The sequence below is a fragment of the Larimichthys crocea genome, chromosome XVIII (assembly GCF_000972845.2).
Source record: "Larimichthys crocea isolate SSNF chromosome XVIII, L_crocea_2.0, whole genome shotgun sequence".
Lineage (NCBI taxonomy): Eukaryota > Metazoa > Chordata > Actinopteri > Sciaenidae > Larimichthys > Larimichthys crocea.
In genome coordinates, this window is record NC_040028.1 from 10,353,641 (window position 1) to 10,425,729 (window position 72,089).

At 38.1% G+C, this 72,089-nt stretch overlaps 1 protein-coding gene across 3 annotated transcripts; it reads right to left on the reverse strand.

Moving 5' to 3' along the window:
- Positions 1 to 7,039: 7,039 nt before the first annotated feature.
- ikzf2 (IKAROS family zinc finger 2) lies at positions 7,040 to 30,292 on the reverse strand. Of its 3 annotated transcripts, none has more exons than XM_010742891.3 (9): positions 29,930 to 30,292; positions 28,493 to 28,575; positions 27,034 to 27,080; positions 21,754 to 21,855; positions 18,660 to 18,842; positions 17,254 to 17,421; positions 14,018 to 14,155; positions 13,405 to 13,536; positions 7,040 to 12,413 (listed from the first exon to the last, which is right to left on the reverse strand). In XM_010742891.3, the coding sequence occupies exons 3-9, from the start codon at positions 27,059 to 27,061 to the stop codon at positions 11,617 to 11,619; spliced, it is 1,548 nt and encodes a 515-aa protein (XP_010741193.2). In that variant the 5' UTR covers positions 27,062 to 27,080; positions 28,493 to 28,575; positions 29,930 to 30,292; the 3' UTR covers positions 7,040 to 11,616. The 3 variants fall into 3 exon arrangements, with proteins under 3 accessions (XP_010741193.2, XP_010741184.2, XP_027146747.1); XM_010742882.3 differs by lacking the exon at positions 29,930 to 30,292 and adding an exon at positions 28,775 to 29,533; XM_027290946.1 differs by lacking the exons at positions 21,754 to 21,855; positions 27,034 to 27,080; positions 28,493 to 28,575; positions 29,930 to 30,292 and adding an exon at positions 19,124 to 19,258.
- Positions 30,293 to 72,089: the final 41,797 nt, after the last annotated feature.

Here is a 72,089-nt window from a genome sequence, read left to right on the forward strand (position 1 = left end):
GTAAGCCATGTCAAGTGAAACCTGAGGATGAGACAAAGAGAGGACTTTTCTCAAGTTATAAATGGCTGCTTGAAATAGGCTTCGCTGCTGCACTGTTAATGAGGATGGGAGGAATTATCACGTTTCCTTTATACTGCTGCCATCTACAGGATGTATGTGGAAGTGTTATTACTGCTGGAGATGTGGGAGGGGTGTCTCTATGGCTTTTATGTTACTGTAAAGAAAGACAGACAAACAGAGTTTATTTAGAGTTTAATAAATATAATGAAGTATAAACTAGAATAGAAGACAAGTGGGCAATTCAAACAAGTTAGTGGGTATAATTCTGTAAGAATATCTGCAAAAACTCCCACATTATGAGAAACCAAACAAAATACTGTAATGATATAACTCAGCTGAAATTATATAGACAAAAACAAATAAACGAATAATAAAAATAATTTTTAAAAAAGATATTATATTCAAATATGACAAAGGTGAGCCTGGAGTTTGGCTCCTTGTTTGATTACAACAAGTCACCACTGGATGGCAGTAACAGAAAGGGTCTGAAGTTGAAGAGTAGTTGAATCCAATAGCACAGTTAATTTCAACAAGAACAAAAAGTTGTTATAATGTCTTGAATGTGTGTTTGTGTGTTTATTATATTAGTATGTGAAAGAAAGGATCGTAAGTGCTGACAAGATGTGCTTCGGCAGTCAACTCCTTCTATTCACAAGCGTGTTCAGCCAATGATCATTCACAAAGTTCCCCTCTGACTTAAGTAATCACCTACGAGTGAACAATTCATAGGCCATGAATATATATATTTAAGTGTGATTTTTAGCAATAAAAGACAAATGCAAGGCTTCTGAATTGATGGCAGGTTTTGTGCTGTGTAAAAATTGACACCTAATAAAGACTCACTGCTTCAACATATAGGCCTTCCTGTTTCCAAGTCAAGCGGTTAGGGGATCATTTACAGTATACAGCTTGAACTCGCTGTGCAGTAGATGAATACATGGCTGCTCATGTGAACTAGTTCCAGAAATAAACAGGGTTCACGGTATCTTATGTTCTCGTGAAATCATACAGCATGAAATGTAACGGTCCATGCTTTCATCCTAACAACTAAAAGTGACAGGATTGGTCAAAGTGAACTTGATTCACGTATGAGCTGTTGGAGTTCATTTTCTTTCAGCACTTGAAGCGGTTTCAATTGTGACAGAATAATTATTCCAGTCTCAGAAAATGGTGATTATGCATTAGTGCTGACCTTGATTAACCTCGCTGAAGGATGACAGGAGTTTGAAAAAGTACAATACAATAAAACTGAAAAAGATGAAAAAGAAAAGATTTTGTCCACAGCCTTTTTTTTTTTATTCCTAGTTTCACCTAACATTGAATAAATTCAACGAATTAATGAATATTGAAATTATTAATGCTACAGTAAGATAATAGAGTTATAGAGTTTTTGGTAAACAGGAAGATACTGCAGCAGTTTATCCATAAATTGTAGTAAATTCATTATTCTGAAAGTCTTGACATAACACATTTTTCTTTGCACGGTGCACTATTTGTTTCAGGCCCAGACAGGTAGGCCTCTGTAGAAGTGTGTCAGTCTTCTCCACTGTTCTCTTGACCCAAGAGCTGCAACCACAAGAAAATGTGCTGACATCTGAAAAAACTAAAGCTGTGAAACGTGCCAAAAGCACTTGCACCAACTGTTTTATTTCAGACTTTCGTTCTCCCCTTTCCCTGAGTTGCAAGATAAGCTAAATGTATAAAACACCTATTGTCAGAGTCTAGAAAGCAGTACTCTTATTACTGTTAAGTTATTGGTTTGATACTGTTATTTTGGCAAACTTCTAACCTTAACTGAAGCCAGATTTACCTTGACATGGTGTTCATTTATTCTTCTTCTGTAAACAGAAAGACTAGAACATTTTATCATTTCACACAGACATCTTTTTTTTAATTGTTTACAATCCTGTCTTACATTTGAGAAATCATTTACATCATGATTGCAGGATTACCAGCAGTGACAACACTTCAGTTTGAGTAATAACAATGTCACTGCCTTTTCTGAGAAGTACAGTAATGCCAAACCTTTCAGACTCACACTCCGCATCATATCATTGTGCAGAAACAACTGTGAGTGTGACCCACTGTGTTGATACCTGCGCAGTGAGAAAAAAAACAAAAAAAAACACACATGTCGACTACAAAGCAGAACACAAAGGTGCCATAATTCAAATATGTATTTCAGTTTGAGTGTTATCACTCTGAAAAGGTGATGTAAGTCAGCCTAAGTGTTATGGTGGGACAGTGAAAGTAGTTTGATGTGATGATGACTGATGACAAAGTACAGAAAAATACAGATGAAGGGAGGGGCAAACACATGTCTCCCCAACCCACATTCTGTAGTAGATGTGATGCAAATGGAATAATATAAAGGGCTGACATTTACTTTTGCACTTTGGTTTACAGTATGTGCGGTGTTGCCCTTTAAATTCGCTTGTGATCATTTTGAGCACAACTCCTTCTGTCGACCCCTTTCAGGTCCCACTGCAGAAAAAACAAAACAAAACTGATAAGTAGAGGAATTAGCAGGTTTGTCTGTCACGCGAAAAAATTTACAGTCTAAGCAAATTTGCAAACGTGAGCGATCATATACTGTATGATTCACAGTCTATGGCTGACATTTAGACATTCAGATTAGGCTGATTATTCTGCTGAACTGATGAAACTCCTTCTCTTTATTTGTCTGTGGAAAAAAAAAAGAAAAAAAGAAAAAAAAAGTTTTGTGTTAACATTTGTTTCCTGTTTTCAGTTCGGCTCATTGCAGCTGTGTATCCATTTATGTCAAACCAGCAGTGCATATATCCCCACATCCCAATGCCAGGTTCCTACACTTGAACCTTGCCGCCGTCTGCTTCACGACAGTGTTCAAACTGTGTCTCGCTTCCCAGTATATTTTCGCATGTTCAAGCTGATCAACAGGTGTGCGCTGCTCTACAAAACCCCACTTTCTCTCTTTCTGTCACGTTCTCTATCTTCCTGTGTCAGATGCATTCATCCCTCTCTTTCATTCTCTCTCTCTCTCTCTCTCTCTCTCTCGCTCTCTCAGTTTCTCTATTATTGTTTCTCTCTTTCCCTTTACGACTCTCCATGTCTGACTTACCAAGAAGATGTGTATGCTTAAAGTCCTTTCTTGGTGGCTTTCCTAGTTTGCCCTGCTGCTTTTGCTTCTTTGTCTGACTTCCCCACTGCCTCTTCTGGGGTCAGATGCAGCTGCACATTTTTTTTTTTTTTGTTTTGTTTTTTCTCACACCTCTCTTCACTCTTCAATCTCTTTGTGAGTGTTATTCAGTCAACAGTCACCCCCCCGCCACACACCACCACCACCGCCACCCCCCCCCCCCCCCCCCACCCCCCCCCGCCGCCCCCACCACTAGACATGGCTGCATAACGCGGGTAAGTAAAGGAAGGAAAGTGGAAGTTCCCCCACACTTCCTCCCCACATGAAGATTGCGACCTCGCTCTTTCTGACCACAAAACAGCCCCACATTACCCAGAGGCCTTTGCAATGATAGTCTTCCTCGCCAACATGGTGTGCACAGGGTGTCAAATACAACTTGGCCTCAAAAATGATAAACTCATTTTCAGCTAACTGCAAACAGATATTATTTGCTTAGTGACTTTTCGTGCCATTGCTGGCTTGATAACTACCTTGCCGCTGAACGGTTTACATCAGTCAAATGGATTGACGGAGCCACAGAGGCACAGGTATCCACCCATGGCAGCACAGTCCTATGACACCAAATATTCCCCACAGATTCTCAACAACACCCCCTCCACTACCTCGTTTCAACACTGACATTACACCAATCAGTCTCTGAATTGCATTAATCTTTTCCCAGGTTCTCATATTACTACATCAAAAAAAAGCAACACAAACACTCTAAGCTACAAGATATGACAGCACATTTCTATAGAGCTCCAATGAGCCTTACTAACTTCTAAAATATGGGTGTGTAACAGAAACAAACTGGGTGTGTGTGGGTTGTTGTTGTTGTGCGTGTGTGTGTGTGTGTGTGTGTGTGTGTGTGTATGTGCATGTCTTTGCTGGTGTGTGCGAAGTTTTAAGGGCCAGTCTCAACATCCTCCACTACCTGGCAGGAAAAACAGGAATAGGACTTGTCACCGGGCGATTGCACAACCTTGCTTCAGGAGGATTCACACTCGGCAGAAAAAGATCTGGAACTTCTTCCTTCGCTGTAACTTGAAACTCGGAGGACAGGCTTCACTACTTCGACAAAAGCAACACTAATTGTAACGCACTCCGAATTCACAATCTAATCCAAATGATTTGTTTTAACTAAAAGTCAACATACTTGAGATTTGTGCCATATGTGTATATTAGTTAGCTGGATATATATGGAAATTGATGCCTTGCCTGCTAATACAGAAATGACACTGATTCCACCCTGCCAAAGATTGTACTTCTTTATAACCATATTAGTTCACAGTATATTTGTCACCCTTCCTTACTCTTGACATGCAATGTACTGGCTGAATGCTCGTTGGACTCCAGTGCCACTATGAGGTGTGTTTTCGTGTTAATCTGAGTGTGTAAAGTGTGTCTGTGTACCGAGCTGTGTATGACTGTGGTTTCCAATACATTTGACACCTCCAGACAGCTATTATTGTCTAACAGGAGCTGCAGAAGGAGAGGTATGGGCAGTAGAACCTGACAGAGGAAGTCTCATACAAGCCACAAACCTGTCTCAGTGTATTGTCCTGAGGAGAACAAAATCTAACAGCAGCACCCAGGTAGTATTCTTTGACCAAAGAGGTTGTATCTGCATAATATTTGGCTGTTTTTCTAATAAAGCTAACCCCCAGGAAATGGAAACAAACGGTGAGTACAAAGAATGCAAAAAATCTCACGACAAAATGGCAAAATATTACACCTTTGAGTCACTTTATCTCTTTGAGTCAAGTACATCCAAAAAGCGACACTGCTGTAATTTGCAGACTCTAATCTCGAGTAGAGGTGAGAAACAAAACACAGGACATGGCTAAAATGGCGTATTGATCAGACAGGTCAGGGGAGAATATCAAGATCTCTTTAAGCTACACACTACTTTCATATCTCACCCTGTGCATACCGTCATGGCCACTGTCTACATTGTTGCATGGTTCTAACAGAAATGTGCCATCATCTGCACTTAAGGTTAAAGGGCATGACATCGACATTGCGTTGAAATTATTATTATTATTATTCAATCAAAGAACAGATAACCTTTTACTTCACACTTAAATGGTGATGCAACAATAACTTCACAGATTGTTCTTTGCCATTCTTTAACATGGCAGGTTTTTTTAAGATCATCTACAATGCATCACATCTTCACCTGAATCACAAGCTGCAGTTAACATCAGGGATTGTTTATTAAAGCGGGGTTTCACATTATTGTAATCCATGGCTGCAACATTGCAAAAATGCACATAATAATGCACGCATTACATGGAATGTCTGAGAAAAGTGCACTCTAAAGTGAGGGCAGGTGTGTCACTCCTGTGTTTAAAGTATGAGTCAAACAGAGATCTGATCTATGGGAACAAACAATCAACTGACAGGCAGATAAATAGAGGATTCTGAAGATGAAAAGATACAGTTTGGGGTCTGTTCAGCTTTTACACTTCTCAGTTTTGCTCCCGCCTTCAGGCAGCTTTGATTTTTTTTTTTTTTTGTGTGTGTTTGTTTGCTGTGTGAGTGTATATGTGAGTATCTGTGCAATACACAGATTAAAGAAGTAAGGGGGTGAAGAAGGCTGCTCTGACATTTAGAGGCTTCAACAGGCTAGAGCGCCCACCTGTTCATAGACAAAGACTGAAGAGGAACAAACACTAGTCATTACATACAAGGCAAAGCACTAAGGCTGTATAGTACAGTGTAGCAGGTCTGGCTGTACACTAAATTTCTAGAAATGATTCTTGATGGAGAGTTTTTATTTTATTTTATTTATTTTTTACAAATGGCATAGACTTTTCCAACCTTTTATTTTATTCAGTTATTTAATTTTTTAGGCAGTAACATTTAGTCAATATTTGCTGAAAATTTTACCTGAGGGAGTAATCGGGTCATTTATTGATACATCAGCCCCATAAAAATGGGTTCTTAAATAAAATGTGATTCCTGGCTTTAGACTGTTTCATATGGCTCTGCTTTAAGTCAGCAGCGGCCCATATGGCTGATTATTATCTAACCTTAAATATAATTAACGCAATCTTGCCCTATCAGCAAATTGCTTCACTGCCAGTGTAAGCCTCGCGCTCCACAGTTAGGGCTCAATTGTTTCACTCTAATTAGTTATTTCTTTCCATAATTCATGTTCAGGAAATTGGCCTGTTAATGTGAAAATGGAAATGCCCTAAAATAGATGTCATACTTTGTGTTGTTTTTTTGTTTTGTTTGTTTTTTTATGATATTGTACAAAGCAGCTCCTGAATTTCAATGAGTTTGTCGTTAAGTTGAACAGCAGAGAGACAGACTGTGGGTAGACATCTAGTAAATTATATAAAGTGTTACTATGACCAGGGCTGGGCTAATAAGAATTCATAAAAATCTAATTTTCTGAAGCTTTCACCATCATCAACACATTGTGATGGAAGTTCAAAGTCCACAGAGACACTACTTCATCAAGTGTCACCTGAAAGCTCATCAATTCTTTGCTGTGACTTTACTGTACAGAAACACTGGAATAACAAGATCTAAGTTTTGCTGCAGCTGGATTTCCCCTTTGCGCTCATGGTCAAAGTTACACTTATAACAAGAAGTCAAATCTAAATGGTGGCAGATAAGTTAAGCCACAGATAACTGGTCAAGTCACTTCTCCAGATATGTGTAAACCTTTTGAGTTTCATGACCTTGCAAAAGTTGTTTTTTTTTTTTCTCAAATCTTTTAATGGCATGTAAAATACAGTTTGCATGTTTTGACGAAAACTACATGACAACGTGTCTGGCTTCCTGTTTCAAAGTTCACAAAACAGCCAAGGCAGTTAAATCATTTCTTTAATAGAGAGAAACCCATGCCTTAAAAATATACATTGTGTTCTTCACAGCAGTGTGTCTTCATGTAATGTCACTGATGTCGAAAAAACAGGGCTGAATAATCCAACTTCCTTCAACACATTCAGTGTTGGACTGTTTTAAGTCACAAGAAATTACCAACAAAATTCAATTACTGTGCATCTTTTTGATAAATATATCACATATTTTAGGACATGGAAATACACAACCTATGTAAATACCTGAGAGCCCTCACATCAGAAAGTTGTTATCAATGTCAGAGATGATCAATCGGCACACATTTCTGGATAATTTCAATATTCAGTGCCAAAATATACACCTTTCATATATTATTTCTTAAAAAATACAATTCACCTGAACCCAGTCCTTTACATGTTTGTAAACATTTTCAACAAAAACAAAAAACAAAAAAACAAAAACAACAACAACAAAAAAACACAAAAGTTCACAAAACTAGTTGAATGAACATTTTAGCAGAAAAATAGACATTTAGCACGCACATTTTCAAAATTTACAAAAACATCCCCTCAATCTGAAACAATAGTAATGATTCTGATTTTCAAGTAAACACCTTCTGTTTCTTACTTTTTGTGTTCATATGGCTGCTTCATTTAAAGAATGTGTACAAGTAAGGCTGTCCTTATTACAACATTACTATGAGAACAAGAAAAGAAAAAAAAAAACAAACACAAAAAAACATGTCTGTGCCCAAATATAACCTGGAGAACAAATACCATTTAATTTGAAGATCCTTTCATATATTATGCCTTACAGTTTGTTCTATTTGTGTTCCTTCTGAAGGGGATTAAGAAAGAAAAAAATCTGGGTAGCATCAACTTACATTTGATTGTGGGATCAGTAAATGCTGTTTTATGAGAACCCCTGCCTCAACAGATAAGGATTCAAATAATGAATATATATATACAGGAATAATAATAGAGGAATGTATAGAGTCAATATCACAGCTGCAAGGTGTAAACAATTTCCAGTGCCAATACTTTACAGACATTAAGTTTTTATGCTTGCTGGGCACCAGTGGCGCATAAGAGAAGCAACATGTAAACAGAGAAAAAGCTGCCTTTTGATAAAAAGTAGACATTGAACATAGAAAAGTAAATCACTGAGTTCAACCTTCGACAATAATCAACCGTTGACCAGTGTGAAAGCTAATAATGCCAAACTTATTTTACAGTAAGTACTATTACAATAAAAAGATGATTTTTTTTTCAGACAGCATAGTAAAATCTACATCGAGTTTTTTTTCCAAGATTGTTTTTCTTTTTTTTTTCTTCTTTTTTTTGAGAAAAGACTAACCTGTGTTCTGTCAATGATTGTTTTCCACTCTACTTACACTTTAATATAACAACTAGGGGAAAAAATGCTGCCTATTGCCAGGGCATGGACATAAAGTGCATGGCCAGCTGCAAAAAAGCACAGTCTTATCTGTCCTTTCACAGGCAGAGACAGTAACTATGAAAGAGCTGCAACTAGCTTTTATTGAGCGAAATCTGTTATCCTTCATACTATAGATGATGGACAAGAGATTTGGAAAGTGGCTTATCTCCTTTCTCACCATCTACATTTTGCATACATAAGCTTTTAATGTTAGAGCAGATTAACAGAGGTGACTTGTAATGCTACAGTTGGGAAATGCCTTCAGAGTACTACTATGTGGTAACCACACTTTTCCTCTTTCTTAAGCTGTCTTGCTCTCCCTACCCTCTACAAATGTGTGGTGACATTATGGGAATGTAAAGAGTGATATTCAGAGAGAGGAGGCGTGAAGGACATTAGTGTGTTCGCTTGAGATGGTGTTGGTTAGGAGCAGAGAATGAGATGATTCATACAAGATCTGTTTGATAATATTAAAGAAGGAAATAAACATGATAAAATGCCCACCATGCATATCAAGAATCCCTTCTATTCCCACAATGCAGTAAATTGTAGGCGTTCAGCTGCAATTAAAGCTGAGCTATGCAAGACATTAAGATGCCAAGGATAAAGCACCTCAGAAAAAAAGCTTTTTTTTTTGTGCGGAGTCTGTGATGTTTCCCTGTAATTTTCATGACATTCACATAGGTTGAAAGATGGCATTGAAACCAAACATATAAGCATGTAGCCGAGCTAGAAAACAGCACCAATAATGCAGACATACATCACCTGACCTCATACCAAAGCAGTGAAAAAAAAAGCATTTTATACTATATACACACATAGCTATCCAGCCTAAATGACAAAGAGGATTGCATCAAAAAGACATTCCTAAAGCATAAAGTGAGGTACATCAGAGAAGAGCAATCCATGCTATATTTTAAGCCTTCTTTAACCCTTTGGTATCCATTGTAATAAAGCATCATACTCCAGTCAGGTAGCTGAATGACCTAACATTAAAAACAACAAAAAAAACAAACAAAAAAAAAACAACAGTTTCACCCTTTTGCCATTTTATGGTGTCAATATGTAAGTCAACCAGTTTCAAACAAACTTTCATCTTTAAAGTTTAAGGATCTAACCGTGCATTCAAACTGCAAGCAACAAAACCCATAATGTCTTTACAAAAACCATCAGGAAAACAAATGAATGAGGAGTAGTTTGTGTGGAGACATAAACAACGTTTAGGTGTAGTTTAATTATTCTTGCCAGCTAACACTTGTTTAGCTCGATGATTTGTGCGTATGTGTACTTCCTTCCTACTTTCTTTCTTTCCTTTCATGGTGATTTTGCTTTTTGATCAGTAGTTCTACAAACTGAATAGAGGGAAATTATTATGCAGAGAAGTATGTCCCAATACAAGCAACAAATGCAGTTTCATGAAATAAAAAGTAGTATATACTATTTGATCATTTTATTTTATATCATATATATCATTTTAGTTTAATTAGTCTAAGCATAGGTTTTTAATACTTGGACTTTACCTAATTACATTTGCACTGGAGATGCTTCTTAAAGATATGAGTGTCAAAATAAGTAATTTATTAAAACTCTGCATGTGGATTTGATTACATTTGTGTTAGAAAACTCAGTATGTGTGTAATCCTTCCTTGTCCTTCAAATGAAAAGAATAAATGAATGTCATTTTTTTCAAAATAGCTGGAAAAATGTGTGTTATGTAAGTAAAAAATAAGGAATTGATAGTTTGATAGTCTGAAACATCCGCAAATATAGTTTGCTAGCTGGCACTGCTAGTTTTGGCTGCTAGCATAGCAGGTCGATTAAGTGTTGCAAAGGCAAACAGCCCTATTATACATTACATTATACATTATAACATCAGTCCAAGTTTATTAATGAAGGCTATCACATCAACTGAATCCTACAAAGTGGTTGTTAATGGGGAGCTTCCAACAATCACCCAGCTATATAGCCTTTGTAGAGAGTTAGCTTTAACTTAGCTTCGTCTTAAACTACACCAACTTCACAAATGAGGTATTAATATAAACCAGAACCATTTACAAAGCAGTGTAAACTGTATATATATGTACCATTTATTTCTTAGTATTTGTTTGTGGATGGGTAAATCTAGTTTTTATTTGTATTTAATAACATTTGCCCCTGGTATTGGCACTTCTCTTTATAGATTTCATGACAAGCTTCCAAGTTCTCTTAACTTTATTATTTATGCAAACACAGTCCCACCTAAAAACTGCATTTGTTGTTCATGATGAAGTCTGATGCAAAGCGATACTAAAAGGAGAACAAAGTATTGAATACGGTGTCGCTGTTTCTGTCTACAGCAGCAGATAGACACCCACACCACTGCCAATCAAGCCCAAATGGACGCCAAGTTGCTTGCAGCTAGAACACACCACAGTAGATGACCATACTAATATGTGCATTACACTGCAGGAAAACAATGAGCATCATGGGCTATGGAAAAAGGAATGGCACACATTAATGATATGCCACAGTACATGGGCCAATTCAATACCAAATTGTCCATGATTCATGTATTCATGAATGGTAAAATATTATTTTTTGATTGAATTAAAGAGTACCTGAAATCTTTGCCACCGTCACCAGTGTTAACTGTGACACTATATCTGGTTGAACTGAAACATTTTATTTTATTTTATTTTATCCAGTGCATTGAGGCCACGAGGCAGGAACATGTTCTAATATTTCATTACCTCTTGAGAGTGAAAACATCGTACAAAAGCATGATGACAGGACAAGCACAAAAAGAGACATATATCAAGAACATAAAAAAAAGAAGAAGGAAAAAAAAGTCAAAGTCGTCTGACAGCTGCTCTGTTATACAATTCATGAACATTTTAAAAGAAAAGAAAAAAAAAACTTACCTTCCTTCCTCTTCATTAATCTTAATTTATATGTAGAAAATGTGTCTTTGGCCCATACCTTCATATGATTGTTCAACTGTTCAGATTCACAATAAGTAGCTTAAAAAGAAGTCTATGCTATGATTGTGCTACACTTGTCTACAGTGCCATTCAACTGTGCAGTCTCAGAGGTCTGGGGTTAAAGATGGATATCATGCTATTGCTCCTTCCCTTCGTTTGCCTTTCCCTTAATTCCTACCCATCCTCTTATTGGAAGGTGTGTTCACCACGGACTATGTGAGAGGAGAACTCGTAGCGGTCTTTGCTGCGGTGACCACAAATGTTGCACTCCAGTGGATCTCTGTATCCGTGGCAACCCATGTGTATGGTGTACATGACATGGTCCAGGAAGAGCACCCGACAGTGCTCACACTGGAAGGCCCGCAACTCCTGGCCCTCACGTCCAAACACCCGCACCCCTTCCTGGCTCATAGGCCTTTCTGTAGCCACTCGCATTATCCCAGTCCCCATTCCTGCTCCACTTCTAGGTGAAGCTTCTGTTGCCCGCTCCCCTGAATAGACCACTGCTGGACTGGCTCTAGACCTGAGGCTGGGAGGGGGGTTGCTCCCATGGTAGCCCTGCCTCTCTTGAGGGCTGCTGCGAGCTGAGTCAGCTGAGTCAAGTCCACTGTTGTTGGGAGATTCCTCCTGCACTTTCAGCTTGCCCTGCCTGGTTAAAGCTGTAGGGCCATTTGTGGTGGGATGTCTAGGGAAGTCATGGGGCTGAGATGGTAGCGTGTCACAGTTTCCTGGGCGCTCTGTTCGTTGGCCAATTGGCAGGACATGGTGGAAGAGGGGGTTGACCAAGGGCACCACGTCGGCCATAGAGAGAGGGGGACCTGGATGGTGGAGCATGGGCCGAAGGTTGTCTGATCCCAGGTATGTGATGGCATTGCTGATAGCCTGGTCCATCATGTGAGCCGGCAACAGTTCAGCCTGCTTCTCAAACTTAAGGCCCATCTCGTAGCCTATATCAGGGTAGCTGTAGCGTAACATCTTTTCACCTACATGAAATAGAGTAACACTGTGATTGGATGGAATTAATCGATTTAACAAGATGGTTCCAATTGTAAGACAAAAAACATAATAAATTTAGATGCAGTAGCAGAAAACAGCGTGCAAGACTATGAACAAGAGAAAAAAAAAGCATAAATTTTAGCATGGCTTGACAAAAATGATTTTCTAGCTAGTCAAACTTATATCTTGCTGATATTTCAGGGCTTGTTTTTCATATTTTTGCACTTCATGTTCTGTGTGTACGTGTTTAATGGGGTGGAAAGCCCCATCCATCTACTACTGCACTGTTTAACCCCTCCTGAACAGGGATGCGGTGAGCTGTTTTCTCTCGATAAGGGCAATGGCAAAGTTACAGGTGTATCTAACCACAGACTGAAAAACATTTCCTTGCCTCTCAGTCAACCGCTTGCTTTAGCTTGCTCAAATTTTTTTTTCTAATAATGTGGCAAATAAACCAAATTCAGAAAAAAAAATCTGTGCTCATAAGTAAGGCAGGTTTATTTTTGTGAGATTATATAATCATGTATCGGCGTTGCCAGCAACAAAGAATTTGGTAAGTTAATAACATATTTCCTTTTGATCATCATGAAAGTGACTTCAGTAGCAAAATGTATGTATGTATGTGCACATGATGACAATTTCACAAATGCATTCTCAACACAACTCAGCAAAGCAGTTGTTACATAGACATTACTATCTGTTTGGATAAAGAATACATTTCATCCATGTGGAAATCCACTGAAACGCTGCATGAACTGGACTCAAGTTGAGGTAAAAACCATAGTGATTTGCATAGCAGTCTATCAGTGCAGAACAGCAGACAAATATTGTTCAACCTCAACTTCAGATTCATAGAAAGCAAATAGAAGAGTTGAAACATCATCAGACAAAATTATACTATACATCAAACTTCTTCACGGATACTGACTAAAGTAGAGAAAGCCGTTGACTGACTGGCTGATGTTATGTTATACCTACCCACAAATTTCTGGGGAGTGGTGCTCTTCCTCTTGCCCACGTTGTTGTGCAGCCTTTCAATAACAGGCGGCCGGTCAAATGTAGCCATGGTGTTGGCCTCTGCCATAGGCCTCGACTCTGTAGGAACCTCACCTGTAGAAAGTTTGAGAATGGGAGGAGGTTGAAAGGGTAAGAATACGTTTAAGTGGTGAACAAAGGGACTCCTTCCCACACATTAAAAAGTAACAATGCTGAATGTAACGGATCACTTCTCTTGTCATGCGAAATTGAAATCCGAATTTTATTTTAATCATTTAATCATGAACAATACATTGTGTTGTTTCTGAAGAATGTAGCATTGATTTGCATACATTACACAATTTGTATGCTGCATTTGAACAAATTAGTAAAAAAAATAATTGAAAAGTAAATAAATAAATGTTACTCCTAATTTAAAGTTATTTCCTCTATATGGAACCAATTGTATTAATGACAATTAATTAATAGTATATAGGTAAACTTCACACATGCTGATTTTCTCCTGTGAGATCCAACTTTTCTACTGGATTCCATCATACTTTGTTGCTCTTGCCATCAGGTCACTTTTATTTTCAGTTTTAGTGAAACTATTTACCTGTGTAAGGGCCACTGCTGGCAGTCGGGTCCAATCCGATACCCTGCAGGTAACTGTGGCAGCGCTCTTTATGTTCCTCCAGTGAAGTGCGTTGTTTGTAGCTTCGTCCACAATAGTTACATTTGTGTGGTTTGCCAACTAAAGGGGAAGACATTCAAGGGAGAGAATATTCATTCACTGGTGCACAGACAGAAAGAGTAGGTAACACCAATGAGATAATGCAACCTGTTGCAGAGTGCGTAGTAGTAAATACTGTGAACACTCAGTAGTACAAACAAACCAGCCTCTGAGATCATGGATTTTCCACTACTAGTGTGAGGATTCCACAAAACTGTTGCCAGACACAAAGAGCTGTGGGCGAAACAGAGATAGTTGCATCACGAAGTCTGCATTTCAAAATGCTTTGGTCTCTGAAACATACAGCAAACACCCACTGCAGGCACAGCATGAGTGAATTGCGGAGTTGATCACGTATCCCATGGTGGTGGTAGGAAACTAGCTCCAATGTTATGGAGGTGGAGTGTGATTCATTGTGCCATTTCTGTTTTATTCAATTCCTTCCTACCAAGACAAGTGGAAAGATGAAGACATATCCTTTACACCTATCTCGGTCAAGCCATCAGCCCTTCTATGCTTCTCTCCATCCAAATTCATCACGTGATCAAAGGATCAATGCATCAATAGATTAATAAAATCAGAAATGACAAATTATCCACGAGTGATTGACCAGTGATTTAAGAATTTTAGAAACACAGGTCAGTCTACGGTAGGTATAGGCCAATAGTTGTTAGCATCACTGGTGTCACTACCTTGGTACAGCTGTTTCCATAATGAGGTAAAATTAAAAATGTGTAAACATTTCGTCGCAACATACTATGTTAAAGTGAAAATCCTACACAGGCAGACACAAGCTAAGTCTCTGTGACAGAGTATTGTCAAAACTAATGTAATGACTCATAAAGTGACTCTGTGAGTGAACCTGAGGCCACACAATCATACGAACCAATGTGACCCAGACACTATAATCAGCAATGCAATGTAGTAAGTATTCGCTGGCAGAATGGTAACAGCTATTACTAGAAGAAGATGTGGAAGATCCTGTGCTCTTGTGTGAGAACAGAGAAACCAAACACGTTTCAGGCTCAGGCGCACACACACACGCACACACACATTTAGAGGTAGGTGATAGTTCACACGTGAACATAAGTACTTTTTCTCCCACAGAAAAGGATGTCGAGTTTCTTTTCTTTGTTTTTAAGTCCTTAATAGGTTCAAGTTACTTAGAAGTATTTTATCTGTAAATGTTACACTTTCTTCCCTAAACTAGTTCTATGATTTGTGTGATTGAAACAAAACCCAACTTTTTTTTTCTTTTTTTTTTTTTTGTAGTGAATCATTTGAAATGCTAAGTTTTCTGCTGTGTCTGTCATTCAGTACTTTTGTGGTCTACGAATTACACTGTATTGGCATAACTCGAAACTACGGTTCATAATCATTCTTTCTGAGTATGAAAAAAATCGGTGGCTAATAACAAAAGGTTTCAGTATTATTTGAGAGTGGGTAGGTGTGTCTGCGGGGTCATTGCAGTAATATTCATTCTGGGTAATGAAAGAGTAAATGAAACGTCATCATGGAAATGATTTTCTTTGCTGCTTTCCAGCCGTGAAAGTAAAACGGCGGAGTAAGCGGTATTGAATCAAGTATCACTGCCTCAGTCTTAGGCTCACATCCACACAATCTCTCACGGACACGCACAACACAGACTTCATTACTTTTTTATATTTATATAACCACCCACACACAAGTCTGCGCAGATGTTGGATGGACCTGAAAAATCCACCTTTCAGCCGCTATTCTTATTCATGTAAATGATCCACACTGTGCACTTGACTGATTGCATTTGGCTAATAAACGGGAACTTGCTCAAATTTAAATCTTCTGTCTTACAAAATGTGAAATCCTTTGCCTCTCTAGCATTGCCTTTCCCACATTATCCTTCCACTAATCAATTGTCCCTCGACGGGTTTTTTTTTTTCCTGGCCTTGAGCAGCCTGATTCAACATACTTGTCTTCTACTACTCTTTATCTGTCTTTACTATTTCTGTTGTCTTACATTTTTCCTCATATGACCTCTCTTTCAATGCTGTATTTCCCTGTTTTGGCTCCACCTGTTGTTTCTGGCAGACTACCAGGCTAGAGCTGCCAGGTCTGCAGCACCCAGGAACTGAGTAGTAAGTCCCTGTACGTAAAATAATGTCATGACAGCACAACTTGGCAACATCAAGTTCCTCACATTTCCCACTGCATAGAGAAACGCAGGTGTGACTTATTTATCATGATTTTACAGAAGAAGAAAAAACTGTATGAGTAACCCCTGTGGGGGCATTACAGGGAGAAATGACGGTGTTGTCTGACCTTGATTTCAAAGGAGTAAAAGAGGGGCAAGCACATCCTCTCTGATAGGAAAGTGGGTTACAGTTGAGAGACACAGCCAGCACTCCCCATGTGTTTCTCAACAGACAGATAGTTTCCTCTTTAGTGAGTAAAGCAACTAAGGAACAGCATGTCCTTGGTACCTAACCACAAAGCACTGAGTGCTGTCGATAACACACATAAAAAAAAAAAAAAAATAAGAAAAACACCATTATGTCTATCTAACAATACAAGACAAGACAAGAGTCACCAACCAAGTATGGCTACTGGGGCTACCATTTTTCTACTAGCTCTTCCATTAGTCACACACAGTTTTAGAAAAACATATCTCAGGAAAATGTTTAAAAGGTACTCGCCTGTAAATGAAAATTTAAAATGAAATGTTATCACAAAGGCTGGCATTTTATTAAACCTGGTCGAGCCCTCTGACATTCTTCCTAATGCATGTGTGTACAAACATGGTTGAGCTTTCTGAAGGCACATTTTAGTCCTGAAATATTTTTCAAGGTTTCTACATCACGTCAGAGGCAGACATTACGTACACACACTTAGTATTTGGAGACTGGGGACGTGTAACACAAATAAATATTAGAAAGATAATATCAGCACAATAGCAAATAATAGTCTAATAGTCTTTACTAATCTTAAAATAGATAGTCCAACCTAACCTTAAAAGCATTATGGGTTGTTTATCTTTTTCTCTGGATCTCTGAATCACTTCTGATGAAAGAAATGAAGTGATTTCTGGGTAACAGAGGTGGATGAGTAAAAAGGGAAAAGAAGAGGATGAGGAGGAGTCTTACCAGCATGAGTGCGCAAATGACCGGTGAGGGCATCACGCCGCCGGCAGGCGTAGCTGCAGAAGGGGCATTTGAAGGGTTTTTCGCCTGTGTGCAGCTTGATGTGTCGCAGCAGGTTTCCCTTCTGGGTGAACGAGACGCCACACTGGTTGCACTGGAACGGCCTGTCACCTGATAGAGGCAAGCACAGGAAGTCAATACCACACTTGTGGAAGATGTTTTTACAAAGTATCACCCTGCAGACATTTTTTTTTTTTTTTTTTTTTTTTTTGTCTCTAACTGAACTCATTTACCTTTGTTTCAGAACTGGCAGCTGACTTTATCTCGTTACCAGTGTTCTGAAACCACTAAGCACTGATAGCTGCTTTACATTTCTCAAGATAAATATCACATCTATCAAATCTTTCTCACATGTCATATGACTTCTTGAACTAAATTAAATTAACTATTCTATATCCCATTATAATAATGAACCCTGTTTAAATCTGATAATACATAAAATAAATAACAGTGTAGAAACATGAATATTTTTTTGTGTCATCTCAAATATATAATAATAACAGTTGTGTATGTCTTTTTGTGTCATCTCAAATATATAATAATAACAGTTGTGTATGTCAACATTCATAATTAAATTGGAGGTGAACTGCCCTGTGTTGAACTCAATTTAAAATAAAATCTTTAGTTAATCTTAGCTGAAATGAATTCAATTAAATTTAATTAAACCGATTAGACTTAAATCCAACCGATTAAACTCTTACTAAACTGAATCAGTTGAATTGAATCTAACTACTAAAATGAACTGAAGTGACTCAAACTCAAACACTACATGTTAGTTAGTGGTAGGTAAGTTTATTCCTGTAAACAATTATTTGTGTATAATTTTACAGTAAATGTAAATAGTAAATACAGTGAATGGGGCTGTGCATGTCACACTGTGCATGTGCTCTTACACCGTGTGAATGGTGGACATTATATAATGTGGAATGATGTTGTTCAGGCTCAAAACTGCTGTCTCCCATTTTAATGAAAAATCTTTTGATCTACAGCAAGTTGGGAAAGAGAAATCTGATCCTAATGCTATGACAACCAGAGCGGTTGTGGCGTCAGTTGGAACAGGTTGCGGGGGATTCCGAGGATATTTTTTCCCTGATAATAATTCCAAGTCTAAGCTATTGTCTTTCAACAATACACAAAAAAAAGCAGAAAGAACTCCACACCCACTGTCGAGGAAGACAAATCATTTCTGACTCTCTCTAAAGAACGGGAAATAAAAACACAACGCCCTGAATTTAATCATTATAAAAATAAAAATCCTGTGTGGATTGTTAATTGCCACAATTATACGAAACAGTTTCCTTAAGACATTGTACGCTTATAATGGCATTCATAAATATATTCATTGCTACCATTTGGTTGTCGACTTCCTGCATCAGCTGTCACGTTCGGTCCAGATAATTCATCGTGTACATTGTTCGGGCTGCCAGTCATGGATTCCTCCAATGCTACTTCTTCCTCCCCTGTTTGGCCTATTTCTTCGCTTCTGTTGTCAGCCTCCTCTGCTGTTTCTTCCTCTTGCTTAATTGTCAGTTCTGTAAAACAAAAACAGCGACAATCCTGAGATACACATCTTTACAGTGTCACATTCAGAAAACGTTTTATGGGGGCACCTTTAAAGTACTACCACGCCACTCTATGGCAACTATGCAGCCTCGGGTGGCCCTGGGATGTATGGCTCTGTAATGCCTGAGCATATTACACTAAAATGTGTGGCATATGTTGAACTGTAAAGGTTTGAAATGAGCTGTGCTGGTCTCAGGGTGGACATAGGTTGACTAAGATGTGATAGCTGTGCAAAATAATATATCATTACGTGGGCATGCTGTGGGGGCATCCTAGTAGCTTGGCAACTCAACTTGTAGACAGCATTGGGATGGACTGACACATTGACAAGAGAGAGGGAGAGAGAGAGAGAGAGAGAGAGAGAGAGAGAGAGAGAGAGAGAGAGAGAGAGAAAGAGAGAGAGAGAGAGAGAGAGAGAGAGAGAGAGAAACAGGCTGGTCTGGTTTCTGGCTGTCCCTGGGGAGAAAGGGAGTGTCAGAGGCCCTGTAGCTTACACCTAACAAGCAATGGGAGATTTGCTGGATGACAAAGGCAAAAGATTGTATAATTATGTGTGTGGGTGGTTGTGGCGGGAAAGCATTAGCCACCTGCAGTCTCTAGTTATCAGTCACCAGTAATTAATAATACTTGACAGAAATACACATGCAACAGCTACAACCAGTTTCATTGACCTGCAGTCTCATTTGGATTATATGCACCGTATGCAGTTCAGTCCAACAGAACTTTAAAACATTCAACCAAATGCTCCAGGCTGTTTGAGACACAAGCCAAAAACACTGCTGGGTAAGGCCATTTACATGCAAGTCCATTGTGAATGAATTATGAATTATGTTTTATACAGTGTCTTCTGAAACAAACTTGTGATTCTCTGGTCATGTAGTAAAACTTGACTTGATCCTATATAATAGACTTGACTGTGTTCCTACTACAGCTATAACGAATGATTTCAAAAGTCATACTAAGTAATGAGCCTGCAAATGGGAGCATCTTATACTAAAAAGACTCTTGGTCTTATTTTATGAGTTAAAATTGATACATTGGGTTTTCGATGTAGTGTGAAAAAAGGGTCTGGACACAGTCCAAGCAAAACTTACTGGTCCTGATGATCCTGTTTTGGGATTTACTGGAGCAGTAATCACAGTGTAAGCATATGTTGTTTTACTAAAGCCTTCCATCTGACAGCATACATCAACTGCCCCCTCAGGCTCTGGTACTGCATCGACTAAACTCTCAGAGGTTAGTAAAATATGTTTAAAAAAACATTTATACTATGAGAGAAATCTCCACAAAGCAACTGCATTCTTCAAACTGATGCTGTATGTTTCCGATGCCACAATTTGCACAGAAAAAAAAAACCTTATCCCAATACCCACGTTGCGATCGAGCCTTGTCTTCGACAGCTGTATCCTGGCAACACGGAGCAGACCTGAATGTCCTTGCTATTCAGCTCCTTGCATCTTTACATCTATCTCTCCAGTGTGGCAGAGTGGAATGCACAGTGGGATGAGGATACAATTTTGATAAATGGTTGCAACAAGCAACAAACAGTGATGAAAAAATCATTGTGATGCGGTATTAGTATATTCCCACCTGCAATTTATCTGAGTTTTCCATAATCCATAAAAAAAAACAGGTGGAAAGATGACAATGCAACATTATTAGGAAGACATTCTGTCATTCTTACTACCCAAACTGTCACCTGCCCTGTGGGTGTAATTCTACTCTTCTTTGATTACCAGACAATGTGAAGAATAGCAACACACCGGTGTATCACTTGTGTTTAAGCTTGCAACTTTAAGTGTTAGGTTGAAATTTGACAGCACTTTGGGCTTATTTTCAACAGATGATGTGATGCAGCCCTTCTTTTGTAACAAAACCTCAAATAGCAAATCATGTTAAGCAACTTCCAGAATGACAACAGCTCTTATCGGTGAAGAGTATCTCCCTGTGAATACCATCACCCAGCCTCCCTGTATCTCTAAACTTGTGGGAAGCGAGCTTCCCTTTTTCTCACTTAGCTGCCTCTTCTCACTTAGTTTCCCCTTTTCTTACTTTGCTGTTTCATAGTGACATTGCTAGAGCTAATCTGAGGCATCATGTCGGTAGACTGAGAGGAACCAAACAACACTTCTGCATACGTGCAATATAGTACAACATGTGTGATATGGTACAAGTGGCATATGCATTTCATTTCAACCTGGGGTGACAGAGCCTTCTCTGTAGCTGCCCCCTCCCTCTGGAACTCTCTCCCCAAACATATCCGTGACTGTACTGACATGCCCAGCTTCAAATCTCTGACAAAAACACACCTTTTTTAAAATTTAAGTAAACTCAGATTGATGTGTTTTAGTGTACTATTTGATATTGTTTTGCTGATTTGATGTTCTTTTTATGTACAGTGTCTTTGAGTATCTAGAAAAGCACTTTAAAATAATAAAAAAATAAAAAAGTATTATTAAGTAAGTATTATTCTGAAATTCTTTGTAGGACTTTATTCTGCCATGTTTGGACTAGGGGAAGTTTTCCCCTCATTCAAACACATACTCACACCCCAATGGCAAGCAAGCTACTGGCCTAACCATCAGAAACACCTGTTTTTGGCTGCCATGTTAATTTTCTGTTGCAACATATCCAAACTTCCTCTATCTATTTCACATTAAAGACCTTCAGCAGTTCAGGAGAAATAAAGTCATCTTTTCTTCCCCACAAGCTTTTATTGTTAAAGTGTGAGTGAGTATCACTGAGATCACGCTTAAAGTGATCAGACTTAACCGGTAAAGTGATTTAGAAGAGTATATTTGTACAAATCAGAAACAGTGTGTGTATGTGTGTGTATTGCAGTTGCTCTTGGCAGACATATGTGCAGAAATGTGTACTCACCACTAGGGGAATTAGGACCCTGAGGAACTGTCTGTCCATTTTGTGTTGACATATCCACCAACATTCTCGAGTTCTCCTCACCGGGAGAGCATTGGCCGTTACCTGGGAGACAAACAGAAACAGGGTAATCTTCATTGTGCTATGCAATACTGTACAACAAATAGACTGCAGTGCTGCTATGTGAAAAGTCTGGGTTAAGTCTGGGTTATTGCTGTATTCGTAGAATGCATATACATGTATACAGATACAATGATTAGGGCTCATGAAACTTTCAGAAAAGGAAGATGGCGATGATGGAGGAAAAGGTAAAGCAAGAAACAGAAGTTTCTGAAAATTCAGCATTTTGCTGGTAGTTTTTTTAGAGGATGAGACTCTCAGTCTGTTATAATATACTCCAAAATGAGGAATCTTTCTGGTCTATTCACTTTCATGCAGATAAAAACTCTGAATAGAAAGTGAAAACAGTTTCTTAGTTAAGCAAACAGTTCACACAATAACTAGTAGCCTTGTCAGATTAATTTCATCCCTCTCAGATCTCCTTTTAAACCTAAATTTAATGGTCACTATGGACGTCACCATGCAGAATGCAGAAGGCAGCTAACCAAACTGTCTTTATGCACCTATGGGATTTTAATGTCCAGCAAATGTGGATCAGATTGCATCCGCTCAGCAGTCTGTACAGAACCCAGGCTATGGATAGCCCTGTGTCCACTCAGAGGGAGAGCAAACCAATCCCTTATCCCCTTACACCCTGGCCCCGTCAGGGTCACTAGAACAATACAGTGGCAACAGGCAAACACCCCTGCTGACCCAGGTGTCAGATCCCTTAGGAACCACAGTGAGCCATCATTCACCACCAGCACAATTAAAGGTTTTCTTCAAGTGTACTAACGACTGATGAACTATGACAAAACTGTAAGGTATCCATTTTAATAACACCAGACTGCCACATGCTTTAAAAATTGATGCACCAATATCCGTAACCGAGGACATAAAAAAATCAAAGGAACGTCCTATATAAAAAAACACTACAAGGAAGGCCTTGTTACAATTTGTCTGTGCTGAAGATGTCTGAATGTATGATCCATCATACATGAAAAAGAAATCTGTGTCAGATCTCCTCTTGCTGTGACAGCTCCTCTTAGTTTGACAGCCTCTTCTGTGGTATTGTTCCATTGTAGTGGCGGCTGAACTGAGTGGGGCATACTGGGAGACGTTGTCCATGACACAATCCCTGGGCCTGGGCTCGGGTTGCACAGGTTGGGGTTGGAGGAAATCTCAGGTGACCGACGCTGGCTATCCCTTGGCAATGCTGTCCTGGAGACAGGAGTGGCCCAGATTTGTCATGAAGGATTTTCCATTACTGTAGCAGACGCTGACAGCTGCCTAGCAGCTCTATGCTTCAAGCATAAACTAATAGATTTGGGCCGTCTGCCTTTAAATGCTAACTTAAGAGCCCTCCAGTAAGGCTATCAAATGTGTGCTAATTTATGAAATCTTGAATGAATAAATAATTGAAATAAAGACTTTCGACTTGTGAAGTGGATGCATTTTTGCACACATCTGTTGAAAGAGGGACCTCAAACTTTTTATGCATTCAGTCAGTTTAGTGGGTTTTGTGCCGGTGCCGAGCTTTCGTTGAGTCAATCCTGTATGAAGACTAAAATCTATCTTGGAGTATTTTGAGTAATATATCAAATTTGATAATTGCTGACAAATGGAAAGGAACAAATGTGTACACATGAAACTTGTAGGTGTAAAAATGAAATAGATGGCGTCAGCCAAATAAAAGATCAGTTTCTGAAGTAGATTCACCTACTCAGGAATCTAACAAGGGTCAATGCAATTTCAGGTCTAACGACTTATTCAAAAGAAAATAAAGGCAATATTAATAAAGTTGTATTTAGGTTCACAATAAGAAATAAATTAAACCAAAATCAAGCTCCATCTGCTTTCGTGTGATGGCAGAAATGCATGCACAAAATGGCTGCATCTTAAAAGTTAGCACCTATGTCTAGTTGTGCGAGGAACTGGATGAGATTCTTTTCTGGAGTGACGAGGCTCTCCTTTGTGGCTTGCTGGATACACACTGTGTGAGAGCTGGTTTTTCCTGTCAAACCCTGAAACTTCCTTAAGACACAGACTCATATCACAAATGCACAAACACACACACATGCACACACACACACACATGCACACACCGCTGACCCAGCACACAAAATATATAGGGACATGACAAATGAGCATTCAACGACTCTTGTATGGTACTTGTACTAGTGACACATTTAATATATATATATATATATATATATACACACACACACACACACACAAATTACTGTATAGTGTATATAATACTTTATTCCATAAGAATTACAGATGCACCTGCTGTTACGGTAACTGAAAAGCCACAGAGTGCACTGTTCTATTTGCGGTAATCTATATTGGTGTATGTGGTGTTGACCCAGAGAAACCTGAAACAGTTCTGCAGATAACTTATAATATATACCATGTGGAAACTGCATTTTTTTTCTTCAAATAAGGCAGTTTAGGTAAATGGGTTGATTCAAAAGCATAGTTCTTAAATTGACACCCAGTGATCTGTTTTGTCTGAAACTGAAACTTCACAGGACAAAAATAATATTATGTTAAAATGTTAAAAGGTTCACGATAATAACAGCTTGTCTGATAACATTGACAACTCATGCAGCTTGTTATTTTTAACTTTTCTCACCTTTTCACTCACTTCACTTACCACTGGCTTTGTACATAGCAGGTGTTTGCACTTGCCCATACTTTATATGGAGATATTATTAATATTATTAATATTTTAATTAATTCAACTAGAGCGAGGAACTAGACATCATACTAAACTGGTCCGTGTCTTTTGTCTGTCTTTTCTCAGAGTGCTGCTCTCAGAAAATATTCTGACTGCATCAACTGCAACAGTTATGTAATGAGCTTCTAGCAAAGTAGTAGTTGAACCTGAGTGACCGGCAACTGGGAGGTAGTAAAACAAAGCTGTAATATCCCAGTAAAACCTTTAACCTTATGGTTATCAACTTAAAAGCTCGGAAATGGTACCTTCAGGATGCAATAGTGAGAGGGATATGTTGCAATGTCAGTTTGTCTAAAGTGTAAAGCTGTCAAAAGTATTATTATAAATTATCAGACACATATTAAGCTAGCTTACATTGTCCAACTTGACTTATCATTAGTTTTGCAATGTTAGCAATCAACACGTGGACAACTATAACATCTGAATGCCATGGCTGTTATTTTGCAGATTGCAAACAATTGCATGAGGTTGAAGTATTATTGTAATATCTTACAGAATTTGGATCAACGCGAGATTGAGAAACATGTGAGAAAAAGTGTGTGAATGTCATGACGCATCTATGAGAAAAGGATGCAGATTGATATTGTAGTTTCTAAAGATTATGATGGTGTATGTGACAGAGAAAAGTTGTGAGTTGAAAGAGTTGTATGAGAAGCGTATGAGATGCGTATGATAACCTGTGTAAGCAAGATCGCCTGTGACAGCGAATGTGGTTAGAAATAACAGTGTCAAAAGAGTGTTTATATCAAAAGCAAGGATTGTTATTTGAATAAGAGGGAAGCTTAAATTCTTGATTCATGATTACTTAACCTTTTTGGAAAGAAAGCTTGTACCTGTGCAGTGGCACTGATTTGCAAGCAGCGTTCGAATAGAGTAGACACCATGTTTTGTCAGTGTAAAAGCATGGCTGCTCTGGTTTTTCTTCTTCTTTACATGAATGTAATATCCAAAGCTGTATGCCAATCAAGAACGGAAACCATAAATATTGTCAGTCACTTGTAATTATATACACTCCTAAGTTTATGCTACTACAATTACAACTACAATTATTTGTCGAGGATATAATTATCCTCTCTTACATATACAGTAGATATGTACACACGTTCATTTTTGCCCTGGTCTTTTTTGCAGTGTAACAACTGTACTGATGTTACGTTAAGATAGCTAGCAACGTATGTACTGCACATGTCTGTGTGTAGTGTGGCTGGTATGACTCTATGTGTGGCAGCCCAGCCCCTGTTTGGTCTAAAAGCTTAATGGGAACAGTTTATTCTGTGCATATGTATAGGAATACACAATGAACATTACTGGGTTTGACTATTGGATTGATTCTATGACTGAATATCAGTGGAAGATTCCAATGCTGAATGTGGAAACACTACTATAAGCACAAACGTTTATATGCTACCTCTAAAATTAGTCATCCACTGCATATATTTGTCTTTGACATATACTATTCCTTATGGCACAAAGCACATCACTGTCATCAGTAAGAACAACATGAGGACTGTATAAGCTTCGTCATGTATGAAAGAAATTACTGTAGGACATCCATGTAAGGAAAAGGTGTTTTTTATATGCTATATGATGGTGAGTAAAATGATGTGTTTGCATGTAAAAGTGGATGATAGGATTTGGTGGCGGTTTAAGTGATGATGATTGCGACAGCAGGTGTAAAGTTTGACCTAACTTTCTCTCATCGTTAGCAGCACCTTGGCCAATGATCATGGTAAAACACATGGCGAGAATGTAAATTGTTGAATTCCACAAAAAAAAAAACATATGTTGGAATGGAAACAACTACTATTTGTTCCAAAATGATCATTTCAGAAGCAGCCTACAGACGGACAAGGAGAGGAAGAGCCTTCATTTCTTCTTCCGCCACCCCATACCCCGCCTGCCAAATGTTCCTATAAGCACAAACCCCCAATGGAGATCTAAAATCCCCACTGATGTCACAAACAACATACTACCTGTTTTTAGATCTGCATATCAAAGCGAAATACAAGGCAGGCAGGGAAGATATAAGAGACCTGCCCAAAGGAAACCAGCAAAGGGCAATGGAGCACCACAAAGTGCATATCCAGTATCTGCTGCATTCAACAGGATGTTCTAATGCATCGTTTTCTCTACCTTTAAGGGGTGAACAGGAAAAAGGCTGCACTAGGGGAAAATCCCTTGAAATGTTTATAGTTTTCTGATTTTCTGTTTTGTTTTGTTTTGTTTTGTTGTTTTGGTATCAGCGATGTACCAGAAAGTTGGAAGATACCTGAGTCGAAAGTCAAAATAAGTTAATATGAGACAATAATAGAAGCAATCATCCTTGCAAACAAAACACAGGCATATACTCCGATACGCCGCACAAACTCTATCCTTGGGTGTAAAGTATGGGTCAGTGAGTGTCACTTTGAATGCAGTGTGCAAGCGATGCAAGGACTTACTAGCAGAGTAGCCAAGAGAAGCCTCCATTTCAAATGCGTTTGGAGTGCTGCAGGGAATAAAAAGTAATTAGCTATTACAGTGACTTTTACATTTCCTTTACACAAATGTTGTTTCAAAACCAGCCTGGCCTATATGTCATTATAAATAGTGTGAAACAACGGTATGCACCTTCAGAATTAAACTTGAACCTGTAAACTATTCGTATGTTTCTAATCATATTTATACCCTAACTGAAGGCTGTTAGGCAGCTTTAGGTGCAAGGTTCCAGTGTACAGAGGTGCACTACAACAGAGACTCTGGTCTGTGCTGTTTTCTTATCAGAGACGTAGTCACATATATTTAGCAAGCTACCCTATGAGCTATTTTAAATGTGTGAACTGCCGTGTTTGAGTTTCAAGTTCACCATAAAAATGTTCTGGCCTGAAAAGAAGTTAAATTATAGATGGCATGATCTCGACATTTCCTGCATTTTAGTGGTGGTTTGTGCTAGAATATATATAAGAACCAGCTTTAATTAAGGTAGAGATGATGTGATCGTTTATTTAAACATAGTCTTCCTGTTCAAAAAAGGCAAAAGATAAGCTATAAATTTAGCCATTCCCTACAGTTAGTGATAGCTAACCCTAACCCTACTTCTTTAAAAGGTGTAGGGTTTACTTTTTGTACAAAAGTGGGATTACAATGACTGACCAAATGACACAAAAAATACCTTAACTCAAAACGAAACATGAGGCATTCATTCTGTGCAGAAATACATTTTAACACACGCCTCATTTCTAAACTTTACATCTTGTCTAAACATTTGTGGTCTCGTCGATAAGGAAGTTGTCAGTAGGTTCCTTGTAAGTTGATTCTAATTTTTATGAATTGCAAATGAAAGTTAGGGTCTTTACCCCCTGAACCACTGTCACTGTGCTGACGATTTGTCAACCTTGTCGGTTCAACTCAACACATAAGCGTATTATGATTATTGTCATTTGGAATACGCATTGCATCAGAGAGAGAGAGAGTCTGTTCATATTCATTTAAAACACTGAGTCAGATCACACAATAAATGTGTTATGCCACAGCACACACTGGTTGCTTCCTTGAAGAACATAAAGCTTAACCTTTACATTGGAAAACAACTCAAACATGTTATTGCAGAAACTCTTCTTTTGACTGTGTAACATCTACAGACCCAGTACAAAGTATCCCACATCATTACTCAGTTTCTTTGAACTGAACTTTTTTTTCTATAGCACTCTTCTGTGTTACAAAGATGATGGCTATCTGACTCGGGGCCAGCTTCAACTTTCTCATGGTCTGAGTTCTTAATACAGCTACAAGGAGGAAACTTTGGCCACTTAAAAAAAAAAAAAAAAAGTTGTTTCTGGCGGCTAAACTTAAAACTGAAACGTGAAAGCAAAAGAAGAAAGTAATACATAGATGAAACAAAAAGTGGATTCATGTAATTACCTTCAAGCGTCTCCCCTGTGCAAAATTAGTTGGTGATTTCAGTCAAAGACGTAGGGAGGGGATGGTAAGTTGTCTCCACCTCCCTGTAAAACAAAAAAAGTCAAAATTACCTATTTTGTCCAGTGATCACTCACGAATGTGTAAAAAAAAAAGAAGCATGTTTCAAATGTCTTATGAAAGAGAAATGATTAAAAACTAAAAACTAAAAAAAACATCTGATAGTCAATTTGAGCAAGTTCGGAAAAGCAGAGAAAAGTTTAGGAGGAGCGCATCTCGTCCTACAGGTGACTTGTTGCTGCGTCAAAGCCTCTTCTGCGCGCGTCCCGTCGTCTTCTCCACCTTAAAAGCGACACCGACACCGTCCCATCGAGCTCCACATACGCACTCGATTCAAACTTGCGACATTTCTTTAGAAGTCACACACACACACACACAAACACACACACACACACATTCATACACTTTTACAGTAGGAACACCGAGAGGGAGGAAGACTCAACAAGTTGGTAAAGGAAAGAAAGAGAGGGATGGATCAAACTGGATCCACCGGTTCCTAAGGAATTAACCATAGCGGGCAGGGAGCAGCCAAGCTATTTTCAACAACCAAGAGACTGGAAATCCGTGTATAGACAATGTTGAAAAGCTACTGTGGAGACGTGACTCAAGGTCGGACCGGCTGAGCCGTTTAGACATTTGAACTGCGACTGTGGTGAATGGGAATAATGTGATGTAGTGGCAAATCAAACGGTGGGTAAACTCCTCCATGACGACCCTTCCTCTAAATAAAAATAAATAAATAAATAAAACTCACAACCAACAGGATGAAAATATGTCGAGAAATGAAGTGTCACGTCAGAAATGTGAGAAATGGAGTCATTTCCCCCTTTCTAAATTTAAATATAGAGCCACTTTTGACAGCACTTCATGGTATGTCTACAACCAGACTTTAGGAATCCCAATTTAAAATACATGCCAGAGGCAGAAAATAAAGATGGGGAAAGTCTATTTTGCAGATGTACAAACAGGTGAAGCAGAGAGGACTGGGTGCATTTACCTGCAAAAAAAAAAAAAAAAAAGCCAGTTTTTATTGTTATAACGCGCTGTGTTTCTCTCCTGTTAAGTGATATTTTTTGGGGGGGTTGTTGTTGTTGGCCGCGTTGCCCACATGGTTTGGAGCTGACTGACAGCTGCAATTCAACAGGTTATCCGATCAGCAGTCTAAAGCAGAGCACGTCTGGCTTTCCATTCATCAGACAGACGCTCCTTGTCTGCCTTTGCCGCAGACAGCAGCTCTGAAGCGTCTGCATATATACTGTAGCCTACTGATAGTCGTAACAACACTGAATAGGCTATGTTAAAGCAGAAACATAATGTTAGTGAATAGAGGAAAACCCGATTCATGCACTTGTGTTCCTCCCGCTGTCTTTTTTTATTTACCTTAAACACGTAGGAGTTTATATAATCCCACGAACTTGCACATTGATCCCGGCTGAATGCCTCGGCTCGGAAATAGGTTTCATTCTAGCCCGATATGCGCCATGCAGCGCGGACTGAAAGGTAGTTTGGTTCCGCAGCAGCAGCAAAAGCAGCAACAGCAGCAAAAGCAACAGTTGTTAAATCCACCACTGACTTCCTTCTCCATCTCCAGAGCAGAGCAGAGCAGCCAACCCGCCCGTGTTGCTATTCTGGGAAGTCTGACAGAGAAACCGATCACAGAGTGTGGACACAGTGTGCCTCTCTGCTCGGCAATCGATTAGGTTTCAAGGGGCCTCTTATTCCCGAGGCTGCAGCCAGGTTATATCCCTGTGGCGACAAAAGCATAACTGTCACACGCGTAAAGTATTTCTATAGGGGATTAGAGTATGAGGACAAATAGAGTGACGTATTTTTCTTAAACACATCCTGCTATCTATAATGTTTTTATTATTAGTTATCTGTCACAAAACACACATATATTTTTTTAAAGAATAATTATTATTATTTAAATTTTTAATTATCTAATTACACATGCCATTATCTAGTCTTGTCACCAGTAATAATAAGGGTCTGATAGTATTTTGCTGAGGCCAATATCAACATCAGTAGAACTATTTGAGAGTTTAAAGACTATGATGACATACACTTTTTAACATGCATGCATAATATGAACATGTTGGATAAGGATCGTTTAATATTTTTATTAGAATTAAGATACTGACCACATAAAAAAAAAAAAAAAAAACTTCATCTCTAGTGGACAGTCTATGTAATGGCAGCACTGTCTTTTTAAGATAAGAATAACACACACACACACACACAACACAACACCACACACAACACACACACACAACACACACACACACATATATATATATATATATATATATATATTCTATAGGCTAAAGATGATGATGATATGCTCATCAGCAGTAGTAGGAAGTAAAATTAGTTGCAGTAGTGTGGCGATCATAAAAAAGTGCTGAAAGGCCTAATTGTAGCATTATTACTCGAATAGTACTGCAACAGCAGTCTGACCCAATCAGTGGGTATATATATACACACACATTAGATTTAACAGGTTCTGACAAGACCCTAAAAAGAGTCATGCATTCTGCAGCTTTAGGGTTAGGGTAGTTGGGTAGCCTAATTACTGAATTGAATTACTGGATACTGGATTATTGAATGCAACTTCATCTGAAAAAAGTGTACATAACACTTATATGTGCACTGTTGCCACTGCTATCTGATTACTGATAAATTGTGTTGTGAATTCTGGGAATCAGTGTAGACTAGTGTAGGATATGCATAAACCCAATCTAAAAGAGGTAGCACCTCTCTAGTCTTCTGACCAACACAGCACTTTCACACCACATATCTCTTTCACCCATTCACACATATATTCATACACTAATGGCATTGGCTGCTATTCAGTGTGCCAACTGCTGATCATCTGCTCATTGGGGGCTAACCATTTATACACATTCACACATTGATGGCAGAGCATCGGGAGCAATTTGGGGTTCAGTATCTTGCTCGAGGACACTGGAGCAGACTGGAGGAGCCGGGGATTGGGGGTTGCAGGCACAGGCTCTTGAGAGATTTTCACACTGATCACTGGGGCTCATACTGTATGTCCTATGGAGCACTGGGCCCAGGTGTTCCAGATTTCGGTTGGTCGACCCACAGCAATCATAAATCTCAAACACCTTGAAGACAGCACAGGTAACGCATACACACCAAAGAAGTACACCAGTGCATCTCGAGGAAAAACTACAAAGTACAAACTGGTACTGGTGTTCTGGCTTCAGTGGGGCCAAGGCAGAGAGAAGCAATGACTGATTAGTTCAGCAGAATTAAACTTTATGTAACTTTGTGTCAAATAGCAAACTCACCATACCCCCTTCTGTTCAATTCAATCAGAGGTTAGAGAGTTTAGGTAAGAAAGTCACAGTTCTCGGATATAGTCAGAGTAGCACTAGTTGCGTTAGCTAATAGCAGTGTGAGTACTAAATAGTGGTGCATCAATACAACAAATTGTATAGGACACATCTCTGAGTTTATGATCTGATGAACTTGCAATATTCTTTGCAACGTTGAATTGGCAACAATCAAAGTTGTAATAGGTATGTTTATAGATTTCAGTGCATAATTTAAATAATGTAATCAATTAAATGAGACATCACTTATCTGAGACACTTTATACAGTAGTAAAATTTGTAATTTCATTATCCTCTCTGGCCTTTAACCGTTGTGTTTTGTTGAGACTGGCCTTGCTTGTTCATTTTCTGGGGGTCCCACAGATCCACTGATTTGTAAACAGGAAATGTAACTGCAAAATTATTCCATGTTTTTTCTTTTTCTTTTTTCTTCCCTTCTGACCTCATTGAAACCCAATACAGAGAGGTGTTTTCATAACAACCCTTCCTTTCACCACAAACTGAGCTCGCACACTTGACAAATTATGGAAATGTGCAAAAATCCATCTGTGCTGATAGACCAAATAAGCAAGTGCGTCATTGTCTTATGTTCTAGTGAATCATTCATAAACAAAGAAATGTACAATTTGTTCTAACCCCACAACTAGGTGTAACACCTCTAAATCCAGAAATCCAAATAGACTAAGACTAATTTGAGACTTGATAGAGGTATTGTGCGTAGAGCATACACAAATTGAAATGTATTCAACTATGTTTTTGCAGCTAGTGTGGCTGATGTGTCATGTAGCAAACTTCTGAACATGTCCAACAACATCATTTCAAAATCAGGTTAATAGCAATTCAACATTTCATGAAATTAAGTAAAATGCATTAAATATCACAAAACAAATGTGAAAACAAAGAAGGTCAGCAGTGGTATAGTTTTAGCTTATCAACATGTGAGGAAGTGGTCGCTAAGTCAGACTCTATCTCATGAGCTCAGTTTTCACTATGAGATTTATGTCTGAAAAAAAAAGCACTGCTGACAACTAGACATGCTAAATCTACCCCTTTAAGAATTGTCACGCTGTACCAACGGCTTTCTTATCGCACTATACCTATTTTCCCTTCTCTGAAAGTCGTTTTGGATGAAAGAGTCAGCTAAATTACTAAATGTAAATGTAAAACAAAATACAAAACAAACAAACACTTAACATTTGAATCAAATATAGAGACAGATATATGCACAAATCAACCAAAACTCATCCTTCAACTGTGTGGCCTATTTTTCTGTGAGTGTATTTAGACCCTTATTATTGTGAAATACTACAATCTCAGAACAAACATCATATTGTTTCATTTTAGTGGTTGGAAACAAAGACAATGATGTCTGTAAATGTGTCCAGAGCATCACTTTACCCTCCCTTTCCAAATGTGCAGGGAAAATGGCTTGTCCATTCTGACCATTTGCAGAATGCTGTAGAATATGGAAGAACGTCTCCCTCTGCAGATACAAGGTTCATTCAAGGCAACAAAGGTAACCAAAAACACAATGATTCCTGTTTTCAAGTCATTATACACCAATGAAAGCAGAGTTATTATAATTATTATACTCAAAATCTGCCATAGTCTGACAGTCAATGCCCCTAAATTTTAGACACAGGACCTTTGCCAAAAACAGCATATAATACACTGTTACAAGTAATAATTACAGATATAATAGCAGCAAAACCTACCTTCAGAATCAAAAGAAAATAGTACTTTGTACTTGTTCTGCAGGTTAGAGGGCCATGTGATTGATATACAGTATTGGGTTATTACATCGTTATTATTACTTTTAACTGCATTGATGCACCACTGTAAGGAGAGTTATTGCTGGTTACAGTTGATCTAACTTAACGACTTTATACATTTGAGTAGCTTAAACCAGTAGTACCCAACCTTGGGGTCAGGCCCTCTCCTTAGATTCACAAGATAAAGTTGAGTTTTGAGATGATTAATAGGGTAAGTAGATATCAAAAGTTCTTCTTAAAAGATCTGTAATCATTTTGACTTTGATCTGATCATATAGATTTGGAGTAAATCTAGTATCTCTGTCCCTGGTTTAATCTTAACAAATGTAATGTACAAGTTTATTGTTGTATCAACTATACAGTGCATACTGGAGTAAAGAGTACTGTATTTAAGTTATGTCTTTGCCAAGCCAATTCATCTATGGTCGTATTAGAACCCATTGAGCAAAGTGAAATTTTGAGACAGTGCAGCGTTTAAAAAGTCACATCCAAACTGGCATCAAAACACGTATTCATAGCTGTTCTCTGTAAGAAGCTTCTACAAGGGACAAATAGAAGAAAAACAGAACAACTCCTTCACATCACGAAGATGAGAGCAGGACAGACACAGCATTTCCTCTTTGTTAACACCACCCACTAAAGTCTAATCAGGTTAAGAATGCACACTGCTTGAAAGAGCATCAGGTGACCTTTCATTCTTTGCAGGGTTATAATTAAGAAATGAACTTGATTTAACAGAGATTCAAATGCAGTTCAAAAAAATTGTGAATAGCATTGACAAGGTAACATTTTCTCTGTGGAACTACAATAAAAAGCCTCTCAGAGCTCTACTTGCAGAAACTGCTAACATTTCTAAAGGTCATGCATTCCATCATATACATTTAGATATTTATAGTATAAAAAAAAAATGAAATAGATAGAAACTGACAAACAGAAGACTTTCAGTTACCTCACATATCTTATCTTGTTTTATCTTGCTGCAGAGAGCTGGACACAGAATATCCGGTCTAAATCTGATAGTCATACTGGTTTGAGCTATCTTACTGCGATGAGACATATTGAGGTTTTCTTGTTGCTACAGTGACCTTGCTGAATAAATTACTTATCTATAGAGCGCTTAGATAAAGATTGATTGTCTTCTTATATATAAAATGAAAGTCTGTTGTCTTCCATCCTTGTTCTCACCATTGACTATACAGATACACCATATTTGGTGGGGCACGACAAAAAAACAAAAAAACTTTCAAAAGTCTGATGCAACAAGTATGAATATACTTCATAAGTGGTAGGCTACATTATAAAAAACACATTTCCAGGGTGGTTTATTTAAATTATTTTTAAAGGATTGTGGAATGGGGATAACTATAATTAACAAGCGCAAAATGTCAAACAAACCCAGTCCTTTTGGGATGAACTCTGTTCAATAGAGCAGATCATATTTGTTTTATTGCAGCTTCTTCATGTAGTAAAAAAAAAGGGTTCAAATCAGTTGACTTGCTAAATCCAAGTACACAGATTTATTTTGCCAGTGTGTTTTAGATTTTAATGTCATCTTGAAATCACCTTTCATCTCATGTCCCATTCCTTACAGTTAAGAATTTGCTGATGCTGTCTACATTCGTTTGAGTGTGATGTGTAGTCAGCTGCTGTAAGAAGCCCCTTACACCTCTAAGATGTTTTATATAAGACTTGTTTTTATCTCAATGAAATTGCATTGATCAGCTGCCATTAAGTGGCTGAATGGCTCCCCCTCGTGTCTGCCTGCAGACAAGCAACTCTAACCTCTTGCAGTACAGCATAAAGTGGATTGCCAATTCTAGTTTCAAAATACATGGTTGCACAACTATGAACACATTAAGTAAACATATTGCAGTATGACATTTTTCTGTGGAATAGAGATACTGACAATGAAGCTGTTTGCTATCTTGAACATTGAAGAAACCTCTCCTCCAGACCAAAGACCAAGACTCATGAGGCAATTGTGACACTGTTAAAATATTTAAAAGGCTCCAGAGGTTGCTATTAACACTGAATGCAAATACATGTTTAACCTTTACCAGCCCGACTTGAAAAAAATAATGAATTATAAAACATGTCTGCCAACATGTTGTGAGAATTGTGCACTTTTAACACAGTTCTTTAACTGGCTTCACTAATGTCAGTTAGCAGTATGTTGCATTTCTCTAAAAAAACTCATCTGAATTTATATATATAGCAACGAGAGAGATGATGTTACTCACTTAGTTTCAGCAAAAAGGAATCAGATGACAACTAATCCACACAGTCCCACACTGTGACCAAGCAGAAAAGAACCATCTCCCTAAAATTCTGTTAAAGGGACTTTGACTTCAATGCCAAGAAAAATAATATTTGTAGTTAATGACATCAGTCGCTCTATTGCATTTTGGCATAAGTGAAAGCCATAGCATTGAGCTAGAATTTATAATAGCAGTGGCACTTTTTTATTGGTTTTCCAGCATCTCCAAAGCAAGTTACAAGCTTCTTTTTTTTTTCCCAAATCATCCACTTCAGTTGGACACAAAAGACCAGACCAGAATAATTAGCAGCTGCAGCCTGAGACCCAAACTCATTTGTTCTGCACTGTGGAGTTGGAGTTGCACATCCCACATGACACTTTTACTAGTAATATAAACTTGCCTTAGTATAAAATGCATGCATAAGAATAAGTAATATGTGCACCTCACATTAGCGCACAAACTTGTTTGTCTTTCTGTCTCTGTCTTTTGTGTTTTTATATACTGGAAAGAAAAGATAACATATAGACGAAGACTCGTGGTCTAGGGTAGATTAAGATATCAGTGACTATGAAGCAGGCCACTTGGTTCCTTCCCCACAATCAGTTTTCAGTTTCACACACATGAACAAACACCAATAGCTTCCTCCAGACCCTCTCACCTCAAAACGAGCAATTGTCTATGCACCCACTCTTTTCTTTTGATTGCATGGCCCTGCGGTAATTTGTCATATCCTCATGGCTACAACTGCAAATCCTCCTGCAAGTGATAGAAAAGAATTTGCAGCTGTAGCCATGAGTATATGACAAATTATCACGGGGTCATGCAATCAAAAGAAAAGTAGAAGAAGTGAGTACTGAGTGTCTTTAGCTTATCATTTATCATAAAGGGTAAAACAACGTCTTTCATTAAACACAAAGATGCCAAAACAATCTACAGAAGAAAAACATAAAATAATGTGATATCCTGGTTGAGGCTGACAGAGGGCACTGGTGGTCTATGAAATAATCTACACAAAAGTCTATTTAACTGTGCACAACATAGACTCATAACTCACAAGTACACTTAAGTAATATAAACATTTCTAACAGTAGTGCAAGCTAATTGTGGAACACCGGTAGCTTTATTTAGATCTACAGTACCAGTGGTTATTGTGTCAAACTCTGAAGCTGGTTTGAGTAACACGAGACTGACAATGTAAAGCCTCAATAGATTAGATAGATAGCTAGATTTTCGATGGGAAAGCACCGAGCATGTTTGCAGCGCACGTGCACAAATCAGATTATCAAAAGAAATCAACCCTGACACAGTCTTAAAGGGGTGCTTTCAAACGCTGCATTTTAAGATCATCTGTGGGAGTGTGTGGTGGTGGTGGTAGTCGTTTGTTTGTGTGAGTGTGTGTGTGTGTGTGTGTGTGTGGATATGTGTGTTGGCAGAAAATGCCCACACGCAACATTTTATGCTTGTATTTAAAGATGCAACTAGTGATAGTTGCTGACCGATCCCATGTTTACACAATGAGAATTTCTAAACAGGCAAATCCAGTCCAGTTCTGTTTTTGTTGTGATCGCTCTAATCACCCAGGCCCTGAACTGCCCACCGTGCTCTGTGCACTTCACTTTGCATTAGCATCGGTGCAGCATTTCAAAGGAATCGAGAGCTTTAGACGCATTAGGAATGTAAATAAAACCATTGCAGAGTTGACATATTTTGACAGGTAAGCAACCCATGTTGTGGCTAATATTATACACGTACTATTTAACTTGCATATAGCAGACATCAAAGACACAGCATTGCAGTAGGTGGCTGTTTTGCAAAAATCCAGCACTCATTGCTTCTTGTTTAGCTTTTTATCAGTTCATAAATAAGTGAAACTTTGAATATAAGGCATGCTAGACTTTATTTTACAAGCTTCCTTCCTAAGGCAGCACTTAAACTGAGGCTGTTTGTTCTTAGAGGTGCAGGTATGGATACTTTGTCACTTTAGAACTTCAAACCCTGGATAGATGTACTAAACATTGGAGACTGTACAATAAAAAAAAATTAAAATAAAATAAATAAAAGATAAAAAAGTTAGCATTGATTATTTGTTTGTTCCAATAGCTTGGTCTTTTCCCCCTAGGCCACATCTCTGTATCATTTCAAGCATTACAAGTGAAACCTCTTTCAAACAAAACTAAATGTCTGCAGCCACGCTATCAGCTCTGTGAGACGGAACTGACTTGCTTAGAGTGACACATTCATATCTATCTAAGAAATGTTGTCATGTTCAACATCTAAGCATCATTTTCAAATTACCACTAAAAACAAAGTGGTTCAAAGTTTAATTCAGATCTCATGATGGTGTTAAACGAAAGGTTAATATTGCTACAATTCCTCTTCTTGAATGTATTTACCAAATGTCATGGGAGTGGTAGTCGAGACATGTTACTCAGAAACGCAACCTCAATGTGTGGCCAGCAAAAAGATTGACAGATGACCTGTGTTTACTGTCTATCCTCTGGGCACCTTCCATATCTGTACTAAACTCTAAAGCAACCCATCTTATATTGAGATATTGCAGTCTGGTCCAAAGTGGTGGGCTGACAAATTGACTGAATGACATTGCCATCCCTTGAGCCACGCACGACTGTCCTTTAATGTTACCTCTGAGTGCTCCCTACATTTTGTCCAAACAGAAGCAGCTTCTCAAATGGCAAGGCAGTTTTTGTGTTTGTTTGTTTCTTTTTTTCATACCTAAAGGCTAGATCCTTGCAATAGGCTGTTTTTTATCACTACCATCAACTTTGGTACCCATTTCTGTGGGTGTTCAATTCACTCTCTGCTGTTTACTGTGTGCATTTACAATCTAGGGGCAACAGTCGCAGGTTTTCATACCATGCAGCATCTTTGCAACATCACAAACAAACAAGTTGATGCAGTTCTCATACTGTATATAACACAGCATGAGATAAGTGACGATAACAATGAATGTATATACGTACATAATGATAAATAATGGACAAAAGGATCACAACACAAAGTTTGAGAAGATGCCGCTATGACCTGTGGACAATCACTGACGGCTTAGTCCCAGTAGCAACACCTGCATGGGTGACTGACTGTTCCCAGTCACCAACAGCCACTCAACCCCATATTACACCAACACCTCTCAAAGCCCCGCCAGGATTTTGACTGAATCAATTAACTGAAAACAAGAGGTCGATATACAGTAGAGTGCTCAACAGACCGCTGCAGTACACTCAACGACTCAGCTACATCTGTTATTTTAGCAACACACTGTATACAGAGGCTGATTGTGATTTATGTTTATATCGGATTCAACTGGAATTCAATACCGGGTCAGGTTTTTCTTCTCCACGTACACAATCAATTTTCCCTCTGCATCCACCGTGCCATGGGAGCAACACGATAGTCAGATGAATCAATATAAAAATAAAGCTTGTTTAGTTATTATAACACATCTTTATGTCTCTCTTCACAGACAGGCTGTTACTTTGCATGTATGTGCTATAACACATAAATCATGTGCTAATGCACACTCAGGCTCATGTTTTTTATCTCAGCATTACTTTATTCAACAGATGTTAATAAGAAATAATTAGCCTCACTGGTTTGCTCTGTATTTAATATCTAGTCTTAGTAGTATTTTTATTTTGTTAACCCTTTATTGACAACTGTTTAAGAGCTTCAAAGGGGAAAGTCAAGATTCCTCACAGAATTATTTGTGCATTCATTGTTCAGTTTGTACAGCAGCTGTCCATCTCCTGGTCTTTCCTTGACATTTATTTGGTGCTTTGATTCCTTTTTTTTATTGAGTGCAATTCATTTTAAAGTTGGATGCGGAAAAAAAGTAAGGTCAATAGACTGTTTAATTTATTCTCACCGTGTCTGTACACCCTGAGCTGTGAAATTGCAGAACAGCAACCCAGGCAATACAGAGACTTTGAAAACATTCAGAGAGCACATCTGCCCGCATACAGCATACACACACCACTCTTTCCCCTTTCATTTACGCTGTTTGTTTGTGCATGTGTGCACCAAAATGTGTGAATTTGTATTTCATGCATGGGGCCGCTGTTTTGTGTGAGAGAAGCCTCCTGCACACACGTGCATCACTTAGTCGTCCTTGACCTTGTAACCTTACAGATTAGAGAAAGGGGTTTTGAAGGCATGCCATATCAACTGACTCTGTACTACATCAGATTCCAATCACACAAGGCCTCGTAATACTGCCCCAATAATTCTCTGGATTTGTTATGGCATGTTGGTGCTCAGTGTTTATCCAGGATTTATAATCATAGCTTAAGTGGCCCACAGGAGCTCAGCAGATCCAGCTAGAGGCTTAGATGGCAAACAAACTGAATTACCATGCAGAGGCAGCTGGCAGACAGTTCATCACTGCCAAGGTCAAGAAGCTCCCCAATTTTAAAAAATCACAATGATGTGTGTCCACCCACTCCTTGTCATGACCATTTTCAAAATAGTCTTTTTGTTTGTTGGCTGAGCCTTGGAGTCTGGCCACGGCACAGTATCCCATCACCTCCTTGTCATGCAGCTCTAGCAGTGTTCATTACTTTGTCCTGGATTGATCTGTGCTCTCGGATGACAGTATGACCATTTCATTTATGTTGATCACTGCTTTTCCACCTCAGAGAGCATGGGCTATAATGGCCCTCTAGCAGCTTGGTATTCCACTGTTACCTTCCACTGTGTCAGAGTTCTGCAGTAGTATAAGACACTGTACTGCACTCTCACACTGATAGGAGGAGACTTCAGCTTGTGACCAATTAACTGCTAAATTGTGTAAAGTCACAAAGGTTTCGTGTTTTAAAGCAAAACATGCATTTACAGATTGTATGTGAATTGCACATCAAACCTGTATTCCAATATAATAGGATAAACAACAGAACAGAATCCAACTCCATGAAAACACATTTTCACTTTTTTTTTCTATCAAGGGTTTGACATAATTTTGCTTCCATGATGTTATCAGATTTGTGTCACAGTCAAGGAAAAATGTATTTCAAGAGATTTGAGAAAAACCTCACACACAAGACAGCCGCAGTAGCTCAAGGGCTTGGGATGAGCGATGTCATTACACAAGCTTTGTGAATCTGATTGGTCACAGCTAATATGTGGTAAAAAAAGAACAAAAAAACCTCAGGGTACTCTACTTGCTTGTAGTGGGGCTAAATGAGATCAATAATTTAAATTAATAAATTACCAAGGGGATGATATCCTGTTGTGAAAGCATGCATGCTGTTACTGTAGACACTTGATTTGTAAACAGGAAATGTAAACTTACCTCAGAAATATTTAAAACAATGGAAAAAAAGTATGTCCATATTTATGAATATGACCTTAACCCTCAAGACCCCGGTATAATTGTAGAATCCTGCTTGCAGTTCACTGAGAATGCTCAATCAAATCAACAATATATTGTTTTTTATCATATCTCAAAGGCAAAGGGAAACTCACAATCACAAAGTTGTGGGGAGTTAAGTTAAAAATAAATAAATAAATAAATAAATAAATAAATAAATAAATAAATAAAATAGAAAAACAAACAAACAACAGTGCAGCTAAAAGAGAAACAAAATAAGTTGCCTGATTTATATATGAAAATGTCATGGCGACCTGGTTAGTCCTTCCTGCCGACTGTTCAGAAAACTGTCCCCCAGCCTCCTTCATGCCAGTTAAGCTCTGCTATTTATTTGGGATGATTATGTGATGAAATGAGAAAAGAATTTATGTGGAAAAGTCAGCACAACCCAGTTAAGTCTTTAGCGAGCCCCCGGAAACAAAAAAATCATCCATCTCTGGCAGTGAGAGCTGAGTAAGTCCCACTGTTTACTGATGATGATTATGTGTTGTGATGTGAGCAAAACACTTGAACTCGCAATGTCTTCATCGCTTTCCACTATGCACAGGGGTTCAGGATCTCTTATGGCTTATGACTTCCATAAGACTGTAAACCCAGGGACCCTTTGCTGGCGGAGTCATTTTCAGATTTACAGTGGAAACTGGGCGGAAAACATAAAATCATAGCTATCAGCGTAATGATGTATAGTTCTGGTTCATCTACTGTACATGACTTTATTTTGCATATTTTGATAGACTGGGAATGATCTAAACAATTTACAACCAGGCTAGTGGCTGTGTGAGACTGTAGTGTCGCTCACAGTGACAGTGCTAACATGCCGACATTTAATTAACGTCGCTCTGAGCATTAATATTGTTATATCAGTATATTTAAGTTTAGCAACATAACTAATACAATGTTTTTGATTCTGAAAAGTGTTTCCTATCTGAATATGACTGCCGACAGTGCAAACTTGCTGTGTGTAAAATGTGATGATCAAGACGCAGTTTATACGGTCAATCAAAGAGTAAATCATATACAGTACAATCTAAGGTTTCATTTCAAACAAACAAAAAAAAAAGAACTCTTCATTTATTTTATAAAAGGTGACAACATTCTCAAACTGAACTGCAGCTAATAGTTAAAACTGATAATTACAGTAAATCGAAAAATGTGATTTTTTATCAAATACAATCTTTTGTCAGCCCACCTGTTACTTGAAATGATTTACATATGTAGAAATAATTCATCTTTCATGCCCTCTTCTGAGATGTGATGCAGATGCTAATGCCTCGATTAAACAGTGTCACCTTTGCTCTTGTAAGTGTTAGAAGAAGGAGGGGTTAGAAAAGTTGATAATGTGTCTACGCGTCTGTGTTTTCAGAAATCGCACTTACATTTACGCATTCAATAACCACAGAAACCATACTGGAAATTTTGTTAAGTGGGGGTGTTTACAATCTGTCGACCACCATTTCCCATACAGTAACTGTTTTCCCTGCTACACAACTGGGAGATAGTGATGACAAGTGAAACCTTCTCACGTTCTCTCGGCTCCCCATGCATACCCACAATCTGTCTTTGCAGCATGACAACTTTATCTGAAAATCTGACGAAACGAGCGCATGACATAAAAGAGATTTTGTGGTCTTCAGGCAGCATGTGTACGAAGAGAGATGGGGTTAGAGACAGAAACAAAAGTGAATTCGTTTTGTTTTTTTGTTTTTTAATATTTATATTATCCAAAGCTCTGGTTCTAATGCAGTGGTAACTGGGTGCACAGACAAACAACTTTCCAAAATGTTCAAAATAAAAAAAAGCAAAAAACTTCACAAACTAGTCACACCTTATTTTTACTATTTTTGGAAAACATTATTCAAAGGCAGTTTGAGCTATAGATAGTAACCAAGCCATGTGACTTTACACACATATTTACCATAGGCTCTTTAGGAGGCTTTATACCAAAACATCAATATGATGATGAGCCATGTTTGCTGTGTGCATCTTTAAAATGGATATTGCTGTGCTGCACCTGGCTGCTGGGCTCTGACGGATTAGCAAAGAAATACTGATTTGATATGTGGATAATCTCATTATTGGTTTCAAGAGTTCAGGTAATCTTTTCATTACATTCTACTAATCTTAATCCTTGTGAGATTATTCCTCGACTACAGCATGCTAATCTGATCTCTATCACCACTTTTTTTTTTTTTTTTTTTTGGCTGTTTTGTTAAAAATTAGCCAGAGAACTGAAATAGCTCAGTACAGCTGTGAAATGTAAGCTAGGCATGAAACCACCATTATGGTTAGGGATAGTGTTGAGAGGGTTTCATCACTGTTTCCTATCCACCTCGTCTAACCACACATTGTTATGCACAAACACACATATGAAGACATATGTGCATTTCCACTAGTACTGCAGTTTAGCTACGAAGCAATACTCACACAGGACTGCTGTAGCAGTATTTTGAAATTTGAAATTTGTCAGGCACTATCAGATTGTATTAGGATAGCCAGGCTTTACTGTATGAAATATTACAGGATGAAAGCTTCCATATCTCACTGTGAAAACTAAAGTAGTGTCCACTCCTCTACTGCTCTAATAATCCTCTAATGCTACTGTATGCAAATAAAGGAACTGCATGCTTATTAAAACCAACACTCTCTTGTCACTGACTGCATAATGCTATTCAAGTATCAGTAGAACCTGTGTTATAAGGTAGCAGATACAGTCCCAGTGTAGCTGTAACGATCGTCTCATATGATCAAATAGAGACTTGATATTGGAGAACATCAACATACATGTTACTCAGTGAATATTAGATGAAAATACCATAGAAAATGAGAAATTCTTAATTTAATTGCATTTTTTTTGTAGTTCATTCATAGATTTCTTAGTTCAATATAAGTATATCAGTTACTATTTTATACTCCTCAAGACCCGTTCTCTGCCCAACACATGACTGGAGGGCCCACCTCATGGGCTCTCAGTAGAACAATGTATCTCATATTTTCAATGAGCAAAATAGCGATTCAAGTGAAATACCACCCACACCCTTTGTGAGTAATAATACCTATGATTTTTTTTTTTTCTGAGCCAAGTCACCTAGCAGCATTAGTCATCTTGCCACAAAGCCTGACCTTATAGTTCAAAATGCATGGTAATGCCAGAAATGACTAGCAAAGGCAGCATTAAAACATGTATTGCACTGTGCTACAGGGTAAATAGGTTTCACAGCACATCTTAATCCAGCTGGTAACCGCAATCAAGTCAGTGATCCATGAAAACAGACAGCTGTTTCTTTCACCTAGTTGTCCTCAGAATGTGGATGGACTGTCTCGAAGGCTCACCTGACACAAGGCACACAAAAAAACTGAAATAAGTTACATTTTATACTGTTTTTCTTTTTACTGTGCATGTGCACCATGCTGCATTATGTTTTGCATTACAGTTAAGACGTGATGAAAACAAAGCTGTATTCTTAGTAAAATCAATCAGTAATCTCAACAGTGATTCAACAGTAAACCAACACAATATAGGACAATGATTTGACTTGAACAAGGGAGACAATGCATAATAAATGCATGATTGCATTGCACATCCACACACACAATTTAAGTGCTTTTGTTGTCAACAATAACATAATACAGCTATGGACTAGATGTATAAAATAAAGCTATGAATGAACCATTTGTTTATCTTTCATCCAGATAAAAGGTTGAATGTCCACTAAAAATCTGTTGAAATTGAAAGCTCTGCATTGTTTTGTAAAGGCTCATCATTTTATATAGTGTATTTATATATGCACATATGGGGACGGGGAAACATGCAAGCACAATTATACACTAATTAAAACATAGTTCTGAATATCACATTATGTAAATAGAGCCCCTAAATCTGACACACTGGCCCTTTAATAGTCAACAACTAATCAAAACTAATTTATATGCTGAAAAATTCTGATGACTCAGTACGTAAAGTTACTGTGATTTTCTACAGCAACTCTTTAACTGTATTACTACTGAGTAACACAGTAGAAAACTATTTCAAGGGTATTTGTTCAGGCATTAGTGAGAGAATAATATGAGAATAATAAAAAGTGAAAAGAGTAAATGAGATAACGATACCTTGATTAATGCTTACAGATTGACTGCAACACAGTCTCAGAAGAAAAGCAAATTCAAGAGGGAGAAGAAGATGTCAGTGTGACCAGCAAAAGCTGAGCTTCACGTTCATGTTCCTGTCTGAGCACATGGAGAATGAAGACCTCATGAATCAAATTCTGTCAGTTGTGATGGGAGCAAAATGAACCAGGGGGTCCTGGGATCGTCTTTGATTAAAGTGTTGCCACTGTTAAATCACTGACACACTAATCCATTTTGAAGCCAAGGGAACATCAGCACTGAGATATAGCTTTTGGTTCTATGAAATATATACCTCCTGAAACACTCAAAAATCATGCACTCAAGAAAATCACTTGCAAAGCAAAAAAGAGTAAATTTACATCAGTCTATTAGTCAGCAATATGAACTTATTGGATTCATGGCCATAAATTAACATACATTACCTACTTTTCCTTTTTTTGTGCCCTGTGTTCCACCGGGTGCACATAAGTAAGACATATGTCACAGATGTCACTTTTACAGAGAAGTGAGAAATGTAACATGTTGGTCTCACATTAGCACGCACTCTCAGTCTCCTTTATCCTGCTCAGACAGATCACTAGCGTGTGTCTGGTATGCCTTTCTCTCCACGGCACTGTCAGCTCTGGTAATTGACTCTTGCAGTCGTCCACTACATGGCTTCTCAGGATCCACACCCAATTACAGTCTGCAGCTAACGGACTATGGTGGTGGACCAGGGGGGAAGCAAGTTCGGCATAGCGGACTGCAGTGCGATTAGTCTTTCATATGGAACAGATTGGATATACATGGTTGCTCTTGCATATATCAGTAGCATACCATTGTATTGACTAATTATGTGGGTAAGGCCGCAGCATTCACAAAGGCCTCAGGATTTGACATTTAACTGTTACCACCCAGGATACATTGTTGACTTGTCAGTTTAATCAATTAGCAGACTTGCTGTTGTACAAGTTGAAAGTGAATGCAGCAACAGTATCTGTCCAGATCCATTTATCTGCTGTGTAAGGCAAAAGATTAGGTTGAGTTACTGTTCACTTTTCAGCCAGTACCACACAGAGAGAGGTGTTCCTTTTTGGCCATCAGGCACAACTCAAACAGCAATGATAGGGCACCATTGGTCAGCGGCAGCCTGTCATAGATAATAACCATCACTGGCTTTGCCACAGAGAATCCCCGAACTGTAGTTTTTATATTTTATATGCAAGTTTCTCACTTGACAATTTTTTTTAGCCTAAAAACTCGCTAAAAGGTTGTTACAACTTGTGTTCTCTTCTTGTAGTTTTGGCCATTGTTGTTGGTTTACATAATCTTGTACTCTGCAAAGTAATTGCTCTAGGTGCATGGCAACATCCTTACAATTTTTTTTTTAGATTATTTTTTGGCCTTTTATGCCTTTATTGATAGTACAGCTGAAGATAGACAGGAAGCAGAGAGAGGGGGAGTGACACGCAATAAATTAGCCGTCCGATGCGGGATTCGAACCAGGGCCAGCTGCAGTGAGGACTATAGCCTCTTACATACGGGGCGGCCGCTTAACCCACTACGCTACCGACCACCCCAACATCCTTACAATTAAATCCAAAATGGCAAGAGGGGTTAGATGATCAGACAGGCTTTAAATAAACCAACAGGTTAGCCAGATTATCTAGGTAAAATCAAACTGCACACTAAAACAATTACTATAAATATGGGAGGTCAAAGTAGCATTTCAATGTTTAGATACTAAATTCACTATTTACCTTACAAAACCAGAATTTCTCTTTAAATTATAAGAAGACATGCCACCACCTTGTTTTATATGTTTTTCTGTTGAGGTAACTGTAGTTTCAGAGCTTGTTTATGTACCCACTATAGGTGCTAATGTGTTTGGTACGCTGATGTGTACCTTCTCAAATGTAAGTACAGGACAGTTGCAGGGATACAATGTGTGGGCCACAAGAACTGTGAGTTGTCAGCATGGCCAGCCTGTGTTTTCTCTGTGCCATCAAGACAACATGCTGGTGAGTGAACAGATCAAGGATTTGCTTGAACATTGTTTTATCTCCTCACCAAGGAAGCTGCACAGTACAGTAACTGCTACTATCAAAGTAGTAAATGATATTGTGGAAAACCTGGATGGCAAAAATATAATGTACTGGCCTTTTCTTTGATTTGTCATAGGCATTTTATACAGTAATGATAACCATGGCATTTTATGTCAGAGCTTATCTGATATAGGCCTGTCAGACCAAACTGTTGATTTTGGTTTTCAAATTACTTCTCTAAATGAAAGCAATGTGTGCAATGTGTTCCTTCTTCCAGCATTCCTTATATCACCTGAGGTGTGCCACAAGTGACGATTTATAGACCTATGCTTTTTTGCTATTTATATATGTGCTTGTATGTGGGTCAAAATATCAAAGCATCTGTACATCTGCTGACATTGTATTTTATATTGTTGTGCAAGCTCTTTAGCCCTGGCTTTTGAACATCTGCTCATGTTCGTTTCTAAATGAAAACAAAGGTACAAGCTGTTCATCCTTAAAGCTTGTGACCATTATATTATAATATTTGAGCATCGCAATTGCTGAAAGTTTGTCCTTCAGTAAGAATCATATTGATCATCTTTCGAGGAAAGTGAAATTGGGTTTATTGTTAGGAATAATTCTCGTTCTTTGAATGCTCAGAAACAGCTAGTTACTGCTCAACACCTCAAGTCACTCTTTTTTGTCTGTTGGACACTGCACTGTCTATCGCACAGCTACGAGATTCATAACCTGCTGTAAACCCTTCACACACAATTGTACCCTGTATTCTTTAGTCAACCATTTATGTGCAGAACCTTGCACTGGTAGGACACAATTTCATCATTCTCTCTCTTCCCTCATTTCATATGGTGAAGAAAAAAAGGCCTACTGCTATTCTGCCCCCTTAACCTAGAACAACTACAGCAGAAACTGTAACTCAAGCTGTCCAGTTTGATTTCCCAAGGCAATTTTAAATTACCATTACATAATCAGAATAGAGTCTGTACACAAGATTTAAAATATGTCTACCATCTTGGTAATTTTTCACTTACTTTTGATGATTCTTGTCTAAGGATGTCTTCTCTCTCTGTAAAATTTGTTATTTTATTGTTACTATTGTCTTGCCCAGGTCCTACTTCTCAGTGCCCCATGTCTTAATTGCCTTGTCTATATAAAGGTTAAAGAAAAAAATGAGTGACTCACAGTGAGTCAAAGAAACACTGCACAGCAGCAGGGTCTTATTTAGTCAGAAAAAAAAATAGAAGTTAAGTGGATCTAACTGTAGTTAAATAAAATATATGTACAGATGTTGATTAACTGTCAATATAATCAAACATGATGTGTCTTGAACTGTTCTATCAACACTTTAAATAAATAATAAATAAATAAATACATTGAAACTTATAAAATAGCTACAGCAGGTGTCACCCTTTAAGTATAAATCCAGCTTCACTTAAGTTCACAGCTACTCACTCCCAATCCCCAATCCATGACACTATGTTAGACCAGGAAATAAGAGAGAGGGAAAAAAAAAAAAGATTAAACAGCCAATCATTTTTGATTGCGACATATGTGAGCCACAGATTGCACTGGCTGTTATTACTTCTCGCTGGACCGCCATCACTGCCTCTATCAGCCACCCTCAAAGACAGAGAGGAAGAGACAGAGGAATGTTTTTTAGTTTAGCAGTTGTGATGCCTAATGGTCCATCTAAGATGTGCACAAACCAATTAGCCTGGCTGACCTTAGATATGGTGTGTCATCTTGTCAATCTTGAGGACAAGGGACCGAGAGGAAACTTGTACGTCTGCCTGACAGTGGGGACAGGGGGGCAGATGAGTACACGAGGAGTATGGAGGGAGTGATGGAAGGATGTTATTGATGGCAGAGTGGAAGGGTCAATTAGGAAATCCACTAGTGGTGCTGACCCCTGAAGACAAAAAAAGATCCAATATACGGACTATTGTATCAGCATGTAGAGAAGAAAATCATTATTATCCTTAGACAGTACCACCATTATCGTTCACTGGATGAAATTTCTTGAAAATTCCTATTATTACCACCAACCTCAGCTCTGACTGCTGGCAAATTTTACATCACCTACAGATATAGCCTGAACACAGGGCTATGAAGGGCTTAAGATGATAAGCCACATAAGTACTTTTTGTAATTCTGGTTTTAACAACTTTTTATATTTCAGCCCTGTATGTCATTTCAGAAAGTCTATAATAATAATAATAAAAAAAGGGTTATTCTGTGGTTGGTTCAAACGAATGATTTGTCAGAATTACAACTTAATTTTAAAGACCCCATATCTTATAACTGTACACATCTTTATTAAGGATTTCGATAACCTTGTCTCTGAACACTGTGTTACAGGTTACATGCATGATTGACATGGGAACAGAGTTTAAGGCAAATGAATAAATAAATAAGTGAAAATTGATGTGTATTTGCATGTGTATTTGTTTTGTCTCCTGTCTTTTTTTATATCAGGTTTTGTAGCATTTGTGCAAAGAATCTTGACTGGCACCATCAGGTGATAGCTCAAGGCATGTTTCTTCGGCATTTTTCCCTTCGTTTAAAACAAAATTCTCTATATTGTCACTCAATCTCTTTAGTTTTGGTTTAGTGTGACACTTAACATTTTGCCCTCAAGCATGACCTCTATAAAGGTTTGTGTTATTTTAACTCAGTGTCACCATAGGTTTGAATTAACAGCCCACCTCCACACATACGGTATGTCACTGACAGTGACATTTTTCCAGTACATATGAAGTACCTAATGAAAGGCTAACTTCACTATAAGATAATACTGACTTCTGCAAAGCTTGCTTATTGTACATGCTGGTAAAAAATATAAAAGCTCAGTATTATTTGCTGATACATACAGTGTATGTCTTTGACTTTAAATATATACCAATTATACATCAATTCAAGATGATATTTCACCTTTAAGTATTCTTGCAGGCTGGTATAAGCCTCTGAGACACTTGTACACTAGTCGTATTTATACTATGTGGCAGCTGACACACAGGACCCCATTACAATAAAATAGAAATACAGACCCAGTCAGAAAGCCTTTACACAAGTTTGACCCAAACCATTCTTCTTACAGCTTAGTGAAGAATATGTTGCTTCAGTCACCCCCAGTCTCTTGTTTCTGATCCAGCCTGTCCCTGAGGACACCTATAGACTCTTTACTCCTCGATGGTGACTCTTGTCAAAGCTAGCAGAAAACATGCATCATTGTTAAGACCACTTGGTGGCAGGGCCATCTTCTCTGTCCTGGCTGTTAGCACATGATGTATCACTGTTGCCGTACTCTTCCTGGATCTGGTGTTACATGTGTGTCTTCATAGCCAAAGTCATGAACACCGAACCAGCGGCACCAGGACACTTTTGTTACTGTTACAGTTACACATCATGGACACCCTAGAGTGATATTGGCATTTTATGTGTAATGCTTCTAAACTGCAAAAAGGGTCAAGACAATTGCTGTGCAAGTGTCCTGATGTACCTTAACTAAATGAAAACAGCTTATAAATTATGTTTTTGACTGATACTTGTCTATGAGCTCTAGTGTAAATTATTAGCCTCAGTTCAGTTCTCTTGACTAGCTGCACTGATAAATGTCCAGGGTGCACTTGGGCAAAAGTCCTTGCCCTTGTTTGTACCATAAGCTCAAAGTCATTCAGGTACAACAAACAAAGAAAGAAAAAAACAAAACAAAACAAAACTCTGAACTTTTGGTTATATTGAAAATGAAAAACAAACAAACCAAAGAACAATATTGATTCTGTATTTTAAGGCGGTTTGGATGGCAAAATGCAAGGTAATGCAGTGTATGAGCATGTTTTAAATTTGTCAGTAGGGGGCAAAATTGATCCAGCATCTCAGAGTCAATGACCTCACACCAGCAGTGATGTTTGGAGGTTTCACAGCTAACATCACGGAAAAAAGGAAAAAGAGAGAAAGCTGTGAGGTGAGGTGCTTTCTGCAAACATCAATGCTACCACATCCTGGATGAGCCACTACTTGTGTATTTTTTATTTTTTTTAATATAGTTTGATAACATCACCTTGTGACATTGACATGCCAGTAATCTTTGAGTCAGAAACCATTCTATTATGTGTATGGAAATAAAAAGAATGAAATATTTAAGCAAAGATATCAAACAGAAAGTAATTCTTGAGAACAAAGATGACCAGGAAAGGACAAACAATGAACAAAGACGAATGAATATAACTTGTCTTTGTCAAGGCAAGGACAGGAGTGAGACACCTTTAACCCCACACCCATGCCTCATTCTAAACAAAATAGTAGCAGACTCAAAAGGTGCAAACATGTAACAGGAATCTGAATCAGGTTTAAAATAGTTTATTCAGTTCACAAAGGGAATAGTCCAGTATAGATGAATGAAGATCCAATGATGAGGTTTGGCATGGCAGAGAGGGTTCTTCTGGAGAACAGATCATGGTTACACAATTCAATGATAATCATACATTGTAAGAAAAAACACAAGAGTTCACCATAGCATAGGTACCACACGGGAGACTGAAGTACTAGTCCCTGGGAGGAGGAGCTGGTCTTTAATGCAGGTTGAGGTTGATTGTGCAGATGAGAATGAACCTGGAGGCCACACACACACACTGATGGTAAAAACGTATATGGGTCAAGCTCCAAAGATGCTGGATCTTAACTGAGCTGAATGAAGAATTTCTTTTAAAAATGTAAAGTCTCCAAGATTAAGATTTCAATGACATCAACAGGGTTTGGGAAGTACAACTGTTTGTAATCATACTCTGCAGTGTACTGATGTGCGTGTGTAAAAACAGTGGATTTCTCCTTTAAGTAATGTGCCAGTAGTGCTAGGCAAAATAATGACAACAACAACAACTACAAGAACAAGTTTAAAAAATGAAACAAAATGCAGTACGCTGCCCAGGGCCCAAACAAAAGCATTAAGCGCATTGCACAGAGTTACAATGACAACGTCCACTGAGCAATTTTGACCATGACTGGAAAAAATATTGCAGAGATATAGGTCGCTTCCTGTTTGTGTCTGCCAAGTTTCTTGCAGGCAAGAGGGGCAATAAATGTCAGATTCTTGACAAAAATGCTGAAACTCTTCACCCACTACTATATGATATTCACGGTTTATGACTACAACTGCATCTTGCATCTCAAGAGTACTAACTACATGCTGTCAGGTTCAAACAGACAACTGGACCCACAGAGCAGACCAGAGACAGACAGGTGTGGAGAGGCGGTTTATTAAACAGTCCGGGGTCGGTACACAAAAGGCAGTGAGCTCAGGCAGAAGTACAAAAACACGAGGCAGAAGGGAAGTCCAAAAAACAGGCGAGGGTCAAAACCATAAAACGGTGAGATCAAGCAAAGGTACAGAACGCTGGGCAAAGATGGGTCAAGGGACAAACTGGGTCGAAACACGAGGAAACTAATCACAAGGAAAAATGCTGAAAAGCTACCCACAAAAGGATCTAACAGCGACACACTGGGAGAAGCAGGCCTAACACATACTGGTGTATGGTTTTGAAGTTAGAACAGAAATTATGTGAGTAGAAATTGTGTGCAAAACAAGTAATCCAAGTATCCACCACAGGCAATAAAACTGTAAAGGTTTAAAGACTGGAAATATGTTACAGACCTTTTGTAGGGGGACAAAAACAAGATTATATAAGTGGATCACTTAAACCCTGGTCCCTGAAATGTAGTTCATCCCAATGACACAGGTACACTCCATGAACTGGAACATGTGGTTGTTTTTTCCACCTTTTCTAGAATTGGCATGCTCACATTTTACATCATTTATGTAGGCTATGAATGATGAATCAACATGAATGCATCTCATAGGAGACACAGATTACTTTCTGAGATCCAAGAATACCTGTACCAAATTTTGTACCAATCTATCAAGCATATTAGGATGCATTTTACTATGTAGCAAATTTGATCTGCTGGTGGTCTCTGAACCAAAGTTATTAGAATCTATCCTGATTAAATGGCAACTTACCCAATAGGTCATGAGATATTTCACCCAAAACTGTCAACCACATTTTGGCACCAAAGAAAAAAATCAGGTGAACCATACATGATTGTACATGATTTGTTCAACAGTGTCTGCATATATTTCACTGTGGATCAAAGTATCAACTGATGATTCAACTGTCATTACAATCCCTAGAGACTAGACATGTCCCATTGTTGTAAAAATTTTGTTTCTAAATGCTGTTCTCATTTTCTCATAGAATAGCATATGCTGGACATTAATTTAATTACACTACCAGTAACACAGATCCCATCAATCTCCACTGATTTATGCATCTTTTTTTCCCCCCAGAAAATAATCCATGACTCATGCTAAATGCCTGATATTAAGTTAACGATGCTTGGTGCTGTGTTGAACATCTGGTGATTCCTGGTTGGACTAGTAATCAAAAATGTAGATGAAAAGGTATTCTCAGATAGATATTGCGCATCTGACACCAGAAAAGACTTTTACCATCCCTTCCCAGGCTGTAGCTCTCCCTTGCAGGCTCCTACAGGATGAAGAGATGAAAGCAGCTCAGTTATTCACCTCGGTGAGAATTTTAGAAACCCAATAATGTAAGGTAAAAGACAGCAGCAATAGGCCTTAGTAGTCCTGTCTGTCTGCAGTAATGCAGCATGGCTTTATTCATAACATAAATAGGGAAATATGCAACCATCCTCAAAGCATGAGGTGTCACTGAATCAAATATAAAATCAAAGCTTGAAGTGAGTAACTCAGTTGAATAAGTAACTCTCTTAATATCTTCTTTGAAGACTGTGCCTTTTATGGGGTGGAAGCACCTTGAATGACTAGTCTATTAAATTATTTTATGGGGGGAAGTGGGGGTGGGATGTTGCTTGTGAAGTTACCAAGTCTATGCAACTGAATTCCTGCCCCTGGCTGTTTTTTTTAAATTTTATTTTAACTTTTGCATTAGATGTGGACAGCCTCAAAAACAAACTGGAGACCAATTTGCTACATTTTAAAGGGAAAAATTGTTGAAACTCAACCAGACATAGCTCATAAATAGTTTTGGCATTACAACCCCATACAGTAATCAGCTCACAGGATACAAGAAATCACGTATTTATTTTATTATTATTGTATTTTTTGCACTGACATGCTTGGCCATATAATTTGTCCCATTTTACGGCTGTCGCCTTTATTGTTGAAAATGGTTATTGCTGCAGCTGGCAGGAGAGGGTCAAAGGAGACATCTGGAGGTGGGTAAAATGACATTTTCCACCAGCCGCATTAGCTTCAGCCAAAATGATGGGCCAGCACTCCCCGGGATTTCAAAAAGATGAAGAGTCTTCCCAGTTTGCTTTTAGCAACTCTGTAGCCTGAGGAAAGTGGACTGGAGAACTCACCTGGTGCTAGACTCCTAACTCATTGGTTGCCTAATGTTAACTATAAATTTTCCAGTAGATATTTTAGTGAAACTTCAGAGGTGTTTGTAAATTTAAAGGCAAATTTCCAGCAAAGGAACTGCAAGCTGTATTCCTTCATAGTCCTACAGCTGTAGATTGAATGGTACCTGACATTTCTATCGGGAACTTTTGTTAAAGCTTCCTCTTTGTTGGCCATATGCTTATTCAGTAGTTGTATCATCACTCAAGTGTATGTATCTGTTCATTCCTTGTTGTATTGGACTATCTTTATTTCATTGTTCTGGTTGCTTTTGGGTGTATGGTCTTTGAGGTAAACAAGACTCTCGCTATTCTTACAGGAGAATTACTTTATGACTCAGTTTGAAAAATATAGGGATACAGTGTTTATTGAAGGTCCTCCTGAGCTTGTCAGACACTCCAGCTATGTGCAATATGGCTGGAGTCACTCAGGAGTCTCAGTATCTGACTTTTGACTGTCACCATACACTGGAACACAAGGTGGAGGTTAGTAGACCTCCATGAATGTGCCAGGGTCCTTGCTATACTGGTCAAACTTCCTCAATACCTTCTCCTGTTTTTCATCTTACTCATTCAGGTCGTTCACCCAGTTTGCTGCCCATCTGTATATGTTCATCCTGCGGTGCAGAGCCTTCTCAATGCTAATCAACCCAGAATGTAAAATAAAACACAGTCATTAGCTCAATGTAACATATTTAGAATTGCTTTACTTTCCTTCTATATTCCAGTATACACCAAAGCTACTAATACTATGAGCCCCTGCTGCCAAGATATTGTGGGTTAGTCTAGATATCCCTGCTGCTAAGAGGCTGCTGTTGATATGCATATGATGATAATTCGATGCGCCACGGTGCAGCAAAAGCTTGCTAAACCGGATCAGGAGGAAAAGGTCATTGAAGATCAGCTCAGGCTACTCCCAGGAGATCGTAGTTCAACTCCAACTGGTGCTGCTTCAGTCACCAAGGAATGAAAAGGTTTACTAAACATAACAGACACATGTTTATGACTCCTGGCTGAGTTTTAACCTCTAATTATTTCTATTACATTAAATAATACAGTGCATTTTCTCATTTTATGACAATAACGGCATGTCAACGTAATGCATAGAGACAAACCTTCCCATCAACCCTCCCTTCAAATTCCTGAAAGGACAGCAGAAAATCAAAATCAAATCAAATTATACATTATATAATTATATACATTATTGCAATTCTGTCCAACACTTTTGACCATTCAGTGACATTTCATGTATGTGTAGTCTCATTAGGGCCCTGTTGGTCGGAGAACAGGATGGGACACTAGAAAGGTCAATGCACCCGTTTGCCTGTTTGAATATTCCGTGAGTGTTATGTTGTATTCCGTGTGTTCAGTAAAATCACATGCATGTCACCACTTGTATATTGTTGACCTTTATCATAATAAAGCTCAAAGGAAATGTCATGCTCTTACATACATTTTGATATTTACTTTTTTTTTTATTGTCCATGCTTATGTGTCCTTATTTGTCCTTGTGTGATGTGAACATTTATTTGGTCCACCGTTATTTAGCAGGTTTCAGCTCTCTTTGTTCTGCTTAAAGTGAGGAAGCTTCCCAGAGGAGCTTTAAGTGAGGATACACAAGTTTTCTCCTGCATGGAAGCTTTTTGCTGGACCCTTTTGTTAGAATTATATTGAGTGATTGGATACAGCAGCTAATTTGACAGAGTGTGCTACTTTGTAACATAATTACCACAACCCCACCTCCCAACTGGTAGAGACAGATAATTCATAGCAACAACTCAACTCATTCCAGTTGTTTAGTTTTAACTTTTGAATTTATCATCTTCTTAAAATTGTTTTGCCATTTAACGATAAGAAGACCAGAGACATCCAACATGTTTAGAGACATCCATCATAGATTCTTAACTAAGAAATACTGTGTTGTTGTCTTTGACTGGATTGTACTGTATTTTTCCCAACACAGATCTCTAGGATTGAAGAAATTTTGGATGCAGACTGAATGACAATGTAAAGTTTTTGAGTGCCAGAAGAAAAAAGACACTTAATCTCTTTGTTGTGTGAAGTTGTCGCCTCTATAGCCTTCGTAATAACGGCGTGAGTGGCTTTTTTTATGAGACGGCAAATCTCTGAAGGCCATACACTTCTTCTTTCAATATACACCACAGTCTGTCAATTTCCACTTAGAGGGCACGGATGAATTGAGAATCCCTGTGTGGCAGAGAAAGACATGGAAACTTGGCTTTTCTTCCTGGGGAGTGTGGATACAGTGTGAGTAGTAGAGAGCGAGAGAAAGATGGAGAGCTGCTACTAAACCCTGTAAAGCTTTGTATGCCAACATTGGAGAAGCATGGTAAGCTCTTATATCACTGTAAGCTTCTCATCTTGGACAAACCCAGCTTTTGTCATGTCATCCTGTTCCAAAGTTTAGCAGACGGATACAAAGTTCTGAACAATTGTTTTATATCATACAATCCAATGCAGTAGTCTTGCAGAACACAACTGCTGTTGAGTTTATAAGATTCAGTTTTTTGAATGACATGGTAGAAACAACAAAACCAAGTGCTGAAATCTGTATATTCAGACTGAAGAAGGTTTAAAAGACTAGTTATGTTAATTTGATGTTGCATAATGTAATCCATGACAACAAGGCTTTGATGCATCGTCTTGTACTTGAAATTGTTCTGCCTTCGTGTTGCACTAAAATTTGTCCAGACTGGTTTTCTGGATCTGTTATAATTTAAATAGTAAGCTGCACCAATACCAAGAGAATTTAAAGTGGTCTGATTCGCCGTCAAGGGTTCACAGTAATAGTAAACAATCTCAGCGATGGGCAAATCACATTCCAACCCTCCCGATGCCGGATCTGTTCCTTTATTACATTTTTATGACATGCTAGTAAAAAGTAAAAAAGATTTGTTAACACTGGGGGATAGAAAAATAGAAAACTAGTATGTACTGTATGGCAAATTCAACTGAGTCCGTAAAACATGCCACCTCAAACATCACTGTAAAGACAAAACAACTTGGCCTGTGCTCTCTAAATGCCCTAAAAGGTGTTTAGATGTGACCAGTTACCCAATGCACACATACAAAATATAAATTTATAAGTAATATTAATGTTTTTAAGTATGAAGTGCCAGTGTGGAGTCATGAATTAAGAATGATGTTGTCACATTGCATTTCGTTGTCTAAGTATTTGTTATTTTGTTCAATGACGATAAAGCCGAAACTAATCTAATCCTGTATCTAATAAAGGTTGGCAAATTATGACTAAATCACCACTACATGCAAACCAATTTGAATTTAATTAAATTCCACAATAATGGCAACAGCACCACCTCCACAACGGAAAAAAGATAAACAGAAAAGGGCCATTCAAGTTATTAGTTAAAGGCACACAAAACAATATAAATCAGAGCAAAACAGTAGTTGGCTCCTCTGAAAGTATTTTTTATTTTTTTTGAAAAACTGGAACACATTGTCTTCTCCGAGTTGGATACATACAGGCATCTGGAATCTGTTTCTTGGCTGATGTGCCTAGACAATCATTCCAAGCTCTGTCACCAAACCTGCTGCTTTTTCAGTTATGTCTCAATGCAGAAAGAACGGCCCAGGTGAGCTTCCCTCAGCTTTTTACAGACTCTGGCCCTTTGTCTAGGTCCTAGTGCTAGACTGCTTGATACCCTCTCTGTTACCCTCTCTTCCACATAGACATCAATCACTAATCCATCCCATGCAACACAGAATTTCAATTTATCCAGATTTTTCTATCCACTGGACCTTAAGTGGATTTTTATTGTTTATATAAAATAATTTACCATATTTTTGTTGCATTCTTCGGTTTCCCCCATGAGCTTTACAGTGCCACAATGGATTTAGAGCTGTGGTAGGAAAAAGAAAAGACAAATAAATGTTTGTTAGCATTTTCAGTTTGCATACATGTTTTTGTGTTTGGTGCTTTACTTAGCTGTCAGTCAAATCACTATTTTATTATGGCAAAATCATCTGGTAAAGTGAAGGCAGATTAATCATAACAGCAGCGTCGTGTGATTGGCTACACTGACATTTAAAATGACATTTAAAATGAATTATCACAGAGAGAGTTAAAGTCCTCCTAACTCTGATGCACAGTGAGAAGTATTACATCATTTACGAGTTCACTCTAATTGCAAGACTGGCAACTTAAGTGATTTTTTCTAAATCAGCTGTCAATGGGAGGAACTTTGTAAAGGGAACGGCTGAAGGGCACATCTTTGCAGCTGAAGTCTCTTGTTCGATAAAATACATGTAAATCAGCACAAATTGATTTTGAGCAAACTAAAATTGTGCAGTTTAGTGCCCGGCTGGTTGCGTACAGCAGGTTTATCACAGCCCTTTTACTGAAAACAACTGCTGTAGCTGGAATATATATATATATATGTGTGTGTGTGTGTGTGTGTGTATGATTAGTGCAGCTCTCAAATTCTCAGTATTGTAGCTTTAATTACTAAGAAGTTGCTGTTAACATCTCTTTGTTGAGGTTATAGCATGTTGCCATGAAGTGTTTATTCAATTCCATTTAGGAGACAGTTTGGATTTTATGAAAAACATCATCTTCAGTGAAACTAAATGCCCTTGAAAAAAAACAAAAACGCTTAGTCTGTTATTTTCCGCACAAGCATTTTGTCCCTACAAAAGTTAATGTGCACAAAAAATTAAAGATCATTGAGCTCATAAATAGCACCCAGAACCATGCGAGATACATTTGTAGCTATGTCCCATTCTAAGCGGGGCAAAAATGGTGGCCACAAAACACCTGTGTTTGTTTTTTTTTTTTCATTCTGGGCTACTGTAGAAACATTGAGGTGCAACAGGGTGGACACCATAGAAGTCTATATAGTTTATAAATAAGTATCTGCATATATGGATGTAAAATCTGGAGGCAAGGGACCAAGATTTTGGCAGTGAATGCGCTATGGTATTCCATTTGTCATTTGACTATTATTGACCAGTCATGTTTGAGCTGTCGTTGGTTGTCAGAATTCATCAGCCACCTCTGACACGCTTCCTCAGATTTTTCAACGTCATCTACATTCATATGTAGATATCTGTTTATAAAGATTCAAATCAGAAACATGTTTTTCTATTATTATTATTATTATCATTATTATTATTATTATTATTGTTGTTGTTGTATTTTAAGTTTTTGTTATTAAAAGTTAAAGTTAAAGTCGAAGTGAAAAATCTATACTTTTTAACATTCTCACTCAAATGGGCTGGTACTAACATTTTGATCACTGTGATTACCCTTCATAAAACAAACAAAAGGGTTTTTGAGTATGAAAAAGATTCAGATGAAGTAATCATTTTCTGATTTAATCTGTTTTTCCGGTCTTTAGTTTTTTTCTTTTCTTCTCTCTATTTTATGCATTAGACAGCTAAAGTACTTAATGAGGCATGAATCTGTATGTCATACCATTCAATCATCTGACCACTCTAAGATTATATGCAATCATCTTTTGCGTGCAACATAAAAAATAAAAAAAAATCTACTTAAGTTAGCTCTGAATAGTTCCCATCTTAATATTTCAGGAAGCTATTGGGGATCTTTGTATGATTCAGCAGCAGCAAAGCTCTCTTAGAAGTAAAATGTATCACCTGTGTCTGTGAACTGTGCCGACAGGGAAATCTCTGTCTAATGATTGAACATAGACTATATCTCAGAGGAAAATGAGTCTCAGCGTCAGAGCTCTCAAGCACCCCTTTTGGGAAAAAATAAAAAGAAGGAATACAGTAAGTTATGGAGTACAGGGCAGAACAAAAGCTGACTGTAAAAAGAGTAATTACATTATTTTTAAAAACTGAATTAATCTCTTCTTTAAGTTGATATCACATACTTACATATTTCTGTTCGCTTTTGTTCCTCCTTGCTCCCACCGGGGTTCTACTACTTTTTCCATGTACAACCACAGAGTGATAATTAACCTGCCAAGCAATTAATGAACAAAAGTGATTTTATCAACTGTGCAGTCACCCAATCCGGAGCCAGTAAAATAGACAGTCTGTTGAATAGCTGCTCTTTCAGCCATTATCCAGCCACCTATTTAACAAGGCAGTTATTCAGCCAGAGATGTGAACACATAATCCATCATCTGAATTATCAGCCAAATAAGTGTCTATCATCTTGGTAGCCAAAAAGCAATGTTGGTAGAAATGGACTTGTGCCATTAAACTACTCAAAAAATCATGTAGCCAACAATAAAAAATCCCACCTAAATTAGATGTATCGCTGGTAACCCAAACCGTTGGTTATCTATCCAATAAAGCACATATCCAACTAATTATCCAGCCAGCCAAAAAAATGATCAGCCAACAATCTCAGCAGCTACAAAGATGCCAACCCAAAGACTAACTTGGAGTTTTCTACTGATATTATATTTAGTATGAGTTTTTGTTACCTCCGTGCCGACATGAGCATAATCTGTTCTGGATACCAAATAAAGTGCCATCCTCTAGTCTTTAAGGGTCTCCTCCTGTGATTGCAGTTGATTTCTTACAAACAATGTCCAAACACACCTTGTGTTTTGTCTGTGTCTTTAATTTAGTCAGATTTTTTCAGCCTGATTTTGACACTTGATATAAAATTGAAGACGACAACCAAAAAGCAAACACAAACATTTTGCTTCTTTTGTGGATGAAGTAACAAAACATATCATCCAAAGAAACTTTTGAGCAATCAAGCATCCATTTACATGTGGTACAACTGACTACAGTATAAATATTCTACAATTCATACAACTTTATGTAAGGGGAAAGAACATTGTTGTGCTATAGCAATATAAATATAGGCTTCTGCGAAGTTTATACAGTTTAATCAAAAATTAGTGAAAATGACTGATTACAGATTTTAAAGCGTACTCCAAAGATTCTCTGTAATTAGGGACAATCCACCTTTGCAAACCAACCAGCCAGATGCTCCTCATTAGCCCCATCCTAACATCCTAACTCAGCAGATGTATCCAAATTTAATTTAGTTTCCCCAGCTGCTTTCTTTATTATTAAGCCCTTTGCCTCTTCTGTCCACTCCTACTCTCACTCTATTCTCTCCTTCCTCACTAATTACTTGTGCAGTTAATAGATGGACACCTAGGTTTACTGTGGTCCCACTTAGTTAAAAACTCTCTGAAACTGGCAAAATTGTGCCATGATATTTATTGTGTATATATATATTGTTTTCCAACTTACACAGTAGTACCCCACAGTGTATACATATTGTAAGGTTGCTGTTGGTTGTAACAAGCCAAACTTTAGAACAACACATTGTTTGCATGGTCATCAATCATGTATCTGACTAGCAGTATTCTCAATGCCCCAAGTCTTCTTCTTTTGCTTCTTTGCTGAAGCTGTTCACACCTTACTATTTAGAGAGAACATCACCTCATCTCCATGATTTTCTCCAAAGGCACCGCAGTACAAAATGGCACATTACTATTCGGTGGCTACATCTGTCTTAACCAAACAAAGAACTGATCAAATCTCTCCTAAACCAAGGATGAAGAAGGGTATATGAGGGTGACAGCTTTTTGAGGAGGCCTTGTTGAAATCTCCCTGTGAAGAGAGATAAAAGGAATACGTAAAGTGTTGGATGGTCTTTGGGTTAATTGCATTTGACATCCATCTCTGCCTTGTGTGCTTCTTCTCTGAGGTTGTACTGCGTAAGACAGGACAAAGTGTAGGATTGGGTGGAGATGAACAGAGAAGGAAGCTGCGTGTCAGAGAAAGGGTATTGTAAGGATACATAGGTTTCGCTTTGATCATGATGAATGTTCAGCTGATGCTGCCTTCCGTTTTGGTCTCCAAGGAGACTGTGGGGGAGGGTGGATTAATATTTAAAGTCTCATAGCTGGGTGGGGGAGAGTTGAGCTAGTCATAGTAGGAGTTTGTAATGTCTGTAAGTTTCATTATTATTTGCAATCAACTGTCAATTGTCATGTTGTCTGACGATTGGCAACATGGATATTTCATGTTGTTCAAAGGGTTCATACTGTATACAGTTCTGCTGCATGGGCCAAAGTCTTGCTATGTCCATATGAAAGTTGTACACTGATATTTGATAGTAGTATGTAAGAAGATAAGACATAAGGTCAAGGCCCATTGGTTTCTCCAGCACATTCACTTCACTTGAGACGTTTCAACTAACTACTCCTAATGGACTTTAATTTCTATAAGTGCATTTTCATGACATACTAGCTGCATATATCATGTACCCAATTAAGTGTTTCCTGTGGGAAACATAATGTGTTTTGTGAACCAACTGGAGCATTTTGAGCAGCAGCAGCTAATGTAAAGTAATTGTGCATTAAGGGCCAAAGAATCTAGAGCAAAGTAGGGATGAAGGGAAAGAGATAAAGAACACATCTTAGAGAAAGGGATGTCCTTTAATATTCCCAACCATTCATGCACTTTAAATCACTACAAAAACCTTGCTTTCCCCCTCCCAAAAAACAATTTAATGCCTCTGTATATACCCCCTTGGCTAAGAATAGTAAAGACCAATTTCTCCTGGTGATGCTTTGCTATCTTTCAGTATTCTGTCACCTATATCCGCATAAGCTTTTATTGTCCCAGTCATTTATGTGTATCCATTTGCATTAAAATGATATTGGCAGCCATGCCTGGACAGCTGGACATTGCTGTTACCCACAAATCCATGCTATACCCTATTTGGGAGCAATAATATTTTTTCGTTTCCTCAGAATAATTTTCAGACGGAATTAGTCTGACTCCCTCAAGCTAAACATGCCAGAGCAGACTGTGAATGAGACTAAACAAAGCTCTGTTCATCCTGGAACTGTGTGGCAGAAATGTGAATGCTTAATGTTGTTGTTTTTATTGTGAGACTGGGATCTACATGTGGCCCGATTCATTCAGCGATTCAGTCAATGAGTCAGCCAGACAAAATTTCATCGTCTGTCTCTCACACACACATCTATCAGCCTCTGCTCTCTCACTCACTCATTCATTCACTTATCCACCCACTCACTCATTGAATGTCTCCTGTGCACTCTTAGTCACTCCCTCAACTGCGCCCCGACTCCATCAATTGTTCTGTCTTCTGGCTCATTCAAAGCAATACATTCACTGATTCATAACCTCCCTTATGTACTGACTCATGCATCCATCCACTCCACCTCCTGCCGTTTTGCTGTTTTTCATTAATTCACTATCTTACGCAGTGGTATAACAAGTAGCTACAGGCTAGTGGTGGCTTTACAATATCTTTCATCTAGATCAAATTATGTTACATTGATTGCCCAGAAACCATTTTTCTCTGAATGCATAATGGATTGGCCATGTTAAAAATATCACACTCCAAAATGGAGCTCAGAGATGACAATGCATCAAATTTAGTCTGGTGATTTGTTGATATAGATTTAGTCACTATGAGTGCATGAAGGATAGCACATACATGTTTATTTGATGTCATAAAATACCACTGGAAATGTAATGACAATTGTTACGGGAATTTTAAAGAAAAACCCTTAAATAAGGAGGATCGGATTCAAAACATCAAAGTTTAAGTTGAATTATACAGAATTATTGTTCTTGTACAAGAGGAGCATTTCACAGTGCAACACACTAAAGGGGTTACAGAGAAAAAGGCTCTCTGAGGAGCGCTGACAGTTGGTTCTTATACATTTTCCTGAAGATGAAAATTGTTAACAGACAATTTGCATATATAGCATCTAAACAGTTTTCTTCAACATATCCCCTAATGAGTAGCCAGTATGTCCCCAATCTAGATGTCACCTCTCTGACCTGTCCCTGGCCCTCATTCTGTTCTGGAATCCCTCTATTCATACATTAACCTGAACTTTACCTTCCCCTGCCAGTCTCAGTAAAACAGCAATAAAGGGAAGTGCCCTCAAGACATGCAATAAATAGGAACAAACATTGTATGAGTTTAAAAAAAACATCTAAATAACAGTGTAACCCTATTTTTTGTAACAAAAATGTAGTGACAAAAAAATAAATAATAAAAATAAATAAAAAAAAAAAACTGAGATGAAGCATCAATTAGCAGTGCTAACAAATGCACCACAAATATTTACAAATTAGTATGAGCACAGCTTAGTTTTGCCTGATTATTGACCTGATGATTATGATAAATTAAGAGTCAGGCCACATATGGACTTTTGGAATACATTTGTACATCAAAAATAGCCAAATATTTCATTTAAAACCAATAGTCAACTTCATATTGACATTATAGGAAAGTGAGTGGAATTTATACTGTATTGAACATGAACCCCTGTAGCAAATTTGATGGCTATGATCTCCTTTACAACCATACACGAGTTTATGACAAAACATATTGGCTAATCTGTGTTTCTGTTTACAACAACTGTATATTAAACCCTTTGGAGTAATATAATGTCTCATATAAAACATGCTTTTTCTGCACAATGGATAGGCATGTCATGGACTCACAGTCTAAGGGGAGTCAAATAAGTGATGGAGGTATCATGGAAACTTTTGGTGAGAACATTTTAGTTTGCAAGATTGTTTTTTTTTTTTTTTCTCATTACTTTTGTTCAGACAACAAGCACAAAGTTGAACTTTCAACAATGACATAATTTCCAGTCTTCATTTTATTTTAGCTGTTCTGTAATAGAAAGTATCGTTGATGACGACTGTAGTTACATTATGATAAAGTGATTTTTTATTTTTTGATTACGTAGAGTTTACATTAATAACAAGGCCTTAAGGCACCAGAACGCTGATATAGAAATGTCATGATCTGAAGGCAGACTCAAAGAGGTTTTGGCCTTTGCAGTAAATGTAGTCTAAATCTAGCAGAAGTGATGATGGACTCAGCCCAGTGAGGTTTGATTCAGTTGATCTTCCTAATGAGTGCAGGATTAATATGCTTGGCCATTATTGTCACATTCGCAACTTTCTGTTTCTATTTAGTAGAGCTCAATAAACTGCAAAATCTCCACAGGCATTTTGGTGCTATGATATATACATAGCGGTTAATGCACAGTATACATGTCAGTGTGTTTTCTGCTTTCACATATTATCACCTAGAGCCCCACAAAACATTGTCAATTTGGATTTCAATTTTGAAGTGTCATTAAGCTGACAATGATCAATGCCTTCATTAGCAGCCCTGAATGGCTTCCATATATGATGAATTTTCAGAGCATTCAGACTGAGCTGATCCATCAACCAAGCTGTCGATTAGAGATGCCAGGCCATAAAGCAAAGTCATTTCTCCACAACTCCCTACAGACACCCAAGAGAAATCAAGTGACCTGAATCTGAATGTTTTATAGGAAGGGCAACTCCTTTTGTGCCAGTGAGGAAGAGTCTCTGGTGGGTCAGTGTACAATGTGTTTGATACAAAACTGTTTTCATGTTACATAACTAAAAATGCACAGACTAAATCACATATATATGTTTGTGCTTCACAGTGGTACTTGTTGTGGAGAAATTGCTGAAGTCAAAGGTCAATGGTGAGGTCGGGAGGGAAGAAAGTGTTCAGCAGCCTCTGATGTCTTATGCTGTATTATTTATTGATGCTTGGCCAAGGAGAATTAGAGACACTCTCAAAGTTCATCAGAAGTGCCTGAGTCGGCCTCACATTCTGCCGAACTTTTGCTGGTGGATAAACTTTAAACCAAAGATCACACCCCAAATACTACACGCCCCAGAATTAGTCAAAGAGAATGTCTTTACCCATGGAGGTGTTATTGTCAACACATTCTAGTCTGGAGACAAAGATGTCTGTTTACGCACGATTGGACGTCATCGGCACGCTATCTATTATGTCTAAGAAGGCAGCAATAGGTCTCTTCGACCCTGGTCACCACAGTGTTGAGATATGGTGGCACCTAGTCAAAGACAAACAATTAATACAGGCCCCCACGTGACCATGTGTAACCTAAGGATAGAAAATTCCATAACAGTACTTCCATGTGAACAAGCATGGAGTCTAAGTGGACTTAACTGTTACTCAATATAACATTAAAAAAAGATATGTAGATTAATGAACTTAACAGCAGTAGCAAGTAAAAAGTGTGGTTACATACAAAATTACTAATATTGAGGCTAAACTTTCAAACATAAGTGTATTTACATAGACATGGTTTGATTTAAAATAAAGGTCAGCGATCAAATGCTACACGCTGCATTTGGTTGCTGCGTTGATTCATCCCCCTTCACTACTACAACCTCCTCCCGTTCTAGTTGACTTATGTTCCATATTTATACCACTTGAGGGAGATTAATGTGCTCCCCTTAGATTAATTTACAGAGCATCTTCAAGCACTGACGTTTGTTTTCAGTTAAACATAGCTGCATATCAACTACAACTAATAAGTGCACTTTGATCATCTGATTAGCGGACGGCCCATAGGACACAGCCGCCTTGTTGTCCTGTGAGAACCTCATAATACTTATACACACATAACACATGAAAAAAAAACAACAACAAAAAAACACGTAATTTAGAGTTACATTGTTTTCACTGGGCAGGGATAGGATGAAAATGAACTATAGCTGTCGACAAATTTAGTGGAGTAAGTGCAATATTCCTCCCTCTGAGTTACAGTGGAGTGGATGTATAAAGTCACATAAATTGGAACAGTATATTAGTACATTAAGTACTTCGACTTTGGTTTAGTTTCTGTCTGCATTTACTTGTTAACCTAAATCACTGCATGCTGAGCTCAGTGGAGAGTTGGCGACAGAAAGAGGATGAGAGCGAGCTGACCCGAGTTTGTGACCCTGAAGAAGAAGTGATACAGTAATTAAGACCCTGAGATGTATAGATAACTGTATCAGCAACCTGGTAAATAGGAGGACGTGCTGCCCCAGTTGTTTATTCTTTGTGTGGCTAAATTAAATAAATATATATAAGATAAACACACAAAAGTTCAGTGGAATAATTGGACTGGAGTAATTAAAACAAGGCATCTATAAACTTGCTTAACCTGGCCACCAGACTGGAATATACATGTGTTAATATAGCACACAAACCAGTGAAATTAGGTGTTTGTCACTGGCTTCACATCTGGTATTTGTGCAAGTGGCGCCTTCAGGTGTGAATTTTCAGTTGCACCCACACACCCATCTGAATCTGCAAAACTTAATTCCTGCAATCACAAAGTAGCTTTTTACACACTTCTTGCAATCAATCATATCCAACTCAAAGTTATTGATCTGATCATGTTGCAATCATTGAATTGTATAATTCAAAGCTGTTTCATTTATTGTTTCAGAGAGACAGACTTGCCTTACACCTCTGCCTAGAGATGAGATTGTTGTAGCATTGCGTTTTCTTTGTCTTGCTATAGTAATACATGTGAAGACTCCATGAGTGAAATTGGATTACAGCAGGGTTATGAATCAAAAATACCTTGTCATATAGCTCTGACTAATAGGACTCATCAGGTGGACCTGGGTGCATTTGTAACCAGTGTGGCTGCTGGGTAAAAGAAATACCAGTGAAATTTGCCTATAAAGGCAGAAACGTTAGATATACAACTCATGCTGTGTCATTCATTCATTTGATTTATCCTACTAAGTCCCAGTGGGAGAAGAAGAACAGAGAAGGCACACCTAAGCCAATGACAGGACACATTTAGTTTTGAAGGGTAATCATATTTTCTTTAGTTTTACAGTTTCAGAGAATGTTTTATCACACCATAACTATTTTATTGGTCTCTTTAGAGTGTCGTCGTAGCTCAGCTTTGAAACCTATGTTGGGCCTATACTGCTAGCCTAGAAAGAGACATTCATATTTTCCCAGATGAACTAAATTCCTGCATTCTCTATGCATCAACATATTGAACTGATATAGTGACATTGTGGTATTATGGTGCATAACAAATATAATAACTAAAAAGAAAAAAAGTCATGAATCATGAATATAAAGTGGAAAATGTACAAGAGAAAATATGGAAATATAAAAAGTTAAAGTAAAGCATGTATGTTTTTAAATAAAAAAGAGCTGTTCAGTGTTTGCTGCACTGAATGTTACACACATTCCACCAGCTTCACTCTTCAGAGTGTTAAAATCAACACTGATGCAATGTCAAAATGTTTGATGGGAGTGACAGATGGCCTGGTGGACTGGAAAAAGCAAGCACAAAAATATGTCTTACTTACTAACTTCAACTCGTACAGATAGCACATACTGTAGGTCTTCATGCATAAACCAACACCAGCTACATCAACCCACACATAGTTTGAACATCCAGTAGAAATCTACAAGGTCTCATCAGAGTCAGAAAGCTGTACTCTCCGCCATGACATTGAGACATTTTCAGGCAAAGAAGTTAGTTCATCAAAGTTCATCATCTGTTATACAGGCCTTAAGAGAGACGGCATGAGCTCTGGTTGAATCATCTCTGTATGAATAAGAGATCACCAGGTCAGTGAGAGCCAAATTCCTCTCAAATTCAAATTCAACAAGGTCACTGTCTGCATTCATTTTATTTCTAACCTTATAGCTAAAATGTTAAATTTGTGAATTAAGTAGTTGTACTAGTGACTACATTTTATTAAAGAAATCAGAAAAAACATCAACATCAGAGCATTTTTATAGTTTTCAGTACTATGTAATAAATTAATAAATAAATAACTCAAGACAAATGTTAAACCTTTTTTTGTCAGAAATGAAAATCCATATTTTGATACAGCTGCACAAAGAGACAAAGGCACATGCATCCATTTTCATAGGAACTGGCTCAATTTTCAAAACAAAAAGAAAACAAAGACGGACACATGATAATGACTTTTAAAATCCAGTTGGAACATTATTATTATTATTTTTTTTTAGATAGATTGTATTGTTCCCATTTATTGTTCAGAAAGAGATACCTACTGTATCAAAAGCAGATGTCATTGACCAGGGGGTTTCGTATGCACTTATGTAGGCTGTAATGAGGAGTAATTTACTGAGTTGTGACCAAACTGTTTGTTTTGCACAAAAGTTCAGAGATTCGGGCATCTAGTTGGCACAGAGGAAAACCACCTTTCACCCACCATTGCATCAATTCAGCAGAGGTGCCTCTGGCTTGGCTGGATGTTTCAGTGAATGCATTTGGCAGAGCTTACATGTGATAATGTGATCTCACAGCAGTTTACAATGTCATGTCATGTTAGTTCAAATCACGTCTGATGTTTCCTAATTATGACTGCTAATCATGTCATTGTTGTTATTAAACAATATTCTTTTTTTTTTTCCAAAAAAGAACCACAACACTTCAAGATTGTTCTCTCATTAAATAAGAGCAAACATTCACAATATTCACAGAAAAATAATTGTCTGACCATAGTCTAATAGTTCAAAGGTTTCAAAGTAGGTCAAACGAAAATGCTCTCACGGGTGGTGGTTCCAGTGAATGGCCCTTGTGTGTCTGCACTATAGCAAGCATTCTCCTACAGTACTTCATGCTATCTTCCAGTGTGTTTCAGGCCTGAAAGAGTCTCCACAAAATACCCCCATTCTCAAAGGCAGCCCGAGTGACTGATAAAAGGCTTTTCTAGCTGTGAAGTGTGCCGGCCTTCGCATCAAAAACTCAGCCCTCCCAGAGGACTCACTGCTGTTTTGAAGTGAGGCACAGCTCATCTGTGGTGTCACATTGCATTTTCCCTCAGTCACTGAACCCGGGTCATCATTCTCAGCTCAACTTTCTCAAACAAATTCCTAGAAACAAATGATTCAACCAACCATCTTGTAAGAGGTTGTTTAACAATAACTACACACTTGAATTAGGAGGAATACATGCAGTATTATTTACATTTAATGTAGCATTAGCATACTTATTCAAAATATTCAAAAAATGTCCCCTAGGGCAACAGTGTCTAATGGATTGGCCTGACTAATAAATAGCAAAAGTGATCAATGCATGGTTGTAAAAGCATGTTCAAGACATTTCCACAGGATAATAGGATCCCCTCAGCTCACTGTAGGAAAGAGTGGAGGTAATAATTATTCTGTTTCCACCCTTTTACAGCCTTAAAACATATTGAACATGTTGAAAAAAAAAAGTCCTGACGTGTTAGTGGATTCTGAACTCATTCAGAAGACAACAACAACAACAAAAAACCTGATGGGACTTTGAAATATCATGCCATGTGCAAATTTGGATTATAAAAGCAATGTATATAATGTTGTCAAAAATTTCTCTTTAAAATAGATTAAAATTATATTTACTTGGGGGTTGCATTGGGGTGCATTAGACAGTCAGGCTACTTGGCTGGTACAGTGTGCACCTAGTGACTCATGGGGTAACAGATGCAGATTACTGGCAAAGAGAGGTACACGATGAGAACAAGTGGCGGACAGGAGAGGAAAGGTCAGGAAAACAAGAGGTTAGTACACAACACAATGGCTTGTTAGTTAATTATTCTAAACCCATCTTTTTGAACTGGTTAACAATATACTGTTGAAGTGAAGCCAGGTAACCCAAGGTTATGTCTAAAAGATAAACTAGCTTCATGCTTCATTCGTTTTTTTTACCTACAATTTCAAGGTCTAAACGTGACTTGAGGGAGTTTTATAATATAATCAGGTTCCACACAAAGTGTCCCTTTATCACTCAGGACACCTGTCAACAAAACAGCTTCCAGGAATTGCATCCTCTAAGCACACACTAGAAGATGGAGACATAACCCTGAGTGCAGTGAGATAGCATCATTCAGCAATCCACCATTATCCCTCTTTACCATTCTTTCCCTTGACTGCGCTAGACTTTAATCATTTATTAATTTCCCTTGTGGTCTGAGGGAAGGCATCATGGTCTGAATTTAAACTGCCAAGATCAGAGGATTGAAGTGTCACTTTTTCATATGAGAAAGAATATGGAATGTGCAGCTTTCATCCCAGCAATCAGCCAAATCCACCATGGACAAGCAGAGCAATATGGTAAGTGATTGCTTCACGGAAACTATATGAAAAAAAATGGAGTCGTCTTAAAATTTGTTGACACTTTGCTGAACCATCTTACTCTGACAGGGCAGAGAACAGACTTGTATGTAATGCTGTGCGTGATGGCACACTGCATAGTGGTCATTCAAACATTGATGGTGCACCAGTACTGTAGTTCATTTGTGAAAGCCACCTGACACTGAAGTGGAAAAGACTGCATTTATTTATTTAACATGCAGGAGACAGCCTGAT

Coding starts and splice junctions, on each gene's coding strand:
- ikzf2 (XM_010742891.3), bottom strand. CDS start 27,061: ATGGAGGCTTCTCTTGGCTACTCTGCTA. Junction 14,156..17,253: donor TCATTTGCGCACTCATGCTG/GTAAGACTCCTC, acceptor CTTCCCCTTTAG/TTGGCAAACCACACAAATGT. Junction 13,537..14,017: donor CAGCAGTGGCCCTTACACAG/GTAAATAGTTTC, acceptor AACTTTCTACAG/GTGAGGTTCCTACAGAGTCG.